Source organism: Apteryx mantelli, chromosome 3, assembly GCF_036417845.1.
Source record: "Apteryx mantelli isolate bAptMan1 chromosome 3, bAptMan1.hap1, whole genome shotgun sequence".
In the NCBI taxonomy this organism is placed as follows: Eukaryota; Metazoa; Chordata; class Aves; order Apterygiformes; family Apterygidae; genus Apteryx; species Apteryx mantelli.
The window spans coordinates 20,518,555-20,586,874 of NC_089980.1; the positions used below are offsets into that span (position 1 = coordinate 20,518,555).

General features: G+C 49.4%; 1 long non-coding RNA gene across 1 annotated transcript; it reads left to right on the plus strand.

The window, feature by feature from the left end:
* The first annotated feature begins 7,683 nt into the window (after positions 1-7,683).
* LOC106496657 (uncharacterized) lies at positions 7,684-35,758 on the plus strand. The gene is made up of 3 exons (XR_001294667.2): positions 7,684-7,847; positions 35,045-35,139; positions 35,570-35,758. It is a non-coding gene; the product is annotated as an uncharacterized lncRNA (long non-coding RNA).
* Positions 35,759-68,320: the final 32,562 nt, after the last annotated feature.

Here is a 68,320-nt window from a genome sequence, read left to right on the forward strand (position 1 = left end):
CAGCCCCAAGCTAGCAGAGAAAGAAGAAAAAGTGACTTTAAACGAGTCAGGCACTTCCTCCCCTGGCCCAAACACTCTGTGTCAATGGCGGCATAGGCTGCACGACACAGAAATCTGTCCTAGATCCAGCAGGCTGGATCTAACCTAGTCAACCTGCGCCTGCAACGTAGAGGAGTCAAACCGGAGCCAGCCTTGGCAGCGGCACGGGAGCTGCATTTCCCCTGGAGGATCCGTTCTTGAGCACTTTCTCCCCTGCGCTGGGGATCAACATGTTTCTGTCAACCAGAGGCACATCTGTCTTTTTTTCCAGTTTTGAAAACTGTATAAACTTAACGCCGGAGGCCAATGCAAACAAAACCCCATCCCTCATTTGCATCCCCGCGGGGCCCTCTTAGCGAACCTAGCGGAGCAGAGATGCGGCACGAGCGTGCGGGTGCCAAATAAATGCCTGTTTTGTTCCCGAGCCCTTTGCCGTGCTCCGGGGCAATGCAGAGCCTGGTGCGGTTTGCCGGCGCCTTTGGGCAAATACCAGGTGAATCCAGTGCACTTCTGCAGTCAGGCACATTTATTACTGTAAATAAATCTGCTGCAACTCTTATTTGCTGTTAGAAGCAGTCTTTTAGGTGACAAAGCTGCTTGGTGTCTTTGGGAAGTGCCATGCGCCTATAGCATCCCCATAACTGGCAGATCCAGGGTAACGCAGCCCAAATTGCCTCCTGCTCCCCAGATGTTTTAACCTTGAAATTACCTGGGCCAGAAATTGAAAGCATCATATGATACTTCCCTGAAGTGGGGATGGTTAATCTCAGAAAAACACTCAGTTTTTCAAAGCTACCGAATCTCCCAAACCAAGTCTTTTTATCCTAAAAGGTGTGTGTGGGAGGGAACAGAAAATGAAAAGCCAAATATGTGCAAGCTCTGAACGGCGCCTCCCTTCCAAGTGCCTCTTGAAAAGCAGAAATGAGAAGTCAGCGCATTTGGATGGCGCTGTTTCATTCACTTAAAATGTGTTTTTCAGGGAGAATTACGCTGCCTGGAATTTGTAACTTTTCTTGCAGGCACTTTGAAGCTTCTTGGCACCTGCTGTGCTAATTGCACTTTGGGCAGCGGAGGGAAATCCGAATGCGTTATAAAAGAAAATGTTGACCTTTTCTATGCTGATTGCCCGTGGATATGGGTCTTTTGTCCTAGCAAAACTCAATGTCACTGTTGCTGAAGGGAAGTGTTAATCAATGGGTTGTGTTAGATCTTCTTGCCTAAAAGTTTCTTAACTACTTTTTGGGCTGGAGGTAGCACTTGTTTGGGATATTTTTTAAAGAAATTTACTTATCCTCACAAAGCCTTATGTCAGCAACTTTTATTCCCCTTGTGCTTGACATTTAATAGGTTTTTGTTTTGAATGGCAAAAGATACAACCTAGTATTTAAATAAGGCAGTAGAGGAAGAGAGGGAATGATTTAGCCAAAAGCAATAAAATCAGCGAAACCACAATTAAATGTCAGCTGATCACCTCTTAGAAAAAAGGTTGCTATTTTCTTGCTCTCTTTTAAGAGTGTTGTGATTTAGCAGAGCTCCCAGGCAGCAAATGAGAAGCTGCGATAGGGCTGCTTAGCTTCCAGCAATGTGTTATTGGTTATTCAGGGACAAAATGGGATATGAAATGTGAGCTTGTCATTTTCCATGGCTTCATAAAATTATAGAGACACTCTCTGCATGTTGGGCCTCGTTGCCTAGACAATTATGGCAAGATATACTCATTATGCTCTATTACAGAAATGAACACTACTATAATGAAGCAGCCAATTAGCAAGGAGGAGCCCCTTTCTCTGAGTTTTTTTCAGTTTAAGGGTTTTAATTTCTGTTTCCTTTTCCCCCTTGTTTTGTGATGAAAAGCCTCATTTTGGAATATCAATGAGCTGTTTTGAAAGCCCTAATATTTTTCTGTAATTAGCTGTCTCCACCTCATGAAAGCATTGCATTTCAAAGTTGCTGTGACTGTTAGCTGTTAAACATATCTTATTTCCGTGAAAAAAAAAAAATAGTGGAGTACAGACACGGCAAAGTATTATTTTTCCGAGCTGGCATCTGCAGGATGACTTTGATATTTCGTATTTCTTTTCCGAGTTGTGCTTCTGAAGCCAAGAGCAATGAAAATAACTTCTCCTGGGCATGCTACCCTTTGGCAGCATGCTGCCTTTTTCCTCTCCTCCAGTCTGTCATTCCCAGTCCCTCCCTGTTTGCAGTGTTGATATCCCCTGCCCAGCCATGGTAATATTGGGCACGCAACCTTTCTGACTAACTACATCGGGAGGGAACCCACTGGGAAATAAAATAGAAAGGCAAGGGCTTTTGTTTCAAAGCAAGAGGGAAAAATCCGATTCAAAGGCAAGACTGTGCTTTAAGATTCCTGGGCAAAGGCTGGCATCAAGAAAGTCTTTCCATCATATTCAGTGGGCTCTGGCTAAGCCTTTAGTTATTTTGGTCGGTCACAACCCTGGCAATGGTTGGAAGGGAGTGTGAGAGAGGTTGTTTGCCACCAACACCCGCGGCTGTTTTTCTAGGAAGCGGTGGCCATCCTTCGGACTTGCCTGGAGCAAGGCTGAAGCCTCCAGGGCAAACACAACAAGCTTGCAGCTGGGAAGAAGCTGAGCACGGTACAACTGCGGTGTCCCAAACCCAGTTTGGATGTAGGAGTGGGACAGCACGGGCTGGAGGCGGGTGCCATGGGAAGTTTTGGGGGTTGGAACTGGGCTGCATGTGGCGGCAGGGATTTACCATGGAAGAGCTGAGAAAAAGGGCTACTTAGCGGAGTTTCCTATAATCCCCTTTCTCCGCCACCTCGCAGGGAGGTCAGGTTGTTTTCTGAGATGGTGAAATGTGGTGGCTGCACAAAGCAGACTGCATCTTATCTCCTTCCCAATTCACTGTTCCCACTGAAGTCCTCATGGGTTTTGCTGCAAGCCCACAGAAAGAGGACCTTTCCCGGGGCCAGTCTCAGCCCCACACGGCCTATGATTTCAATCCAAGCAGGAACTTTCTCGTTTGGTTAAAAAAAAAAAAAAAGCATTTACTCAGTTCCCATCCTTCATTTTCCTTTTGAGTCCCTGAAGGGTAGTCCAAGCCTGTGGTTTTTCAGTAGCAAAGGCACTTTCCGATGAGAAAAAAATTCATGCATTTCGATGGGTGTAGCTGTCTGCTTCTGGGGAAGCATGAGTGACTGTCAGCCGTGGGAAAATATCCTTTTCCCTTCTTTCTGGCAGGGGAGTGACATGGTTGTATAAACTGGTCGGTGTTCACAAGGCAAGGGGCAGTCACTGCAGCTGTGTCTTCCTCCCTGTGGAGGGTGGTGGGAGCTATGAGGAGGAAAATGAAGGTAAGAAAGAGATTGTCTTGTTGTTGTCTAGAGGGTGTAGGGATTGCCTTGGTGGTTGTACCTTGGGGTTTTGGTGGAGGAATTTCTTAAAAGGTAATATAACTTTGTGTCTGGAACGGGCATAAAGACACTGGCTCTGCGTGGGAATTGCCCTGTGACGGATGCCGGTGCCCTGAGCCTGGAGCACGGGGCTGCACGAGAGGACAGCATCTTGTGTCCGTTACGGCTATTACTCACCGGCGTATTGCGAAGCAGAAAGTCATGCGACAAAGGCCTTCTCTTTTTTGCCTCCTTCTCTCAAACTGAACTGTGTGGAGAGAGCGCAGAAACTCCACTGCGCTGGAGAGAAACTGTGACAATCTTTTCCCCCAAAGATGCATGTTGTCCTCATGCAGCAAGCTCAGAAGAGACCCCGCCAAAAACTTCTCCTCTCCAAATGGGTTATTCCCACTCCAGAATGACACTGAGTACATTTCCAAAACATCTGTTGCGGCCACAGGGTGAAACCACATGTGGACTAATGCAAATCAGTCTCATTTACTATAGATGAAGATATTTCAATCAACTGCTTGGATGTTTCTTGTAGAATACTGATAACCATTTCATATGATCTAGATATCCAGGCATCAGAGCAAATAAACAGTTTCATCTTTCAAAATACATAGGCATAGACACAGATATATAGACAACCCCCCCATTCCTAGTATTCCCAGGAATTTTACAAACGCCATATAAATCATATTTCCTCCTAACAGAAAATCAAAGCTCTCACAGTTAACAAATTGCGAAGGGGAAAAGCTAACCAAAACTACAGGATGTTTTAAACAGCTGTATTTCAAACAAATCCTTTAGCATTGTGCACAGCGCAGTTTGGAGGAAGCCCAGCTGAGGAACCGAGCACTGAGCTGGGTGGCTGAGCTGTGTCAGCTCACGCCGTGTGTACGGTTGTCTCTTGCACAACACAAGGGGATGAAGATACTTTTCTGTTGAAGCTGATTTCTCAGCAGCATCTGGCTCTTCGAGTCTGCTCTGGAGTTATGATATTAATAATCAGCTTTGTATTGGTTGTGAGAAGGATTCTGGAGTTTAAAGTTCAGTTCCAAGAAATGAGAAGACTGCATTAAATCAGAACACAAATAGGAAATAGAAAAACCCTTGTGGACGGCTTGCTACCAAACGCTGTTTTCTTTAGTTTTTTTTTTTCTGCGTGTTACAAATTGCTTTAGCGCGAAGGTGACTTGGATGAAGGAAAACAAGTTCAGCGTCGCTGCAGTGACAGCAGTTTCAGCGACTTCCTTTGCTGTTCTCGTTGCTCAGCAGCCCTGGCTCTTGCAGCGCGTTCGCCTGCATCTGAGCAAGCCTGGACACGTTGGCTTGCCACCCTTGCTACCCTTTTTACCCTGCCCCAGTCCTTTCTGAATAGCCCTAATATTTGGGGGCATTTAGGATGGGAACTTGGGAGTCAGCAGGGGGGTGACACTGAGATCACGTAGCAGTTTTCGGAGCAGCCCTTCTCCCGGGAATTCCTGGGGGCAGAAAGGGCCAGGTTCATAGCTGGAGGCTTGCTAAAACCTTGGCTCCTGCATCCTGCTCCAAAACCTGGGAAAAGCCAGCTAAATCATCTGCTCTGGTTTTAGTCCAAAATTGTAGCATTTTGGCTCCAAGTGGGCCCAGGGTTGCCTGAGCTAACAAGTGACACCACATACAAGAAGTCCTTATTTTTGTCCTCTAGAAAAGTATTTACGTTAAAAACCTTCCTCTTCAAAACTCTGTCCTCCTCTCTGCCCTCCAGGTTGCAACGTTTTTTTTTATTTTTATTTTCGGACTCCTCAATTAGCCTGCTGGTCTCCCATACCAACTTGTCCCTGCTCAGCAGCTGCTGAGATCTTCTGCTCTGAGCAGACCGGAGGCTCCTGGGGCTTTTCCTAGCGTGTAGCCACCGTCAGCTCTGAGTTCCCACTTTTCTTGGAGTCTTTGAGCAGGGATTCAAGGATGATGGTAGCAATGGGTAAAGTTTTTCTCTCTAAATTTTTTCACCAGAGATTTAGTGCTTTTGAAAAGCCATGTGAGATCCATTGGGCTGAAGAGCAGAGGAAGTTAGGACCCCAGCGGGTAACAGCTGAGACTCTGCGTTCTTGCATTTGGCAATAAAATGGTTGGCATTTTCATTTCACCCGCCGTCTGCGGATCCCAGTCCAGATGCAAATAGTGTTCTCTGCTCTGGGTTGGAAGGTAGGTTCGCAGTCACCCCTTAGCTGGGCTCTTTGGGACACCTAGGACTGCCTGCAGTCTGTTTGCTGGTATTTAAAAGTCAAAAGCCAAGAAAGCGTCCCTTTTCAAGAGGGGACGGCACAGAGCTTTTTTTGTGTCCCATTGCAAAGGTGTTTGCGACCGCTGTGGTGATAAGCCCACACTTCGAGTCTTCCGTATGAGCTCACCTGATGACTAAACAGAAAGCAGCGACTTAACACAAAATCCCCGAGAAAACCACTGCGTCCCAGGGAAGTGACAGCTATAGCTAGGTGCCCCAGTTTGGCTGAAATTCTTGCATTCACTTGACACATCCTGGCATTTTGTGGCCTGCCACATTTGACTCAGTAAAGTTGAGGGATGGGGCTCAAAGCTGTTAATCAATGAAAGCCATCACTGACTCACTGCCTGCGGTGGGGATTCAGGGGTGACTCGAGCCGTCTGCCCCTGCAGGAGCAGCCTCCGTGTCTGGACTGTTGCATCCCCTTGAGCTCCTGGTCCTGCCTGTCAAGGGGCCCATTGCATCCCCCTGAGCTCCCGGTCCTGCCCATCGAGGGGCCTGTCACATCCCCTTGAGCAACTCGTCCTGTCCATCGAGGGGCCATCACCAGTGGGGGATCAGGACCTGGGGCTGGTGCTTGGCTCAGGGGGGATCTTCTTGGGACTCTCACACCCATTTTCCAGTTTCTTTTCTATTTTCAGCCTGCATAAGTGCAATGAAAAGCTCGCTCTAGGATAGAAACTTTGAATTTGAAGGGGCTGCAATTTGCCCTTGTTCATGGGGTGTTTCTTTCTGATCTAAGGCAATATTCTGTTATTTTTTTGTTACTCAGCTATAGATAGAGAGTGGCTATTTTCAGGTTTGCCCTGCTGCTTTCGCTCTGAGGTGTAATTGCGAGTTTGTTAATGAGTGTTTCCACTTTAACAGTCCTTTGTTTTCTTTCCTCCACTAATTTCTTTGAGTACATACGGAGCATCTGTAGTCAAACCAGCCCTACTGAATTAAGATATTGGCTGGGACAGGCACTCCTTTAACCCTTACATGACTCACGATCATTTTCAAACCCCAGGGAAGCACAGCATAGTTTTGTTTTTTTTTTCCTCTCTGCCTCCCAATTATTTCTACATTAATATCTGTATCCTCTCCTTAATATTTAAGCTTTAATGTAGTTCAGGTAGAAACTGCAGAGGTTTCAACTGTGGGGTCTCCTGAAGGAAGCTGATCTGAAACCCACATAACTAAATGCATGTAAAATGGGAAGCACCAAAAATCGAGAGACCTGATTAATTAGTGCTTTCCTTGGGGATGCAGGGCTTGTCCACAGTGACTAAAATTCCATGTCTTTTAATATCTTGTCTCTGACAGTGACTCATGGTGTCTGCATCGAAGGAAATGCAAAAGACCAGTAGTAAGTAGTTGTGGACTACCTAAAGGGAAAGTTTCTTCCTAGTCGTGGTAGCCTAAGGCTGATTTACGTCTTGCTGCATGCAGCTGCATCAGCGTAAAACTTAAGTCAGACCTCCAAACCACTCATTTTAAGGCATTTTCATTGCCCTGTGAGCTGTATCAGTCTAAAATCACACAGCGTGCATCTGGAGAGCAGCTGGCTTGTGCGGTTTTAATTTTATTAAACTGAAGTTAGCGACCCCATTTCACTAAGGTAACAAACTTTCCAGAAGGAGACAGCACAAGGAGGAAATCAAGTTAAAAATTCACGCACAGAGTTACATTCTGTTATTGCATCTGACATTTTCGTTATCATTAAGAAGGACTTTTTCCTTTGTAGGTGATTCCCTGGCCTTTCACTGCCACAGAAGAAGCAGAAGAGGCTTTGCAAAGAGCATAAAAAACCTATTCCCACCCAGGGTATTATTAGAGGCTATTCTTCCTGGAAGAGCTGAAGTTGCGATACCAACACCCTGAGAGCTTGACCAGTCATACTCAGAAATATGAAGAGAATGTAACTAGAGGAAGTAGTGGCTGGTGAGTCAGCATGAGTAATTTTGTTCCAATGAGAATGAAGACTGAGGGTTTTTTTTTTCTTTTTTTTCCCTCTTAAACATTTTGGACATCATTGCTTAATGGAGGGAAATAAGTGATATTATGCCCGTGCAGCCAGCACTGCTTGAGTTTTTTCACCCTACTCCCATGAAAAAACAAATGCGTAGATCAGTTTTATCTCATCTTCCTAGGAAGCTGGGGGGAAGAAGCTGCGACTCGCTGGTGAGTACGTTTCTGCACTCTTCGCCGGCGAGCAGTTTGGCAGCATTTGTGGCAGGACCTGTGCTCAGCGTGGCTCTTCCCCGCTGGGACATCAGAGGCAGTGTTAGCTTTCTGGCAGCATGGGCTCCCTTGGCTTGGTGCTTGCTTCTCCATGACCTCCTGGCAGTGTCTCCTTGGGCTGCAAGGTCTGGGGAGCGTAGCTGACCTCCTAACGCCCTGGGTCTGAGCGCGGGTTGGACTTGCTGGCTGCAGGGAGAACGCCTGGCACTGCTAAAATGATAAAGAAAACTGAGCCAGATGTCCTTACCTTCAAAAGCAGAGCTGGGTTTGATGTGGGTTGTTGCACAAGCCAAGAGAGGGGCTGAAGTGTGCTGTTTCGTGCTGTCCTGCGAGCAGCTTCACTTGCTGCTGGGGCGCTTGCTTTAGGAAGAAGTTGATCTTAAAGCCATCAGAAAGCCAGGCAGGGCATTTTAGCTGTGACTATCCTGATTCAGCAGGGCTGGATTCCCCAGCCTGTTGGCATCAGTGCAAAGAGCCCCTGTGAGCTCTGGATCTCATCAGATGTGACCGCTATATTTTGTCATTTGCTCCAAGTCTAAAACCATAATCTTTATCTCTACTATACCATAACCTCCAACACTGTATGTCTGCAGGCAGAGGGGAGCAAGAGCAAGCAGACAGCGCTGTGTGCACAGAGACAGATTTATGAGGCTGAATTGTGTTTGCTGTGCTATTAACTCACATGCTTGGGGCCGTTTAAGTGCAATGGTGGTGTTTCTCTTCTGTTGGAAACTTTGTTTTTCAAGCCAATCTAGTTACAGTAAATGAAACTGGGTCTACAGTATTACAGGGTCACGTGACAAACATTTTTGGTAACTTGGCTCTTGCTAGAAAAAAGAAAGAAAGAAAGAAGAGCCCCACTGAGCTATGGCATCAGAGGGAGGTGTTGCAGTCTCTTTGGACATACTCAGTCAAGTGCGTGGGCCAGGCGGATAAAAATGAGTCAGCACCCTCGTCTGAAACGGCTCTATCTGAAGAAGAGGTTAAATGTGCCTTCAACAAGCAGAACTGCTGTCCCACATGCCTTTGGAAGAGATCAGCTATTTGAGCTGAGACTGGGGAAATGACTGGAGTGTCTGCTTTGGCACTGGCCTGGGGGCTCTGGGATTTTTCCCTTGATGCACTGTGGTTCAGAGAGGGTGTGCACGGATGCTGAGCCCTGCTGTGATTTTTTTCCCTTTGTGCTTCATGCAGGACTTTTTCCATTCCTTCCTCCCTGATGCACTGGGGGTTGCGCAATGGGTTTTGCCGATTGTGGGGCAGATGCAAGCACACAGCACGCTGCTTTCAGGGCTTGGGTTGCAATCCTGGAGTTTTGATGGGGAAATGTGTGGTCTGTCCCAAGCCAGGATCAGATGTCAGGCCTTGCTTGTCCCCCACAGATTTGCAGGGTTGCAGTTTGTTGAATTTTGTCTCAACCCATCACCTTCCTGGGCCTCCTTTAGGGACCCCACTATGCCTCTGTCGCCCTAACTTCTCATTGACATTTTGGTAGTCTTTTTGTTAAGTGCAAAGTATCTACAGAAAAGCGAGGGCCATCAGGTTTTTGTTGTGTATCTCCGACGATGCTCTTTCTGGCTCAGAGCACAAAGGCGTGTGGAGGTGCTAGAGGGAGTGAAAACTCCAGGGAGGACCATGTAGGCTGGCACTATGCTCCAGCACAGAGCTGCTTGGATGGAAACCCCATCCTCAAGCCGAGGGGTGAGTGAGCCTGGGAAAGGCTGGGATTTAGAGAGGGCTCCGTGGGCCCCTAATCCCAGCCCAGGAGCATGCTGGAGGAGGCTGCTCCCTTCTGCAATGCAAGCAGACGCCAGGGAGGTTTCTCTGGGCAGCGCTCCCAGTTATGGCAGAGCTGCCTCTGACACACAATTCTGCTTTTTAAGAACCTTTTTATCCTACTCATGCTTTCGACACCAGGCTTTGGAAACTCAGCAGCAAGAATCAGCTGTGCACTCGCTCAGCAGAGCAGGGACAGCGAGCCCATCAATGCATTGCATGGGGCGGTTTTCACTTTTGCTTTTCGCAGACAGAAGTATTGCGAATATTTCTCCACGGAGCATCACTTCGTAATAAATGAGGCACCTTGTCTGGGCTTCAGGACGCAGCTCTCCTACCTGCCTGTTGCACTGAAGGTAGGGAGCTAGGGAAACTGCATCCTTTTGCTGCAGCTCTTGGGACTGAAAAAAACAACTCCTTGTCTTGCAAATACCTCAGCTTTCTCCTCTTATGCAAACGCAGTCTGGGGCTGGAGTCTCCAACTTTGTGTTAAGCAGCCTTGTAGGAAGAGATCCATGCTCGGTAGGTACAGAATAGGGTTTGCTGGGAAGAGGGTGAACCTTAGGGCACCAGCGCATGTGTGCAAGGAGCAAGCAACATTCCCATGAGCTTTGGGAGTGTTAGGGAGAACCAGCGGAAAAGCACTGTGGGAATTGCATCCCAAGCAGGGTTGTGAATTGCTCCAGAGGTGGGAAGTGCCTTGTTTCCCAAGGAAGCCCCAGGCTTGGCGGGGACATCTCCCACCTGCTTCCGTGTGCCCTCCCCGCACATAGAGGATCCCGCCAGCCCCCGTCCAGGCTTAACAGGAGCAATACGTTTCACTCCTATTTCCAACTCAGAAGGGCTGGGGCCACCCAAGCTGACACTTTCTGTGCAAGACAAATGCCCCATGCATCAAATTTCTGTCTGGATAAAATTGTCAAAATTGCAAATAGGTGGAAAGAAACGAGGGGCCATTTGGCCGTAACCTCCTGGCGTGGCTCTGTCTGCAGCCTCCCAGCCCGCCTGGCTTTCCATGTCCCAGCTACGCTGTCCTGGCTTCCAGCGAGCAGTAAAACAGGGGTCCTGGCCGGTGCCGACCTGGGGCTTTGCACCCGCTACAGTGCATTTCCCAGCAGAGCTCTTCCGGTGGTAGGAAGCGCCGCAGGGGGATGGTGAAGTGGAAAAGACATCCCGCTCCCCTGCCCCTCCCCAAACCAGCTGGCCTGTTCAATCCCGCCCTGGTTGCTTCTTTCTTCAAAAGGTGTTTTCCTCCCCCTCCTGCCTTTGCAGCATTTTGCTGGGCTGCGAATCCGGCTTCCTTAGGCGTTCTTGTGACATTTCTGAAATTACTCAGGGGGAGCACTACAAGACAGGCAGTGTGCTCTCAAAGGCTATTAAAGTATCATGTGTCCTGATGTTTGTGTGGCAGAGGAAGAAAAAATGATTTTAACTGAGGTATTTGTTAATCACAGCATCCTTAAATGAACCACAAAACCCACTTTTAAGCCTGTGTGAGTGGCTGCGTAATGCTGACAAAACAGATTAATAATGTCTCTAGGACAAAAGCAGTTTTAACAGAATTCTACTTTCTATTTTTAAATCTGATTTGCTATGGGACAGAAAGGGATTACGGCTAATAGCAGTTAAGGTAAAATAACATTCCACAAATTCAGGTTAGGAGCCACAGCTGAACTTTTCTGCACGTGATTCATACCGCAGCTGCAGAACAACGTCAAGGTTGAGGGGATGAATTTCGGTCTGAAAATGCTGCATGTCAGGGTCTCCAGATAGAAAAATTCTCAGAATATTTAGCTTGCTGGAAATTAAAAAAATATGCTCTGAATTGGACCAAAGCTGAATATATTTTTTAAATATCACGATTTCCCAGGACCCAAAACATCCAATTTGCAGCTGCCTTAGTTTAAGCGAAATCACTTTGAAGGTGGCATGTGCATGGTGTGAACATAGTGTGGCCTCAATCACTATGCCAGCATGAGCACATATGTCTGCTGTTCCCCCCTTTGGGTGCAAAGACAGAGGGACTGTTTTAACTGTGGTGCATTAGATATGTTTGTCAGAGGAAAGCCTGGATGTGAGGACTCAGGCGCCCGAATGCGAGCTGCTGAGCGGACCATGGTGGGGCATGCTTAGCCACATGCACCTTGAGGCTGTTGCTGATGATCTGCCCAATGCCAAAGAGACAGGCCAGGATTTTGGTCAGGACACAAGGACCTGTAGGGAGACAGCCAGTTCTGGATGTGACACCTGGAGGGTGCCAACAAAATCACCAAAAGAGGTGCAGAGGGCTTAGAAAATAAGGGGACCAGGGCTAGTGGCCTCTAGGACCTCTACCAAAAACTCGAAAGGGCCTTTAGAGATTTCCCCTGATATGCTGGAGAGGATAACAGCAGAGCAGCGGGTGTGCAGGAGACCCCCAGCACATGGCCAGGAGCTGCATGGAGCCGCCTGCAAGGATGAAGAGTTGACCTCTTCTGAACCTGTCCCTCAGCGACTGGTCCAAGGCCAGTGATTGCAGACAAAAAAAAAACAGTGGTTATATCAGAGATTCAGAAAACAGGAACTGTTTCTTCATGAGAATTTAAAGTGAAATTAATTTAAAGAACTGAGACGAGTTAAAAGATTAAAACGAGAAAGCGGATTGAGTTTTGAAATGAAAAAAAATTGGTAGCTTCCAGCCAGGCAGTCATGGGGGCTGGCTGGTGACAGCAACTAGCCTGGTGTGCGGTGTGGATTTCTCATAACACAGTATCGCTTACAGTCAGGGGCTTTATTTCACTATCTTAAAATAAATCTTTCCTTTAGCAGTTTTTTTGATGAAACAGAAGCAGAGTCAAGTAAGAATTCAAGCCACGAATTCCCAATTCCGACAAATTTCCTTCCCAGTTACCTTCCCAAGCTGAGCAAATAGGACTGGGGGGAGAATACACACCCACAACCTGCAGTTATCCAGTGTGGTCCATAGTAAAATAAGTGCAATGCAATAACGAAGCATGATGGCTTGTCAATGCCCACGAAATTGTGAGTGCCTAGGGATATGAATAATAAGACAAAAAAATCAGGGGAAGGAAAAATCAAGGTAATATATCATTTAGGATTATAGAATTGATGTTGGAGGTAGGCAGGGACCACTGGAGTTCGCTGGTCCAAGCCTCTGCTCCTAGCAAGGCCCAATAGAGCAGGATGCTTAGGGCCTTGTCCAGCTGTGGTTTGAGTACCTCCAACGATGGAGAGTCCATATTTTGTCCTGCCGAACTCGTTTTCCAGCCCCAGTCTGTAGTGTCCAGTTCAGCTTGCTCCGAGACATTGCATCCATCCTAATCGGCTGTGTGGTTCACTCACATGATGCAATGAGATGCTGGAGGTGAAACTCACTGGGGAATTGGGCATCCAAGAGTGATGGCAATGGGAAGGTGTCTCCAGGATGGGTTGCATGGTCCTGCAGTGCCCCATGCTTGAGGTGCACCCGTGCCAGCCGGGTCTCAGCTCCAGACAGGCTGCCAGACATCCAGCAAAAGCAGACGGAGGGCACTGCCTCCTCCTTTCTCTTCCTCCTCTCATTAACTGTTTAAAGTTCAAACCAGAGCTGGTTTTGTGGCCCAGCAGCAGCACCTGTGTCCGTGTAGTTCAAACAGCCCCATCCCCTCAGCATGCAGATGGGCCTGGGTATCTAGCTGATAATGATGTGGCATGGGCTCGTTAGAGCCAAGGTGAACGATTACTAGCGCAAGAACGATGGCTTGCCCTTCTCTTCTGTCTGCAACTGTCAGGGATTTCCCTCCCCAAATTGTCTGCAGCCTGGCAAATCCCCAAGTGCAACCCAACCACCTGTAGGGCACGTGCGCTCAGCAGCACGGACACAAATGCTCACCCATCTGCGGCACGGGCCAGGTGGCCAGCTTCTCCATTCGGAGGAGGCCACAAAGCAGCAGCCGCTACGCAGTGTTATACACAGTCATATAGCCTCCAAGAGAGCAGATCTGGCTCGTTCAAAAGATGCTTATGCCGCACTTAATAAACCACTGCACTGCGAGTCGTGCCTTTTGCATCCACCTTGCTTTGGTAGATGGGCACACGTAGCCTCTGTCTGTTCTGCTGGCAAAAGCATCTTGTCTGAATGGCTTTTTGCCTCTTGCGCCAAGGCAATTTTTCAGCCGTATCCCTGGGTTTTTATTCCTGGCCTTGGCCTTAATTTTTTGGAAGTTATTTTTTAGGATTCCGCTGGGAGGACACTGCTTGGATCCAGCTTTGATATTTATGCTGAGCTCATGCAATACGAGTCTCTTTCTGAGCTGTTTCAGGCTGGAGCTGTCTCAGCACTGTCAGATTGCCCAGGAGATAGGAAAACTGGATGAATTGCAACTGTTTTGTAACTAAAAGTTAAAAAAACCACCTCTGTTTTGATTTGTTAGTGGCACAGCAGCTAATGGACTCCATCCAAAATGCTCAGGGTGACAGGTACTAACTCTCACCTTGGATCCAACAGGACTGCTCTAAGGAAGATGTGCAAAATCAGAGTCCAGCTTTACAGTTTGGGCTGGTTTGAATGAGCAGGGGTGGCCCCGTTGTCCTAGCTGGTGCTGAAGAGCACTGCTATGAGCGATGGCAAGCAGTGCTTTCATTGCATTACAGCCAGACCAACTTAGCACCTCGCCATCAGCACTGAAGAAGCTGAGTCTGTCGGTATTGAACTGCACCTGCTGAGGAGCGGTCACGAATACCAGAGAATGGGGGCAGAAGGAGTTGTCGGTGTAGAATTAGGAAGCTGGTTATAGCTTGCTGATTTTGGGCAAACCTCTGAGCCTAGCGTAATGGCCACTTGTGCAGGACTGGGCCTAGCATCGTCAAGGGACTTGGCAGTGGCACTGTGGAGCAACTTCATACTTGCATCGTTAGAGCACGCAGTGGTTCTCAGTCTCCTCCGCCACACCTGGGTAGGGCCAAATGCCCCTTCTCTCAAGATGAGAGAGGCGGGCACTTTTGCCTCCCTTTACATCCAGACCCTTTTGTGCCACTGGAGCAGGACTTACAAACAACATGAGGTAGGTTGCAGCCAAAAAATGTGTCTTGATTCATCCCAGCACCTGAGAAAATCAACCTTTCTGCTTCTCACCTGCACCTCCATGAGACCTAATCTGCTACTCGAATGTGGGTGAGAAGGTTTTGGGTAGCTGGGTGACTCAAATGACAGTGCAGGAACCTGTATGAGTGCTCTGCAATGCTCTGAGCAATGAAGAATATGAAAACACTTGCTTTTGGTCAAAAGAATAAGCAACTATGACTCAGTTACACATCGAAGCAAATCTGTTGAGTAAGATCTATTTTCACACTGTCACTGTCCTGAATATAGTGGAACTCGACCATGCACAAATGCTGCCAGACACCAAAATTGCAAACTCATGCTCTCTGGCCTGCATGGTTTGCAAGCAGGTTCTTTCTGTCTGTCGCATGAGATTAAAACATCTAGCTAATATCATACCTTTTTATCTGAAATGCTTGATTTAGACCACGCCGAAATGACAGTCTGATAGATTTCCTCCCTGGAGTGAAGGGTTTCTTGTGCTCTGGCATCGTGATGAGGGAGAGCTCCAGGGCTGAGGCTGCAGTGGGATTTCTTTTGAATTTCTGGAGCTCTTTAGCTAATCTTGGAAATTTCAGTGCGACATGAAAACCAGCAGGCTGATGCAGGGGCCATGGCAGAGACTTCATTAGGGATTTTGAGATGCTATGCCATAGGCCTTTACTCTCAGACGGTGTTTTGTGAAAGGGAAAAAGCTATTTCTGGGCTATCTCTGGCAAAACACCTCTCCCCAGGGACCTGTTGTGCCACCACCAGGGAGAGGAGCTAAGGGGGAGACTTCTCTGAAAGGGTGCTGCGGGGACCAGGGCAGATCTAGAGCCGAGGCCCCTGGGGTGGCATCCAGAGGCAGTGCAGACCTCTCCGGCAAGGGATATTTTGGAGTCCCTATGGCCAAAGGGAAGACTCACAGCTAGGTTGGTTGTTGTCCACAAAGATTTGCCATCTCTCTTAGGCCAACAAAGTGACCTCACCACAGAACATGAGAAAGCTTTCACGTAACAAAGAAGAGATTTTTAATTGGCTTTTCAATAATCTGGCTGGTTTCATTCCATAGCATCCCTCTTTGGTTTTCGGGCATTTGTATGAAGGTCTTGGGAAGGGGGATTAGTTGGGTGGGTTACGTGTTCCTGCCTCCATGCTGATGTCCTATCCCCAGTGCAGGTCATCTCCTCCCAGCTCAGGTGCAAGGGCAATACAGAAAACTCTAGAGTCAGGTTGGGAAATTCAGAGATTTCCTGAGTCTGACAGTTCTCCACCCACACAAACCTCTGTTCCATTCCACCCATGAAAGAGAGAAGCGTGTGGCCCCGAATATGAGAATTGTCTCGCTCAAGTGGAGACACACACAGACAGCATGTTTGATGTAGATGAAAGCAAGCCCAATTGCTCAGAACTAATAACAGAAAATACAGTCGAAACAACAGAGTCACCACAGCGATATCTTGCATCTGGGCTGGAGTCTTTTGCTTTGTAGTATTTAAAATAAAGCTGCAAATTTATTATCTCCCCCCCTCCCCCCGCCCCAAACCCTTCTTTTTCAATAAAAAGTGCATGTGGTGCAGTTTTTCTAGCTACACCCTACCTTCAACTCCTAGATAGGCTCCAATCCAGACTTCACCAAAGGCTAGGAAACGGTCCTACTTGTGCATGGCCCAAGCTGCCTGGAGGCGTAGGCAGGATTTGTGGGGGCGATGTGGGATTTCCCATCGTCAGGTGCCTCCTTCCACACTGATGGGAAAACCCTTGCATTGCCCTTGGGGGCACCGGAGCTCGCAGAAGGGAGGACGCTGTTGGTGATGAATGGAGGGTGACCAGGGTGTCGCTGGAGAAACTCACACCTCCTGCCGTATTTTCAGCGTGACTCTCACCCGGTGCCTGGCACTCACATGCCAGATGTGCGGGCAGAAGCAGTCACCAACCAGCTGCTGTGAAGCTTTGGGAGGGTGGATTGCAACCGGTTTAGGAAACCCCTTTCAGAAGAAAGCAGCAAATACTAGGAAAGGGCAGCCCCTGCTTTCCAGCTGGCGGCTCACCTTGGAAAGGGAGTGCGCTGGAGCAGCTGATGCTGATGTTGGTGGGATACCTTGCTTTTCTTACATATCTTGTTTTCCTCCTGAAACGCTGTGATCAGGCTGGCGGTGCGGACGGGCAGAGTCTCTGAGGCAAAGCAAGGACTGAGGTGGGGACTGCTACAGCTCCCCCAAATCCCACGGCAGTGCCATGCCAGCAGCCGGCACGGTGAGCAGATCTGCAAACCCTGACCTTGTCCTGTCCAACCCTTGGTCGTATACTGCTGTTTCTGGCACCTTCAGCTGCCTTTACCCCTGGACCAGGGACGCTCTGCAAACAGATCCCAGCTCATTGCAGGAATGAAGCTCTGCATTAAAGAAAAATACTGTGTGTTCTCAGCACTGAGAGAGCACTAAACCCTCACGTTTATGCCTTTCTCTTGAAAAGAAGAAATAAATTCCTGGGCAAGAGCTCCATAGGCATCACGGCCTTTGCTTCAGTCAGGCCAGATTTCTCCCTGGTCTTTTAATGAAGGTAGTTTACTGGAATGAGATATCTGGGAGTGGTGGTCCCAGGCAAGGCATCGCTGAACAAAAATTTGGCAGGGAGACAGAGTGCTGCTGTGGTGGACAAGGTGCTAAAACATAATTTGCTGGGAGCAAACATGTATGGCCCCAGACCAGGACTGCTTGCAGGACATCAGATACAGGATACAGCTCTCAAAACCATCTTGCTCGGCTTCCCTCATCCAGCTTTCTCCCATCCACAGAGCTGGAGCTCTCAGGGTTATCTTGGAATACCTTCCTTGTAAAAGAAATGTGGGTCTCTAGCAATGGCAACAGCATGGTGCTGGAGATAAGTCCTGGAAATGGAGCAGGACCTCTGCTTCCCCTCATGCCTGTATGTGACCTAAATTATTGTTATATGTCTCCGGACAGACCAGCCCCGGCACTAAACCTGGGGCAACTGCACCCAGATCAGCTCATCCCTTCCCTGCCCTTCTCAAGCTGAGGCCCAAATAAGACGGGGTGGCAAAGGAAAGAATTTGTACAACCATGTTTGTCGCGCGTCGAAACTGAAACCAGTGCTCCGTAGGTGGGGATTTATCTCCTAACGTCAAAACCGAGCTCCAGCCAGGCCCCCCACCAACGCACCAGCTTTGCCCGCTGCCCACAAACCAGCTGGGAGGCAGGAGCCCGCTGAGCATGAAACCAGGGCGCCTACGGCTCCGGTGGTCGAGCCCAAGCTGCTTTCTTGCTTCTCATCTTCTTTCTTTATGAATAGCCCAGCCTGTTTCGTATATGAACTTGCCCCCGGGGCATGGCATGGGTGCACAAATTCAAAAACGAGGAGAAATCATTTCTGAAGTGATTCATTGCTGATGAATTGTAACCACGGTCCAGCCCTCTTTTTTTTTTTTTTTTTTAACGGGCTAGATGGTTGTTTTTTGTTTTTTTTACCGTCCCCTCCGTGAGAATGAACATCCCCCTCGTTTTGAAGGTGTTTACGGCAGAGCCGTGGGGAGCATGGCCGTTTGACCACACTGGCCAAGTTCCCCGTTGTGCGGTGCAATGCCGTGGTGCACCGGCAGCGTTTTCATGCTGGGGTGGGGGGGGACACAGCCCATCTCCACTTAGTAATTTTCGTTCACTGATTTCACTGGAAAAAAAAATCCTAAATGCAATGGGATTTCTGCAAAACTTCAGGCTCTTTGTGCATGGAGGCTTAATCTGGATGATCTTCCCGTGGGCCCTCTCTCCACAGGGTATCAGGCTGGAAAAGTAACCTTGGCGTAGGAGAGCACATCATATGTTTGTCCTTACTTTATATTAACAGCTGGCTCTGTTTCCATTTATAAGGGGATGAAGTTTAAGGCAGTTTTTCAGTGGCTTGCAGCGTTTCAGATTTTAGGGATGCCACTAAACTATGTGGACAAATCCCTAGTTAATATTTCCCACTCAGGACAAAAGCCCCACAAGAAGACAGTCTCCTCTGTTACTCCCTAGACTCTTGAATTTAATTGCAAAAGCTGGTACAGAACATTGTTTAATGTTAAAATAAGACATATCTTCTCACTGATCTTGTTGCACTTCTCTGAGCAATTACGAAATATTTTTTTTCTAACCATGAGGACAGTCCTAATATCTATATTTTCAAAAATCAGCTCTATTAACCACATATGTGTCAGATTTCATGATCTGACATCTGGAAACTTCAGTAATTTCATCCCTACTCAGAGTTTTTATTTTTAAATGTAATAAAAATTCACATTTGTAATAATTACATTCATTGCTGCTGATGAAGGGAAAATGAAGTTTACTACAGTCTCCTGCTGGGCATCTCAGAAATTTGGTGACTGTTGCTAGAAAAATTAGCAGATCCATTAGAAAACAGACAACCCCTGAATGTTTCATTGTTTTAGCTGTCAGTTAGTGCAGGTAACAAGCTGTACCAACTTGCTTAAGAAAGAATATTCCTCCAAACAAAATTAAACTATTTAAATATACGTCACATTATCACAGCAGAGCAATAATTTCTTTTTCAGAGCTCAACTGGGGACTTTTCAGAGAGTCTTTGCGAAGGAAAGCACAAGTAAAAATACCCAGTTCTCTTTTTGCATCTTGCTCTGATCACAGCTTCAGGCAGCAAGAAAAAATGAACTTTCACATGCTGCCTGTAGCACATTCACTCACTCGTTTGCTCACCCCACATTAAAAGGAATTCCCAAAGCGTGATAGTAAGTTAATTGTACATCTCTGCAAAACCCAAATATCACTTTTGTTACTTTCATTATCACTCGCAAAATAAAATAGCGCTTGCCGTGCACATGATTCAGCAAAGCCCTTCCAGCCGCCGCCGCCGCCGCCGCCGCTCCTTATGCAGAGGCAGTGCGACGGCCAGAAGACCTGGTCCTTTGCCTTCCGCGGTGAATAATCCCGAGAGGGGGCCGGCAGCACCGTAAGATTTGGCTGGCTTCTGCCTCTCCCACGGAAGAGTCGTTGCTCTTTTATGCCTTTATGCGTGCTGTGAAATCGGTCTGAAAATGTTACACTGTACTAGATCATTCCCTTGATTCTCTGATACACACACACATATATATATTTTTAAATTATGAGGCAATGCTACAGAATCTGCTCTGGATGTATTTTTTTTTTCTGGAACACCTCATTTGTACCAAACTCTGGTGGGGTTTCCTTTGCTTTTTCCATTAGTTTCGATCATACATTTTAACTTCTCCTCTTAACTCTTCTCCTGATGAGAGTCTTGAAATAAGGGATTTCAGACAGAATTTTAATTTGCTTGGAAAAAAATGTGTAACAGCAGTTTAGACTCAAGAAAGTTTCCACCATTCCTTTTTTAGAGTTGTGCTTAGTTAGTTGTAGTGTTGTTTGTAATCTCCACTCTGATCAAATAATTTTATTAATTAAAACAATCAAGAATTTTTCAGCACCAAAGGTGGTATATGTCCTCAAGGAGAACAAATAGATGTCTAATGTATAAATTAAGCCAGTTTTTATGTTTAAAAAGAAGCATTTTGACAATGGAGTAGACTCTTAACTCTAGATATATGAAATACTTTATCCTTCTAATCTCTGAACACGCAAATTTTCAAAAAGAACAGTGAATTCAGGACTTTTCATGGCGGAAGTCTGACCTAAAATGCAAGTGTAGGTGTAGTCCTGCTTGGGGAACTGTCGCTGCTGCTTCCTGAACCTTAAAAATGATGTTGCACTGCAAATGCCCATGGCCAAAGCATGAGGAATAGGTTTCAGCTGCTGGGACAGAAGCAACCTGTGCAAGGGGTTTGCTTGGTCGTGTTTCCTGCAAGGGGATTTTTTTAGGGGGGGGTTGTGCTTTGGTTTGCTCGCTCTGCTTCCTTTCTGTTTGCTTCTTTCCTTGCAAAGGCGAGGGCTTTGGGCTTCACATCTTGGGCTGGTTTTATGGTGCATCTGCAAAACTCCTGCTCCTTGGCCATGTAACAGCAGCCATCCCCGCGGGTGCTGCCGTCCCTTTCATCAGCACTCATTTTCCCCACCGATGACGAAAAAGCACTCCATGAAAAAAATCAGTTTGGTTGCCTTGGGGTTGGTTTTTTTTCACTTTTCTTTCTTCCAGCACTTTCTGTGCAGGCTGGCGAGCGCGCTCTGAGTTATTAGCGACAGTTCCTGCCCGAGGTCTGTAGGGGGTGTTATTAATAAGGAAATAGCTGCCGAGCCGCGTTTCGGGTCCGGCCGGCTTTCGGGGCGGGAGGGATGGCTGTCGGCGGTGCCGACGCTGCCCCAGCGCTCCGTCCAGCGGGAACGCCGGGCGCTCTGGGCGCCGGGCCCCGTGGGGATCGGCCTGCTTTTCCGCGCAGAAACGGGGAGCTCGCTGAGCCAGCGATAAGCAACCCCGCTGCCGCCCATCTCCGAGCGTGTTTGCAAAGAGCCTCTCGCTGCCGAAATCCCGCGGATTTCGAGGGAGGGCCTCGTCCCCCGCTCTCCCTGCCCGCGGCGTCCTGCGCAGCTCCCGCGGGCACGGCGCCGCGCTCGGGGCTGGGCGCTCCCGGGCTGCCGGGAAGGGGGCTGCTGAAAACGGGCCCGGGCTGCAAAGCCTCCGCGGTGCCGGGCGCGTGCCTGCGCGGCGGCGCGAGGGATGCCTGGAAATGCGTTGCTGGGCTGCATCAAAGTTTAACCGTCGCGGGCTGCTGCTGTTCGGGCAACGAAACTGGGAATTTGGAAGCAGCGAGCAGGCTGCAACACCCCACGTAGTGCCTGACCCCACGTGCTACAATCTGTGCCCGTAAGTGGAGCGTTATTAACCGCGAGAGCAAGCTGTCGGAGCGGGGCTCTGCGGGCTCCGCTCGGCCGCACCATCAGCTTGGCCGCCTCCTTGCCCCTGCTGCCTGAACGGCTGAAAACACGTTCCCCGGGCCAGGCTCGCCAGCCCGCCGTGGGGACGCAAGAAGTGGCGGCTCCTCTCTCAGCAGGCTCGCCGAGGGCGCCTCAGCAAAGACGCTTTGAAAACGTTGCGCTGAAATATTCCGTGGGAAGCAGCCGGCTGCGTCGGCTCGCCCTGCCTTCATGAATCACGAAGGCAGAGCAGCTCGCGCCGTGGTTAGAAAGCACACCGACTTATCTCTCTTTTCATTGGGAGCATTTTCACTGATTTTCGCTCTTACTCATTAGAAAATACACTGCTCACCCACAGATGCCAAGGCTTTGAGTTCAAAATTTCTTCAGAGATGCTTTTTTTTTAATGGGCTTTCTTCTCGCCGCGGCTGCCGCAGCCAAATCCCACCTGACTCGAGAAAGGTTGTTCTTTTCGTCCGGGGGATCGGTGGCGCAGGAAATATGAGTGTACTACCAAGCAGCTGCTAGGACCACGGGAATTGTCATTTTTCTCTGAGATCTTATTGTAAAATGGTTGTAGCTTCCAGCATTAGTGGTGGCATTAAGCGTTATAGCTGGGAGTTGCAGCCTCTCCACCAGAAATCCCGTCTGTAACTCAGTTATTCTGCGTAACTTCGACCCTAGGATCTCAGCTGAGGGTAATTTTTATTTTGTGATTAGTCAAATCTCTCGTTAGGTGAGCTAGAAGAGAAAGACTGTGGTGATGCTGGTACAGAAATGAAAGCTGTTTAGAGGTCTGCCCTTTTCAGGCACCCTTTCCACTTTGATGCATTCACCCAAATCTACTCTGAGTTAAAAGAAATAGAGCCGCTGTCAATTCTCAGGATGATTAATGACTCGCAAATTTTAATCCATCTGTTTTTAAAATGCGGTGGGGCAGGAGGTGAGTAATGTCCGCAGTGTTTTCTTGCTGCTGTTGTCACATCCGTAATAATTTTCTTTTTATGCGTCTGAGTATTAACCTACTCTACAGAGAATTTTTTAATTCTCTGTACGTGTACTCTGTATGCGAGTATTTCGAGATATTGAGTCAACAGAATGAATCACCCATTTGTTTGGATAATGTCAGATACACCCATGCGTTGGCATTGTGCGTCTATTGTGTGGAGATATATGTGCATATTTAGTTATTTAAATCCCGGGATGTTGAGCTGGTGCTTTTGAAAATCTGCTGGGAGTTGAGAGATAACAAGACTTACCACGGTCTTCCAGGTACAGATATTAGCAAGTTCGAAGCAAGAGTTTCCAAACAAATATTTCTATAGCTACATGGTTCTCCTGGATTCTGGTCACTTGGGAGTTTTTCATGTTTTTAAAGAATACCTAAATACTTTGCTTTTTCATTTAAGAGACTGGAGCAAATCCAAATCAAACATTACTAATCCTGAGATAAATAATCTGCATTGTATAACAGATGATAGCTTTTTTTCCTAATTAAGAAGCCCTCCTTTTTCAACTGCAAAGCGATAGTGCATGTGCGATAAAAGCAAGAGCACAGCGCAACTAAGATTCGTGCGCCGATTTTGCCGTTCCTACGGCTTCGCTTGGCTTGCATCTCATGTCACGTAAACACAGGGCTCGGGGATCTCGAACAGCAGGTGAAGATAAAATATCTTGCGAGAGGATAAGGCGGCGTTCGCCGGGCTCTGTCAGGCCCGGCCGTTTCGGGAGAAACTCTGAAGCGCAGAGACGAAGCCCCTTGTCGCCAGACGCCAGGACAGAGCCCTTGAAGGGGGGCAGCTGCGTTTCGCACCGGCGAGGGGACGCCAAAACTGCTGTCCCGCGGTTTGCGCCCTCGTGCGCTCCGCTGGCCCTGCCTCCCGCCGCGCTTCCCCCCGCGCGCGGGGCTGGCACCGAGCAGCGTTCGGCTTCCCGCCTGCCGCGCTGTCATCTGCGCTTCTTCACTGCGAGAGAGCAGTTTTTGCACTGACTTCTCTGCCCCAGCGTTAGCTTTTTTGCCAGCGAAGCCAAGACTCCTCTGCTCCAAACTCCTTGGCTGGTATCCCAAAATATCTGGGTCCTGCTCGCCCACTGTCCTTACCGAAAAGCCCCTGCATCCTTTTGTGGGCCATCTGGAAAGTGGTTTTCTTTCTTGGCGCCCCGAATAAAAGCATCACCAGCTACATCAGGGTGTGCAGAGGGCTCCCCGGCAGCCTTTGGCCTGGTGGCCACATCCAGTCCTGCAGAAATGCAAGCGATGAAAGTGCAAGCGTGGGAAGTTTGCTGGCGACAAATGGCTTGCACCGTGGTTACGCTTGCATACAAAAGGGATCCTCCGTTCGGAGAGGCTATAGTGTCCCAGCTTGCTGGTGAAGATAGGGAGCCGAAGGCATCACACCTTGTTGAGTCAGAAAGTTTGGACTGTTTGCTACAACGGTTTTCTGCAAGTGATGATGTTTTCCTGCAACGATAACAAATAACAGTAGAAACAGGCCAACAAGCACTGTTCGGTACTTGACAAAAGTGATTTATAGCTCCCAATATATAAACCAGCATGAGCAGAAGTGCTTAGGAAGTGATTTTTTTCTGCAGGAGCTAAAGTAAGAGAGAAACGACTTGCTAAAAGAGGTGTCGTTTGGGACTTTGGGGAAGGGTGATGTTCCCGGTCAGCATCCTGGCCTGGTTTCCAGCATGGGTTACCGGGAAGGCGATAAATGCCGGACCAAACACTGCCGTTGCTTCGACTCCTGGTCGCGGCAAGGGCAGGTGCTCGCTGCTGTTCCTCGTCGCCGGCGGTCGGCGTGGCTTCGGCTGCTGCCGGCTCTTATTCGAGGCCTTTTCTGGCTGATTTTGCAGTAACAGGGGAGAGCCGTCGAGGCGAGCGGAGCTAGCGAGAGCCCTCGGCGCGGCCTGGCTCCTGAGGCTGGCGCGCACCTCCCGTCCCGCTGCTCGAGATGCTCTATAATGGGATGTGGTTTGACCCCAAGTGGGAGGGTTTAGCCTTAGATACCGTTTATTTGCATACCCTCGTCTGAAATGAGTGTTTCAGGACAGTGCGCGGAGGCCCCGTATCCCAAACGCCCACTATAAAAACGCACCCCGGGGGCCGTTCCAGACAGAGCAGCTGCAAGGAGCCGTCTGGCCGCGCTTTTTATCGCCGCGCGCATCTCGGCCGGCTCAGACAGACTCCGCCGTGCCCTCAAACGCAGAGGCGGCGGCAGGGCTCGGAGCGAGCGGCCTCCCCCTCCCCTTCCCCCAAGCCTCTCGTTGCGTCCGTGATTGCAGCGCAGCGGGCAGGCACCGGGGGACACCCAGCTCTTGGCCCACCACGTGGTCTTCTCCCAGCAGCAGGCAGCACCCTCGGGACCGCTGTGACCTCCTTGCCTTGGGAAAGACGGCATTTCTTCCCAAACGGGTGCTCGCCCCGTGCCGGAGGAGAGTCGCCCCGGTGCCTCGGGATTGTGGTATGCCAAAAAACTCATCCTGGTTTCTCTCATGACGCCCTGGAAGATCAGTCTTGGCCCGTGGTGGGGATGTCTCTTTGTATGAATGCGGATAGAAATGAGCACTTAGGTAGAAAAAAGCATATAACACTAGACAGCAAGGCACGTCTAGCATGTGTGCTGGTGCACAGGCTCATTCTGCTGGCGTAAATTTGTGCTATAAAAGCATGTTTTTCATTGTCTGTGTACTAGAGCCCTTGAACTATTTCAGAATGACTCAGAAATGAGGGAATAGGCTTACTAAAAGAAACCGCCGGGCTGAAAATACTATTACTCTTGAAGACTATAAAGTCAGAAACAAGGAAAGGAGAAATGCGATTGTGAAAACAATGTTTTACCAGCCGCGGCACAATGATTCAAAGGCGAACTAGGAGAAAGTGCAGCCCCGCGTGTCGTCATGCAACTACTGACAATCATCGTTTTAATCTGTATCAACCCCAGTCCAAATCCCTTGCAGGAAACTCAGCCCAGGGGCGAACGAGGGAAACGTGTGGTTGCTCCAGTTAGGACCGCAGCCTGCGGCCCCGAGAGCTTCTTCCCGGCTGGCCACACTGTCCTGGTGGCTGATGTAGGTTTGCAGAGCTCGGGCGTGGGAAAGCTGGGAAGCAGAGCAGGAGTGAGCAGGGCCGGGAGGGCCGAGCCCGCTGCTGCAGAGCATTTTTCTTGGCATCTGTGGAAGGGCTCTGGGCCACGGATGCTGCCAGGGTGGTGAGTGAGGCTGCGAAGAGCAATGCCCTGCCAGAGGCTTGGGTTTCAACGTAGAAAAATCTCTCCCTGGAGTTTCGGGTTGATTTCTGGGGTTTGGTTTAACCCGAATCAGTAGAAACTTGGCTTAAGCCTGTCCTGGCAGCAACGGCTCTTCTGAGCAATGGCTTCGGCACCAGCCCTGCGAGGCAGGGCCAGCCAGTGAGTGGCCACCACCATGGGTCCCACCACCATGAGGACATGAGACATGGCCCTCTCCTGCTTGCCATGTCCCCAGCCTCGGCCCTGCCGGGGACCCACTCTAGCCAAAAAAGCAGGGCCAGCTCCCCCGCGGCCCTCGCGCAGGGAGGCCAGCCTCAGAAGAGCCCAGGCAGCCCCGGGAAGGCTCGTTGGACTCTGACATTTGCCAGGTGGCTTCTGCTTCCTTCCCTCTGCAACGGCAGGCATTTGCAGCCCAGGGCCTTTCCCTCGCTAAAGGGCCCTCTAAGTCAGGTGTCTGCTGTACGCCCGAGCGTGGGCTCTCTGGGGACCGAGAAGACACCTCCAGAAAGTGGTTTAACCCACTTATCGCAGCTGCCGACTGCAGGATGGGTTGCATCAGCCCCCAGAGGTGTGAACTTTTCCATTGACTCTAGCGGTAACTTTGACGACTCGTTTTTGCCCAGCTTCTAGAGGAGCTAAAATTAGGCGGGGGAAGTTTCTGCTAAGTCATTTACTTTTTCAGACTTTGCCCACCATCGAGCAGGCATTTCTCTCCTTGCAGAGCAACTCGAGGACTCCCAGGGGCCCACCATGGAGGTAGAAGTGGGGTGCAAGCACTCAGTGTACGGCTCGCGCGGGACAGGCTGTGCGTTACGCCAGGGCAGACCCAGCCCTGCAGCGAGAGGCCATCTCTTGCTGACTCACCCTCCAGAAACCGCTGCTCCTCTCGTATGTTCTTTTCCAGGAATTGGCTACACCTCTAGTCTCATGCTCTTTTTGCAAAGCAAAGAACTAGACCCTTGCAAACGAATAAAAACATCCTGGCCCTTTATTTACATAACAGCATGATTAGCCCAGCAGTTATTAGCAACCGTCCTGTAACAAACCATCGTGCGGGGGCCGCAAACAGAAATCAGGAAGAAAAACAATCTCATTTCATGCTTTCAAGTCAATTCTGAGAAAAATGCAGACTGAGAAATGTCCTGATTTTGCGTACAGGAGAGGACGGGTGTGCTGCAGCATGCTCAGATCCTTTGGGGTTGTTTAGTTGATGGATATGTTTCCAGGAGCAGGGCTTTTCCCTTGACAGTGAATGTTGTTTATTCCATAGCAATAGCATATAAAAGTGACCCCAAGGGTAAGCATAGCTGTCCAAAAGGGGGAAAACCCCTACCTGATATGCATCGATCCTAACACTTTTACAGAGTAGAATTAGCAAAGTGTCATGTCTGGCTGCAGAGCAGCAGTCAAAAATACAACTTGAGTGGCTTTGTTTTGTTTTGTTTTGTTTTGTTTGTTTTTTTGCATTAAAAAACCCAGCAACTGCAAAATGTCTTTTCCTGACAGTGACATTTACGGTGGTGACCTCAACCATTTTGAACCTAGCTGCAGGACATGCTGAAGGCCAGAGAGGCTTCAGGCTGCAGATGGGCAACCAAAGCAAACTTCAGATATCTGCTGAAGGGACTAAGGCCTGTGGATCCACATAAGTACTTTGGCTCCTTGCTCCTGTGCGGGGATCAAAGCTCCCACTTGGGTGCTCAGATAGGATCCCTGAGGATCTTGGCCCCAACAAATATTTATTGCTCGTTCAGCTGATGCTCTGGACTTCTTGCTCAGGCTCAGGGCTTGCATGAGCAGGGGCTCACAGGGAAAAATCATCTCCGTGACCTTTGGGAGTAAACTGTGTGTGAATGCTCTTACTCAGAAACGAAGCAGCCAATTAAATGTTGCTTATTTGCAAAGCCAAGAAAATTAAGCGAAGGTTTCCTCTGTTCTGATTGCACCCGGTGCTGATGCAGCTCAGTCAGTTCACTTTTAGTCCCCTTTTAGGCTAACTGGGGGGGGTGTGTGGGGGGGTGATCTCCCTAAGGGCTACATACTCTCCCAGCAGCTCGCCTTGCGCTGAGATGTTCCCGCTGCGCCGCACCGCGCAGTAACGGCCCCGGCGGGGGGAGCCCGGCGTGCAAACCAGGCGGGAAGGGGAGAAGGGGGTGGCTGCGGAGGCACAGCATCCCCTGAGGCTTTTTAGGGAAAAGCCCCCGGCCCCAGAGGCTTTGCCCTCCTGCGGAGAAAGTGCATTAATGTGACGTCTCTCCCTGCTCTTAGAGGGGCGATTAATCAGCGCGCGGCTCGAGCGGGAGCTGCGGGAGGCGGCCGGCGTGACAGAATGGGGTTTCTTGGCGCGAGGCTGGCGTCCCTCGGGCCCTGGGAGAGGAGAGGCAAACTGGGATATTTCTGCAGCTCGTCTAGGCTTCGCACCAGGGGGAAGTCCAAAACCTGCTCGCGTTTTCATACCGGAGCTGGCACACCGGGAGCAAAAGTACCGGGAGATAAAGTAGAGCACAGATGAACTGGGATGGAGGTCCCGTTAGGATGGCCCTTGCTGTTTCCTTTCGTTTTGGGGTTGATTTCTTTCTTTCTTCTTTTACCCTTGTCCTGCTATTGCTTTTGCCATCTCGTTTGCCTCTTCTGCACATGTCTTGCCGCTGGCAGATCTCTTCGTTTTGCTCTTGAGGGATTAACCCTGGGCCGAATCCATCCCACAGCACAAAACCAGCCTGCTGGCTTGCGGCGCATTTATACGGCCCTTGTTACCACCGTGCCGATCCGTCTGTGAGCCATAAAATTCGAGATATGCAATTTGATTGTCCTCCCGAATTGTCTTCATGTGCGGCTTAACCTCAGGGCACAGCCACAGTCTGCAGTGACGATTTTTTTCCGGCCCTGGTTTTGTGCTGGGATGGATGGAGCAAGGAGCAGCGCCTCCGAAAAACGCGCGGAGCCTCTGGGCCAGGGAAGGATGGTGCCTTCAGGCATTTCTTGGCAGGTTTGAGCCCTCGGTAGAGACTGACAAATCTCAAGGCTAGCAGGGATTATTTTCACAGCATAACCAAAAATAAGGAAAACTATCCCCGTGTGCTGTGTTTAATACCGTCACCGGTGTCATCCTCTGCAGCTCGCCTCCAAGTAGAAAATAAATAGGCATGTAGGGAGTATGAGTCACCTTATTCTCTGCAGCAACTGGATCCTGGTGCAAGCCTCTGCCTAGCTTTTTGGGGATGGTATTTAAGGAAATAAATGCAGCTTCCTTATCTCCGGGTCATGCATGCCCTATAGTTAATTCTTTGTTCCTCATTGTATGCAGAATTCTCCCGATTGTCCCTATTTGCTCAAAACTTGTGCATGCAGAGAGATGCAGAGCGATAGCAAGAAGCCTTTCTAAATTTAAGCCTGGCCTGATAAAAAGCTTTTTCAGTGGCGTCCCATGTGGAGATAAGTGTAGGTAACACGTGAAGCCGACACGCTTGGTAAACCTTTTTAAATGTCAGCTACCTCACAAACACCATAAATGCCTCCTCTCATAATAACCAAACGTTTTTAAAATATATTTTTTATGTAAATACATTTCACAAAACCACAAGATGTTTCTCAGTTTTGTTTTCAGCTAGCTTTGATGAAAAGATTGGCATCTTATATCTAAGTCAACAGTCACAAACTGAGCTCAGCGATGTGCTTTGGGGTGCGGGGAGCGCAGAGGTGTGACACATACCAAAGGGGAATATTTCACAAAATGCTCTTTGTCATCCTGCGGGAAGTGGAGATATTATTTCACACGGGCTGCTTAATTGAGCTCTCCGAGTAGCACTCACAGCCCATTTGCTTGCCGAGGGCACAGAAAGCTGCACCTTTCTGTTCCCCAGGCTTAAGTGCTATCAAACACACTTCAGCAGTAGCTAGCCCCAAATCTTTGTCCTAACATGCATTTGTTAATTTTTTCGAATTAATTTTCACAGAAGCCATTACTAAACCTGCATGAAACTCGTAGTATGATTTTCCAGGTGGGTTTCATTTTCAAGACAGCTGTTACATTTTACTGCGGTACAGTAAAATTAATCTAATGGCAAAATTGCTGATACAAGGCAATCAGCATAATTATCTCTCTAATTCTTCTCCAAGCTGTTGAACAAACTGATCGGCTTAAAAAAGTATGAAAGAGCAAAAATAGATCAATCACGGTGCAGGCTCTCTCTTCCCTTCGTAGTTCTTCTTTAATCTGAATGCCCGAGTGCAGTCTAAACAGCAGCAAAATTATGCACATTTGCAAATGTTAAGTCTCCAGCTTCCTGTTGCCTAGAAATAGCTATAAATTAGTGTCTAAAAGTGTCCAATATTCTGGCTTCTTCAAATGTGGTGAAATGTGTAGTAAAAGCGTCATGTATAGCCCACTTTCAGGGGAGTCTTTTGTGTTTCACTCTTTCCACATGAGTCAAACAAAAATGATTTTTCTAAATCTTGCGAGTGGGGTTAATCTTCGTCGGCGGCGAGTGGCAAATATTAGTACAACTGATAGTGTGTTTAATCATGCATCAGAGAAATGGATGAGTCAAAATTTGAATTTATCGAACCCTACCTGTTTCGGCTGCGTTTTGCCTCCGTTGTTAAAATAAGCACGTGTGGAGCATTTTTACTTGAATAGCAGTCGGCTGTTTAGGGCTGGCAGAACTAAAATAGTTAAAGTGGAAATTAACCTTGAGCTTAACATTCAGCCCTTTGCATTCGATGTTTAAATAGTCCTGCTTGATGAGTTATTCTTTGCTTGACTTTTTACTGGAGATTTTTTTAAATCAGCAGACTGGCATGCTGGCTCCCTGCTGTTCTGGGAGCAATGCTTTAAAAACAGCATAGAAAACACACAGGGTGGATTTTATCACATAGTAAAAAATTGAGGCGATTTTTTCATGTGTTTTTGGTCATTATTTATTGGTGATAAATAGAGGAAGAATAAGTTTCAAATTAAGTATGTTTTGTTTTGTCACAGGAAGTGGAGAGAGCATTGGAAGAACTGTGATATATTTTCTTTTTCAAATTTTCAGAACAACTCCCCCCCCCCAAAAAAAACCTCCCAAACCCTAGGTATATATTCTCTTCTCCTGCAGCAAATACAGATTTCAGGGAAGACAAAAAGTGCAAGGCAGGAAGGAGCCTTTTGTCCTCGAGTTTTCAAGGGAAAAACAGGACAGAGAAAGTGTGTTAATTTTTAACTGCAGTGCTCTGGGACGCAAACCGGTCCTTTCCCAACGGAGCGGCGCGGAACCGAGCCCCGTTTTGAGATTATCGCCCGTATTATAAGGCAAATTATCCCGACTGCCCTGCAAGGCGCCGTGGCAGGTTTGGCGTGTCCAGTTTTTGGAAACCGTTTGAGCGTTTCAGAAAGGCTTTAAATTTGCTTCTGCCGGCGACCTTATTGTCAGGAAAAGGAGCTCGGTTTCAGAATGTGTCATTCCTCCTCGATTCAATCTGCGACGCGGCGTTTGTGTGGGAGACGGCTAGCGCTTTGAAAAGCCGAGGTGATCTGTTGCTATTTCAGATACAGAGGCTAGGCTGGAATTAAACTTTTTATACATCCCTCTCTGGCAGCAGCAGGCTTTTTCTTCCTCTCCTGGGCGCCAAGTGTTGTGAATTCTGGGGGGGGGGGAAAAAGAGAGAAAAGGCTGTTTTGTTTCAGTTTGGCTGCATGTGAAAAGCCAGCAAAAGGCAGGATTAATCCCCCACTTTGTGGGGGCTCACGATAATTTAAGCTGGTTTCTGCATTTCGGTCCGGCTGCAGGCTTACTGCAAGAGCCCGTGTCTCGTTTGAATTGCTTTCATTTTATTTTTAAATGCCTCGAATCTGTGGTATTAATTTGCTCTTTGGTTTCGATATTAATATCGAACACGGGCTAGATTGGTGGCGTTTGTTTTCGGTGGTAAAGAACCGCTCAACTGATTGAATCCACGTGGCATTTCACAAAACGAGGGCTCGATATTCTTGCTATTACGGTTTGGTAGCACAGGTGAGCAAAAGGCAGCGAGAGCGTGGTTAAGCGCCTGCAAAAATCCGATTAGTGACATAACGACAGGTTTGTCACAGTGGGGAAATGCAAATAATTTGAAATAAAATGAATATGCCAAGGAAAGGCACTGTGGTGTGCTCAGGCTTGAAGAGTTACCTGGAATTAGCCTGGCACTGAGTAGTAGCTGCCTTGGGAGTATTTTGTTTTTAAAAAAAAAAAGTTCAGCAAAATGACTATTCTTGGACAAAATTTGCTCTTTTTTTTTTTTCTCATTGTTCTGTGGCTTTTATTTCGCTGTATTTGCCACTGTACTGTAGCTGAAAGGTTGCAAACAGTTTTGGGAACAAGATGTCTGCCTAAAGCATGACAGAATTGGCCACAAATTGCAGATGCTGCTGATAACAAAAGCCAACAACATAAAAATATGTAGAAAAACAACACGTTAAAGGCTGCAAGACCACTGAGGCTCTTTTTTGTGTGTTTTGAACCGGTTCTGTAATGATGGAAGTCATAACACATGAAAGGAAAATGCCTTTTTGTTTAATCGGGTGCTCTGTCACCAAAACATTACTAAACGAAATGACTCGACTGCCTCGGTGGAAGCCCCCGGCACCGGCACCTTCGGACGGGGGCGACAAGCCGTCCTGCCGCCCCGCCGCGGCGGGGAGGGAGGGAGGGAGGGAGGGCGGGCGGGCAGGGCGCCCGGGCTTTGCCCACGGTGGGCTGCAGCCTCCCGCCCGCGGCAGCTTCGCCCTTCGCGGAGGCTGCTGCGAGGCAGCTTCGTCCCTGCGGCACCCTTGCGCACCCGCACCGTTTCGAGGGCAGCGGGGCAGCTTGCCTGCGCCGCCCGCTCTCCCGGCGGCAGGCTCCTCGGCTGGGTGCAGCAGGAAAAGGTTTCACGGGGGATGTGACTGTTTTCGCCCCAGCGCACCGGGTGTAGGGGGAAAAAGCTGGCAAGACTCAGCGTTGCCGCGCAGGGCGTTTTTCTCTAAGGCACGTTCAGCCAGCCGAGCGCAGCACCCTGGCGACTCATTTTTCTCCAAGCCGAGGGGGAAAACATCACCTAGCTGCCTGCTAGATTATAGCTTTCTTTGTTTTAATAAATCAGGCTCGGCTCAGAAATTAGGATGAGGTTTTTGTTTTTGTTCTACTTATTTAATCTTTGTTTTTATAAATAAATACAAATAACTCAAACTGAAACTTGATGGCTTTGGTGATAATAAAAGAGCAGCCCTGGGGAAATTTTCTTCATTAACATGTTCTTTCACAGCCCACACTCGAGTTTCGGTAGGAAAACTGCTTAACCTTTTCAGCAGCAGCAGCAAATACCTTTTGAAGTCCCAACATGCTCAAATTTTGGGTTCACAATTTAAACACAGTTATGAATCGCCAGCGCTGGGTTCTATTTTAAGGCGTGTGAGCAGAGAGCAGCTACTGTCATTTCTTCTGACTGAATCAGTTCATTTACAACTCCCAGTGCCCCTCGCCTTTGCCGGAGATGCCTCTCATTTGCCTGAAACACCTGCACAGACGTAGGGAGGAGAGTTGCCCCGACGATACTTTCCATCAGAAATCGGGGCTGCGGTTTAGCGTGCGGAGCAAATCGAATTTGCTCCATGCGTACAGTCCTACGGTGGTTTCTTGCTTTTTTGTTGTTGTTGTTGTTTTTTAATCTCCCCTTTCCTTCCTGGTGGCTGGCTAGCGTGGCTCCTGCTCGTGGGATGCGGGCAAGGCGTTGCAGCCAGACCAGCAGCCTGGGAAGAGGCGGAGGAGCAGCCCTCGCTGGGAAGGGCTCTGCCTCGCTCCCGGCTCCGGCGTTTGGGTCTCAGGGGTGCCGTGCCGGAGCAATGCCCCGAGCCTTGCGCTAGCCAGCCCGTGGAGACCGTGGCAGCGTGGGGCCGGTGCCAAAGCGTGGCTCCTGGGGCAGCAGGGGGGCTAATGCCGTGGTGCCGCCGGTCCGGGCAGTTTCGGGTTTTTGGGGTGCGCCTGTGAGCCCTGCACACCTGACCACTCTGAAAACAACAAAAAAAAGCAAACCCACTGCTTCACAGAGCAGCCCAAGACACGTGCTCATCTGAGAAGCACACAAAGCCCTTCTTCCCGAGTGATTTCTCACCCTTTTCTGTGCCAGTTACTAACTATAGCTTCTGAGCAGAAGGAAGAACATAAAAAAGATGAGAAAATAAAAAAAAAGCAGCTTTTTTTTGTTGTTGCAGGGCAGATCTACTAGCTCTTCTTACAGCATACTAGTTTTTAGTATTTGCAGCTCACTTCCTGTATGAGGTTAGTTTGTTTATCATAAAAACCTATTTTTAAACCCATTTCTGCCAATAAGTAATTTGAATGTTAATGTCAGTCACTAATAACGTCTCCCTCTGATTCATGGGAGGGTACTGCCGTTGCCTCTACGCTACGGTCTGAATCACTGTCTCAGGAGGAAAAGGGCAACACGATCAGGAGCAGCAAGGGAAGAGCTCTGCCTAAGAAGGGGGGAGGAAGGGGGGTGGGGAAGGGATTCGTCAAAGCCGACTCTGACCATGAACTCTCCTGACCACAGCTCAACCCACCCCGCAGCACAGAGAGATGCAGAGCAGCGAAGAGACCAGGCAGGCGCCGAGGAGGAATATTCGGTGGCCTCCTGCCATGGGGCTGCAGAGACAGTGTTCTCATGGTGCAGTATTAGTCCCATCCATCAGCGGTGTCCCAGGAGGGGCTGGTACTGCGGTGCTCAAGGCACCCTAAAGCACAGCGTAGACCAGGTCTGAGGTTTTCTCCCAAGCGTCATCTTGTGTCCTTCATGCCTTTTAAAGAGGTCCCCGCCTGTGCCTCTTTTGGGACAGTCGCGCTAGGAAATCACTCATGTCATTGCCTTCAAGCTGCTCAGGTGAAAGGGCAAGCAGGACACACAAAAACCAGCATTTGGTTTGATGCCCCATGCGTAGGCTTTTTCCCCTGGCTATATCCCTCTTCTCTCTTTCAGGACCTATGTAACTGGTATTGAGTTGAGCTATGTTCATTAGAAATTAAGCTCAGCTCTCATGCTCACCATGTGCCTCAGATCTGCCTTAACCTCCTGCTTAGCCTTAACCTTCCAGACCTGTTTTTCGTGGTGGTACGGGCAGACCGGTGTGTTGCCGTGCTGGTAATACGGAGGTGGTGGTCAGTGGTTTTTTTATCTGTGCTTTTGTTTCAGAAATGCTGTAAAGTGAAATGGGAGGCAACCTGAGGCAGTCGCTCAGACTAGCAGCCGGACTGTAAGCCCATCTTGGACGCCTGGGTTGGCTGATGGTACGTTCAGATGGGACCACGGGCACCCCGCACCCACGCGCTGGCTGCACTGGACGTCTGCAGCACTGGATATGGTTGCAGTGCTCCGGACATGGGTTATGTGTCCTGGCTTGAGCGCTCTGGTCACAACCGTGCTTACAGCTTGTACTACAGCACGTGAATTAATACTAGATTGTACAAAAACACTGACCGCCATTGAGACAGAGGTGACCTAAGTTATTTAAATGCTTCCTGGAAAATGCTAAAGATTATTGAACAAAAATAGCCACTGCATTGTAATATGAAAGGAGGGATGCAGTTCATTATTAGTAATAATGAATGTTTGTCCTATAATCTGTGAAAATAGTTTGGGTCACCACTGTCTAGCAAGTAAAACATCTTGAAGGGAGCCTTTATTTGAAGGCTAACCTCCATGTTTAATTTTTTCCAGACTCTACTATAAATAGTTTCCGTGTGACATGATACTGGGCTGTCATATCCATCCATACTGTGTGTCTTCTAAAGGCACCCGGGCAAAGGGAGCCCTTCTTTGTGGGCACTTGCAAAGTGTGCCAGATATGGGACAGAAGAGAAACACTTGCCTGTGTAAAAGAACTAAAAGCAACAAAATAAACCCATCCCAAACTGAAACGCACATTGTTGTCTTTGGTAACGAAACCTCTCTTTCGGGTACAGCAAGTAACAAGAAGCAGAGGCAGGATGCTACCTAAGAGAACTGCAGCAAAGCTATGATGTCAAAGAAAATGCCCCAAGCAAGGCCACAAGAGCTGATAGCCCCTGTTTGCAGGGGTCGTGGACTCTTCTTCTCAGATTAGGGGCTAGGAGAAGGTCTTCTCCAAAAATTGCAGCTTAAAGCTAATTTTGGAGAAATCAGGTATAACAGAGAGGTGAGAAGTGGATTTTTACCTGGGACACCAGCTTTTGCTGTTCATACTAATTCTATCATTTTATAATCCCGTTCTCTTGCCACCCAAGTCTGTGGTACAACATACACCAAGCTCATGGCACGATTTCCCAGGGTTTAAGGCTCTTTTGCAGTGCACAGCTGATAGGAAAGCTTGGGCAAGCATGCAAGCACACACAGCCACTCGCCTCCTTGCAACTGGTGTGCAAAGGACCTGTGGGGGATTCAGCGCACTGCCTGGGAAGCCTGACTTGCTGGGACCTCAGCACACTGGTGGCAAGAGGCACCTTCCTCTGCACATCTGCAGGGCTCCTGCTGGTATTTGCAGATCACTGTAGAAATAGCTCCCAGTTTGCTGGGGTTTATACTGGGCTGGTGGATGCTTCCAGGCGCTGCTTTCTAAAGACCCAAATTACTGCACGAGCCTAATCCTCAATTAGCGGGAAGGAGCAAGGTGTCATCACCCCAATCCTAAGGACTCAGCTAGGCCTGGTCTTACTTAACAGTCTTATTAACGCTGAAGAACAGTTTGTGCTGACCTTAAAAGGCCTCCTCCTGCCCAGAACTCTGCACTCCATGTCACCTATTAATAAGGGTATTGCCATTTCCAGTTTGAGGGAAGTGCATCCTCTGTGTAATCTAGGGATGTTCACACAGTGTATATCCTAGGGAGGTGTACAGTATGTGTATATGGTAGCGACAAAGTCTAAGTGTATGGAGTGAAGGCTTCCATGGTGGGCCTCTGCTGCCGGCTGGATATTGCTTTTTTAACTGAAAAAAACAAGAGAAGGCTCAAACCATCTTCCATTTTGAGGAACAAGATTACATAAAAATACATTGCTTGGTTTGCATTTTTGCAGCAATCTTCTCACTGAGACACTCTAGCATCCCCGTGCTTTGCAGCAGAGGCACGTAGCTCCAGTGGGAGCTGGAGAAAGGGACAAAGCCCAGGTGTGCTGAGGTCGGGGTGCTCGGCACCACATCCCTTCAGCTTGCCCAGACTGGCTTTGCAATTCCATAATGTTGTTTTTAACATAGGCATCAGCAAGTGGAGTTTAACAGTAAATCAGCTGCGGCAGGGAAAAGTTTTGCTGGGAGCCAGAAATGGTTTGTTACACCAGAAGCAAAGAAAGTTTATGGGAGAGATAAAAACCCCTTCCAAGCGGCTGCTCATCATTGCATGCAATAACCATTTGATTGCAGAGATCATGTAGGAATATAATAAAGAAGAGGTTAGAAATGTGTCTTTGATTGCATTTTTCCTTCATTTTTGCTCCCAAGCGTATGAAGACACTTCATGTCATTCCTTGTGCAAATCTTTCTCCAGGTTAAGCGCACCACCACTTTAGACATGCAAATTAGAGCCAATTAGAGCAGAATTTGTTTGCCCTGGTACTGAAACGGGCAGCAGAGTTCACATTCTGTGAAACTGCATTTTGCTGCTCTGCGTGTCCCCAGTTTAGGGAATTAATATCACGCCTTTTAAAAAAAAAAAAACAAAAAACTTTTTTCCCTAATTAAAATCCCGGATGATTATGTCTTTGTTGAAAATTGTTCATTCAGTGCATGAAGTGCATAATCACACCAAGAAGCAGCATATGTTTTAATTAACTCCAACCCACAAAGCAGGGAAATGAAGGTTCCCAGCATGCACTCTGAATGAAATTAAAATATGAATCTGTCAAAAGACCGGTGAGGAAAAATTCTTCAAATTGTAGTAGAAAAGTCCCTTCTTCCTCCTGCTGCTGAACATCAAACATCTCAGCAGCTCCACTTATTCTTCTTCATTGTCAAAGTCATAATATATTTCCTGTTTATCTGAAGATATGTCAATGGTGATTTATGGGATAAAACCCAGATGCATGTTCATTCTCCATAAGGATCTTCGTTCAGCATGTTGTGAGCTTATGGTGATGCCTGCAATGTCCGTCCGTGATGTCCCCAACATTGCAAGCCAGGAACTGGCTGGTGACGCCTCGACCATCCCCAGTACACCTAGCAGCATTTCGGACACGAGTCTCAGAGGAGCCTTACGAGAGGGTTAATATATTAGGCAGGGCCCACGTACGAGTCAGGCAGGATTGGAGGCAGGGCTAGCAGAAATGCCCATTACAAAGGTTGCCTGATGATGGCCATTCAAAGATCCTATTTTCAGGTGTGTAAGAAGCTTTAAGCATTTAGGGCAAATTCTTTCCAAGATGAATTTGCCCTGGAATTACAGAATCACAGAATGGTTGAGGTTGGAAGGGACCTCTGGAGATCATCTAGTCCATCCCCCCTGCTCAAACTGCACCCCAAGGGGGAGAAGCGAGGGCAGGGTTTGCTGACTCGGAGAGGAAGGACAGCTGCACCCCTAGGAAAGAGACAACTGTGCACACTTCCTCCAACCCTAAATGTCACCATGCATCCCCTCCAGTACACACACCTAAATGTCACAACCTAGAGTGCAACCGGTGAAGCATTGCAACCAGGGCAGTGTCTGTGCAAGCAGGAGGAACTGGTGGAGCAACCTGTTTCAAGAGCCCGATGTCTTCTGCTGCAAAATCCTTTTTTCCTTCCCATAGGCCTTTGCCCATCTTTGGTGTTATTCAGCTTGCAAATTTGTGTGCCACGGTCCTTTTAGGTAGCCTTTTGTATGGGGTGATTCCCGCCCAGGCTGAGCTGATCAGTGCCGCTTCTATGCCTGGTCCTTGGTTATAAATAATCCCATCCAGTTGCTTCTCAGTCCCCGGCCACGTGCCCCCACCCTGTGTGTCCGTCCATCCGCAGGCGCTCCTTGCAGCAGCATGGGTATGGCTCTCGCCCTACCTACCAGGATGGGTTTGTGCCTCCTGAAATGTATCAAATGTAATCAAAAGTTGCTTTGTTGATGGGACTTTTTTTGCTCTCTGTTTCCTCAAAATTAACTTCTCAGAAAAGAGTTTCATGTAACCATGAACTGTTTACCAGGAAGGCAAAAACCCCAGAAAAACTAATAGCAAATAGTTTTATTGAAGTTCAAGCCCTTGGCTTGAAACACTGGCTCTGAGAGCACGGTATTTGGAGAGGATCGATGCTCTTTTGAACCATTTTGCTGTATTTTGGTAGTTCCAAACTCTTAGCTATTGGAAATATTGTATCCTTTTGATTTGCTTTTCCCCATGTTAGCTCTCAACCACCTCACTCTCCTAGTAAGACGCATGCAGAGCTGGAGTCGTTTCTAGCACTGCTTGGCTGGCCACGGTGTTTAAAAGGGGTTTTAAACACAATTCCCACATGGCTTGTCTGTATTCAGGAATACCGTAGGCTGAACTGGGTTATAAATGTGATTTCCCCCGTATTTAGGAAGAGGCTTGCTTCCCCCTTGGAGCTGTAACACAGATGAGGCCTCCATTTCCTTCTTAAAGACCATACTGAGATGCCCGTTTCAAACTCCTTGGTGTCCCACTCTCAGAGGTTCAGTTTTGGAGCTTGTGTCTTTGCACAGGGAGCCTGTCTTGGCCAAGGACTTGGCGTTCGCTTCGAAGGACAGTCCACGGATGCTCCCGGCTCTGCCTTGCTCAGCATTAGAGCAAGTGGGGCGGAAGAGCAGCTCCAAAGCTTTCAGGAGCCCCAGGTCCTGGGCTGTTTTGTGACATCGTCCCTGCCTCTTGGCCAGGGAAAGTCTTTCTGAGCTTGTGAAACCACTTTTTTTTGACCCAAAACATGCTGAAGGGAAGCCGTGCATTACACGGGCTGTCTGGAAAGGAGGACCGCAGAGTCAGGCAGGCTTGGCACGGGGCCACCCCTTGCTATGTCTCCCTTGGCCGGTTTAGCTGCAATCTGCAAACAGGAGAACGAGCCTTCGCTTTGCCCCGGAGCAGATGTGTTAATGAGCCAGTGCCATTTGTTAATAATAGCTTCTCAAAACAGTATTGTGCTCCAGATCACCCTGGCCTCAAGTTTTACAATGCTGGGTGTGTGGCAGGGGAGCTCGCCTTCTTCTAAATCCTATTATGTGTGACCTGGAGGTGTTTGCTGATAAATGTGGACTTCCCAGCCAAGAGAGAGGCTTTTCTGCTTGGTCTGCCGTTGCTGTCTGGAACGGTGTTGTGTTGAAATGCAGGAGAGTGCTTTCCCCTCCGTGGCTTGGCGACTGCCAGGCATCCTGCCTTTCCGACGCCACCATGGAGCCGCAGCAGATAAGGCCTTGCTGTCCCAAGGACAGGTAGGACTTGCCCACCAAGGACTAAAAATCAGTGGGTTGCTAAGAGATGCAATCTGTTGATTCAGGCTGTGCTTGTCAACGAGCATGACTGTATCCAGGAGAATTTAAGCAGAAGCTTAAGATTAAGCTCATACTTCAATAGAATGGAGTGCTGGAAACTGAGTCTTAAGGAGAAAAAACAGGAACCCTGTCCCTTTGGGTTAGGATAGTCTTTGCAATGGAAAGCCCCCCACTCCCCCTACTCCCCCATGGGAAACCTATTCCTTTCTTGGCAAATAAGCAGTTGTAGAGCTGTGGCAGACAGCTGGGCTGCACCTCCATGTGTCGCCTGCAACTGTAATTTCAGCGTCAAACTTCACCGCCATCAACACGAACAACATTATAATCAGGACACAGCACTGATTAATGATGTAGACTTGCTAACTTCAGTGCTCAACACTTTTTCCCCTGGCTTTCTAACTGCCTAAGCAAATTTCCCCAGTAAATCTACAAGGCAACAGAGGGTAATAAAATAAAAAGGATGTTGCAGATAAGCAGTGTTGCCTCAGCAGACCAGGCTATTCAGCTGCAAGCAAAACAAACCTTTGCTCAACACTGAACTTTCTGTTTTGTCTCACACCATGGCTTTCTGCAGCTAATTCGGGTCTTGGAGGGGAGTGTGGTTAGCTGGGTAACCAGCGGCAGCCCTGTGCCTCTCACATATGGAACAAGTTCTGCCTCTGTTATTGGAAATTGTGGGCTTCCTCCTCATCCCATCCCATCAGGCTCACTCCAGTCCCTACCCCCACCCTTCGAACCCTGGGTGCTTCTCTAATTTAGGGCTTCAGGGAAACCGGGGGCTTCCTAAGCCAGGTATGAGTGGAAAAGGGAGAGCTGAGGCTGATACTGGAGATACTGTCTGGCTTTGACATGCAGGATCTCTGCAACAGGAGGGGAGCTGCACAGACACCACCAAGGACCTCTGGGAAAGCCGCGAGTCCTTCCCCCAGCTTAAGGTCTGATCTGAATCCTCTCCTGCTGCAAAAAGAGCAGTCGGGCTTTCAGCTGGCTGCCTGGCACCTTTGCTGGTCTCTGCAGATGAGAGAAGCTCCCTTCCACCAGCACCTGCTGTGCCAGGGCCGGTGTCCTTCTTCTCCACTGGCTGCAGCAAACTGTCCAAAAATCTCTGCCAAACCCAGATCCCAAGGTGTCTCCTTCCTTCCCAGCCTCTTTGGATGCTGCTGCTTTCCGCAGTCACGGTTTCCTTTCTGACAGTTCATCTTGCTCCAGCACCCTGGCTGTCTCTTCCTCCACTCGTTCCTGTCTCTGATGCTTCTTGCAGTGTCTCTTTTGGATGTCTCCTGTTCTCCTCTCCCACTCTCTGTAGGAGCCCGGTGAGGATCTGTCTTGGCTTCCGCCTCTCCTTACTCTGCCTGAGGCTGTTTCATCTGCATTACTGCGACCAGAAGCTCTGGGAAGATGAAGTGACAAACCCCGTCCGTGACTGAACCGGGACATGAGCATGAGTTCCCTTGCAGCTTTGTTGACTGTTGCAGCCACGTAGACACTCCTCATCATACTTCTGCTGAGTCTGAAGAAAAACTGATCCAGTAAGATTGGATCCAGGGTGAGAAAAGGACTTTTTTACACCTTCTTGGAAGAGGCTTCTCCATGCCTTCCCAGGGCTCCTTGTATTAGAAAACCATGTGTGTTTCCTGTGCGATAGCACAGCAATTTGGAAGATCACAGATTGGTAATTGTTGCAAGACAGGGTAACATAGCAGGATTCAGCTTATTTGTTTTTCTTACTTTGACAACAATGATAAGCCACCAATAAAAATTAAACAGTCAAAACTGGATGCGTTGTGTCTGAGTTCTCAGGGAATTAACATGTGTCAGGGCAAGCGCCCCATGCACTCTCTGTATTTTTATCTCCCTGCCATCTAAGCCGGTTCTGCTAATCTCCAACATATGTTGTAGCTGTGAGAAGCTCATCTACTGTGCACGAAGCCGAAATGGAAGGTATTAAAACGGCCCTAAATTTTGATCAGCTATCACTGATGAAGCCAGCTCTTAAACATGATTTACAAAAGGTGGTTGCTGTGTGGATCTGGTGATGTATGGCGCCTCCTTTGCCTTGTGCCCCCGTGCACAGGGATCTCTGGTTGATTTTCATCTGGGACATTACTGTTCCCCAGGAGCTCCAGCACAAGTGTCATGGGGAGTGCAGAAAAATGCATGGGTCAGCAGTGAAGAAGCAAGGTCTCAAGGCCACTGTAGCCCAGTTTTTAAACTGATTCCTGGGATTTCCATCAATTCAGGCACAGGGAGCGTTCAGCTTGGGTATGGGCAGTGATGGGGCAGATATCTCCCAGGCTTGGAGATGCGGGAATGCTGAACTCTGGCCCTTTGCACCAAGTGCCAGCTCCGAACCTAACTCTGCTCCCCCCCTACTCAGAACTTGCTCCAGAATATCTGGGGGCTTGAGATATTTCCATAGCTGGGCCAAGTCCAAAAGGCAAAACATTTTTCCCCGAAGTTTGCCCAGATCACTGTACGTGTTCTTTGAATGATTCAAGCATGAAAAACCGCTTTTCCCTGTAGGGTCATATCAAGCAGTTTATGCTCAGATAACTCAAAAGCTGATGAAGTAAAAAAGCCAGACTCTCAGCTGCAGCACAACCCTACTGGGGTTGCAACTCTGCTGAATCGTTGCCCAGCTCTTCCCTGGCCTGTGCATCCTGTAGAGCAGTCATGGGGCTGCTCTAAGCTATCCCAGATGGCGAGCCCTCAACTTCTGCCACCCCTTTCCCTGTCACCTCCCTGAGGTCTCTGTGCTGTGGATCTGGGTTTCCCTGGCAGCATCCTTGGCCTGTTGATCCCCCCGACCCCGAGGCTGGTTCTGCACAGGGTCCCTGTAGAAGGAGCATCTCTGAGCCGTGCTGTAGGCAACGTGATGAGCAGCTGGCAGCTGTGGTTTGCTTTGTCTCTTTTCTCTGCTAAGGGGGAATGGCGTGGCGTGCTCACTGGAGTGTTTTGTTTTGCTAGAGCTCTGTTTTGTTTGTGTTTTTAATATGGTCAGGCTCCTCTGAGCTATTCTTACTGATGGCAGAGGCCAGAAAGGTGGGTCCTGTGCCGGGAAGGGCAGGGGAGTGGGAACGGGATTTTCTTCCCATTCCTCCACCTGTGCCAGCCAGGCATGATCTGCCCAGGAGAAGAAGGAGTGGAGACCCTTTAGACAGTGCTTGCTGAAGCTTTTGGAGGCTGGCTGCTGGGCAGATCAGATCATCTCACTTTGTCAAATGTAGATATTTGCTGCGTCCCTCGGTGGAAGCTGGGAATGGTCCCAAATCTGCAGCAAGGTGGGAGAGCCAGCATCCTCCTTTACCCAGGGGTATAGGCAGATGTAGAAACCAGAGCTTTCTTTGAGTGTATTATAGCATAGCAAGACGGGGGCCGCTCCAACCTGTTTATGCAATGGTTCAGGTCAAACTTGCCCACCACTCTCCGTCTCCTACCTCCCCTGGATGGCCTCACATTTGCCAAAGTCTCTACCTGCTGCACGCACGAGGAGCCTTTTGCAGGGGACAGGTGCTGGCAGGGCAGTACTTGCATGCAAAGATGCTTTGGGGGATGAAGCGCGTCCTCTCTGAAAAAAACGAGTCAAAGACAAGAAAACAGAACCCCTCCAGCCTCACAGCATTGAGCCTGGAGGAGCGGCTTACACTTTCACCTGCCACTCTGCCTTTGCTCTTTGCCGGGCTTTCGCCTGCGAGCTGCAATACCTGCATGCAGCAGCGTCTCTGAGCTGCACCACCGTGCAGAGGACTCCCCGCAGCCAGAGCACCACAAGCTCCGATTGCACACAGTATCCCTGAGCCAGCAGAGGCAGTCATTGAGTTTGGGAAGGAAGAACACTTGACTAGTTCAGCAATAATGTACCCATCGTGGTTTAAATCATATGCAAATGCACTGCAGCACCACAAAACAACAAATCTTTGTCCGCAAAGAAGTCAGAGAATGTTACCAAAAGTAAAAAGGCAGCCGGCTCGCAAGGCAAACTGTTTACGGCTCAGCATCTCAGACGCATTTGTAGCATCTGGGACTGTGGCATTTACTGAGCAAGCCACAATGATAGTTTCATATCACAGTTTGGGCAAGTCGAAGCCTTCTCTGCTCAGCAGAAAAGTCCCTCCACAAAACCTTCCACAAACCTCCCGCAACGAGCAAGTGAATGCGAAAGGCGGAAGGGCCAGAAGAACCGGTACCTTGCGGCACGGTCACCAGGGTATCGGCTAGCCCAGCCTGGCTGCGGTGGCCAGTTTGGCTGCAGCTGAGCCATGGGAAGAGGCTAGTTGCCCGGTCCATGGCCCCGGTGGGGTCAGCTCTGGCAGCCCACGGGCTGAAGGTGACTCTTCCACTGCGTTTGGGCTGAGCCATGTCAGGCTGGCAGTTCTCGGGTAGGAAGCTGCCACCAGAGCAGCATGGCCAGCAGTTCTGGCCAGGAGGCAATGTCTCGAGGGTGGCACAAGGACAAGGACTGCGAGCCCTGGAGGCTAGCTGGTGATGCTAAAGCCTGTGCCACACAAACGTGAGTCCTGCCTCAAAACCACCTGTGGAGACACCGGCTCCACCGTACAACCAGCGTGCCAATTTTCTTGCAGTCTCTAAACCAAGCTTCTCTGCCTCAAATTAACTTTTGAAAAGATAATCTTTTTTTTTTTTGGACTACATGTTGTGTTGCGCCTTGGCAGGAGATCCTAGTGCTACGCACAAAAGGAGCACTACATGGATTTAAAGCCCTGGCATTTCTCCATAGTGGCCTAGGCTAGCATCCAGTTCAGGTCAAAGTGCCAAAAAAATTTCTCCCTATCTCCCGGAGGGTTGCGGCCCTCTGCCCTGACCCTGTAAAATGGAGCTGTGCAGGGAAGGCTGCAGCTTGGAGGAGGGCTCCCTGCCCTGTTTGGCAGCCCCCAGGGCTCTGGGAGAGGGATACACTAACTCACTCACTCCCCTGCGACGCACCCTGTCGGTACTGTGCTGGAGCAGATTAACAGGGCTTGCATAAAGCACCTTCTTCCGTTCTGTCAGAGAGCAGCAAAAACGATGAAAACCCTGAAATGAATCATTTTTATTAAAGAGCAAGTGGGAGGGAGGGGTTGTGCTTAAAATTGCTGCATGCAGAACACAGCCAGGCCTGGGAGTGCCCCGACGGAGGCCACAGGGACAGCGGTCAGCATCTCCCAGTCCCGGTGTCCCGCGAGGCACGTGCACGGCTCTGGCTTGGCAGTGGGCAGTGGTTGCCCCTGCATTGCACCAGGCTTTCCTGCCGTGAGTTTGGGCCGGGAATGGGACCCGCTCCACGTGCTGTCCTTGCATGGGCAGCTGCTCAGCATCCGCCCCACACGTGTGCTTCTGGACCTGGAGGCTCACTCCAGTGTGTCGTTCCTCAGTCTCCTTGGACGGTCATAAATCTGCTGGAGCAGTCACATTTTGGGAGGCCTGGGGAGGAGACAGTGGAGGAAGCGGGAATCCCAAAAGTGCTGTGGGAGGGATGCTCGGCGATAGGTTTGCTCCTTGGAGCAGCAGTTGATGCTGTTGGAGAGCAGGACTGGGAGGTCTTCTCTCCTCCTGTGACCATGGGCCTTGCTTATGACTCAAATGGAGGTGCTTATGCAACCTCCTTCAGTTGATTGGGATTGTCACTGTGAGCTCTGACCTTTAACAAATGTGACCCTCGTCCCACATGGGGGCAGGCGGTGCAGAAACGAACCTCAGCTGCCAGCCCCATGAATCACAAGGGGCCGGAGATGACTAGCACAAACCCGTATCCATTAAAAAAAAACAAAAAAAACACTAAGGCATAGGAGGGAGTGAGAAATACAGGGGCCACTGCTGGGCTGTCTGGGGGCCAAAAGGTTTTCCTTCATCCCTGCAGGCATCTCAGGGTCCTTCAGCAGCGGGCATTTTGCAAAGATAACCCTACTGCATGGAGCAACACCGTCCCAGCACCCAGCCATGGCTCCGACAATTACGCCAGGGCTATGTGGTTATGGGTGCTGGTAGCTCTCGGTGCCACCACGGGCCACTGCGCGGTGTTGCTGGCCACCAAAGCCCAGCTGAACCATTGCAGGAGGGACTGCTGAGCTCTTTGCCTGGATGAGCTGGGTGAAGGAGAGAGGAGCTGCCAAAAGTTAATTGGGTGTGTGTGTAATTAGTGCATTAGGCCTCCTGCAGAAGGGGCTGCTGATAAGGGGAAGATGTGAGCGCCACGAGAGGACTGGAAGAGAGGCGGCTGGGGTGGGGGAGAGAGACCTGCATCTGGTAAGTTTTAACCACACAGCTTTTATATCTTGGGGTTGGAGTTTGGAGTGGCAGGAGGCCAGGAGCAGATGAAAATTGGCTTTTTGCTTTCTACTTTTTCTTGGACAGGTTTTCTGAGCCAATTTAAACTCCACTAACCCTCACTTTTAACTAGCTTTAGTCTTTACCTTGATCCATGTTGTGGTTCTTAAATGCTTGCTGCTATTTACTCCCAATAAGCAGTGCTTTTCCTCTGTGAGTCATTGCAGTGAAGTGAGCAGGTCTACTCCGTGAGTAAGCCATTACTGAAAAAAGCCAGGGTCTTACCATGTCTTAGCTTAATATGACTAACCTTTGTAGGTAGTATGATATTACCAACAATAACAACACAGTAATCTCATTTTTATGGAGTAGCTTAAACTTTGCAATTCTTAGTAAACTTAATTTAATGTGTGCTCTGGACTGAGGGATTTGTGATTGTTGCCTGAATGCTTTTGCTCTCCCTGGCATCATGTGCCTTTTCCCTCTCTGTGCCTCTCGGGGCTGGTACGTGCGAAGACAGCCACAAGCAAGTGCTCCAGAGAGGGCAGTGTGTTGTGGGTTTGGGACGGGTGCAGAAGCTGGTTGAGAAAAATGGGGGTCCTTGAAGCAAGGATGCTCATGGCTGGAGCGGGTGGAAGCAGTTTGAAATTAGCATAGAAAAGACTTTAGTTGATGCCACCTCTGAAAACTCGTCAAAAGAGACCTAGATAATACTTTGCATACTTAGAAATGGCAATTTAAGGTTAACTAGCTATCAAGTGGGATGGCCTGTGTCTTACAGAGCCCTTGTTTGTAGGCTCTAGTAGGCAGTAGAAAGATCTCCTTAGTACTACCATGTCCAAGCTTCTCTTACACTATAGAAAAACATGTCTAGCCCCACTATAGCACTCTCTCTTTATATATATATATATATATATATCTTTTCTGCTTTTAGAGATTTTATTGGACATGTGAACCTGGCCCAGCTGCAAGGGGTAGACTGAGAAATGATTCCTACTACCACAGGTCTGGGAGGTTTCCAAGTTGCAACCCTGGAGAGAGACGTGCCAATGTGTGGCTATGCCCCAGAGGCAGCTAGACGGAGGAGACCCCAGCCCACTGCTGGTTTGGTTGGGTGGAAGTCCTGCAGATTAGTGCCTGAAAGGAGACTCATATGAGCTGTCAGGGCTAGCCCTGAGCAGTGCTGGATCCAGTTCCTTATGTGGTCCGGGAAATCGGATCATTACGGCCCCTTCCCTGTTAAACTTTTAATACTTCCTCCAACGCTGGCAGTAGCCTGGTTAGTGAAGGAGAGTGGGAAATGCCTCCTGAGCCGTGCTGGGATCCCTGCTCCTTTTCAAAGCTGTCTCCGCCTGCCAAGTCCGGAGGGGCTGCCCACAGTGCTGCAGGGATTGCACACGGCGAGTTTGGGTTGTGCTCCTGCTTCTTGTTCGGAAAAAGGAATGACCCAATTCCTCCATGCGTGCCTCAAGCAGAAGGAGGGGAAAATGCAGCCCTCGTGGTTTGAACTGGCTGGTTAACCCCAAGAAAAGACTTCTGGCAGTGCTCTAGGAAGGCTTTGTTGTCCAGATGGGCTGGAGTTTGTTGCAATGATCGTGGGGGCTGGATCCTGCTAGAGTAACAGAGGGTTAGGGCAGATCTGAGCTACTCAGCCTTTGCTTCTTTGGGAAGCAACGAGCTTTGCATTGCAGAGAAGCCAAAGCACTGGGGCAGGCTACCTCACACACCATTCCCTCCCTGCTGCAATGGGTTCCTCCTCCCAGACACAGCACACAACGGAGCAAAGCCCTTGCTCCGGGTCGGGGTTTCAGTGCACAAAGACTGTGACTGTTGGACCAGTCTGTGGTATGGAGCAGGGGAGGGTTTTCTGCCTCTGCTCACCTCCTTGCTGGCCAGGCTTTGAAGATCTGGGCAAGAAAGTGAGTGTTCGAAAACCCTCGTGGGAGGAAGGCTTGTTGAAATGCTTGCCTGGAAAGCTGAAGTAACAAAAAAATGAGCTGAATCTCTTGGAATCTCAACCAAACATCACATGCACACACACAGAAGAGAAGCCTTGGGTTATGTCTGGGCCCCATCTAATACTCTCCTCCTTTCCTTAGCCCTTCCTAGTGTCCATTTCAGTCTTTGCACTCGCCCACTGGTTTCAGTGCCCACCTATGATGATTTTAAATAGACAAGAGGTAGAACATCCTAGAACCTACCAGCAAATATAAGAAAACCCACTGAAAACAGTGAGCTTTGTTTCAATATGAAAATTAAATGCAAAAATTGGTGGGTATTTTTAGATGTTTAAAGCTGAACAGGTGTTTGAAAGGTCAGATACGAGTCATTGAAAAAAAAAAATGGCAGCATGGCTTTATATCTCCTGTAGCTTTGGACAGCCACGAAAGAGCAGCCTGTTTGCATGGCCAGGATGGTTTCTGCGGAGCGCGAGAGAATTGTTAATACGTTCCACGAGCTGGAAGTGGATACCGGGATCTGCTGAAGCTGTGCAACCTTTGAGCGCTCCGCCTCCGAGCTGCGAGTCATGCTCCTGATAGGAACCATGTGTGCAGCCACTGGGAACAACAGGAGTCACAGCTGGACTGGCGCCAGCGACGGTGCCTCGTTCTGCTTCGCTCGCAGCCGTGCGGAGCCAGAGAGCAGCGGCGGCGTGCCAGCCCAGGGATACAGCAACAAGCTAGGTGTCACGGGGCGCCCTGCCAAAGGCGGCCCGCTTGGCTTTGGTGTGGCGGCTTTCACCTGACTTGACCTGCTCCACGGCGTTTTGTAATGAGAGCTTCGGCAGGCTGGCCGCGTGGCACCCGGCCTGGCAGAGCCCTGCAGGGACCCCTCCAGCTCCTGCGGCTGAGGACAGCTGGAAAGAGGTGTTTGGTGGCACATGGGGCTCAACAGCTTGGAGCGTGCCTGCAAGGATTGGTAGGGACTTAACTGGTCAGACCCCATCTTGCTGTGATGTTGCCTCCATTTCCAGCTGGTGGTGGCTTTTGGAGGCATCCAGCAGCTTGGGGGAAGAGCAGCTCCTTGCAATGCCTCCCGTCCTAGACTCCGCTGCTAGAGGAAAGCCAAAGCCTGAGCAAGCCCCACGTGACTCCAGAGTGTGGGCTCTCGTGACCTGTGCCAAAGCCAAGCTGCTTTGATCTACCAGCTGCTTATGTAGTTCTGCTTGTTTATTTTTCTTTCTTAGCTGTAGGTTAAATATATCCCGCCAGACCTGGTCCGTATTCTTCTCTTAACGGTCCTCTCGGGATGCTGTTCTGCAAGTTCAGCTGTCACTCTGCTGCCTGGGATCAGGACTAGGGGATAGAAGGACAGGCAGAAAAGCAGGGGGGGATCGTGGGGTGAGCAATCCCAAAGTGCTACAAAATCATGATATTGGGTGCAGATCTGATTGCTCGGAGTCTTCGAAGTCAAAGGATCAAAACCTCCAGAGGACAACGAGAGGAAATTATTTCCCAATCACCTACTGTACTGAGGGACTCAGAAAAGAGGAATTGTGAAGGTCCCATAGCGTGGAGCAACCCCATAAGCTGGCCAGGAGGAACGTGGGCTCCCACAGGTCAAGGATCATAAGTACACAGCTACGTGCAGCGGAGGGAGGCGCGGAGATGGGGGAATGGATGAAACCAGGCCCAGGCCAAAGGGGTGCGAGGTGTTCCTTTGTTATGGAGAACAAGCCCTGGTAACCCTCCAGGCCACTGGAGCACACAGGGCAAGAGCAGCACCCTGGGAGCTCAGGGCTGCCCCTCTCCTGTGAGCCCTGCCCAGGAGTTCAGCAGAGATAAGCCACGTATCCCCTGGGGAACTGCATCCATCCATCTCCGTCTCTCGCTCCCTGAGCTGAGCCTGCAGATCGTTCTTGTTCTGCGATGAGACAAAGAGGGAACGAGGCAGTTGTTGTCCTTTTTATCACTTGGGAAAAGTCCACTGGGTGTCTCAGTTCTCCTTTTCACACTAAATAACCCTCACGTCTGTCCTCTCTCCAGCAATGCGTGGCTGCATGTCTCTGCTGCCTCTTCTACGCCGCCTCCATGCTGACCCGGGCTCTCTGGATGAGGGCATCAAGCAGTGGGGAGAGGTGGCTGTGAGTGCCGAGCCAACATGCAAGGCACAGCTGTAGATTTTGGCTTAGGGCAGGGAAAACCCAAAGGGTTCTCTCAGTTCATCCACCTAACTGCGCCCAAGCCCTACTCTCTTTCCAGAGAGGACACTGCAAGGTCAGAGCTGTCTGTGAGCACAAAGCTGAACTGTAGTGTCTTGGGCTGTGCTCATCCCCATGTAAAGTAAATCTGACTTGCTATCAGGTTCCTCCTGTGCTGTCTGTCAACCCATTCCTGATGGCTCTTGCTTACTCCCCCCACACAGCTGGAAGCCACTGCAGAAAGTCTTTCTTGGTGCTTACATCCCAACAAAAGACCGGGGTTGCTCTTGTGAATGAATTCCACATGAACCAGAGGCATTTAGGTGCAATCCTGTAACCTCTCATAGCAGTGTTAAACCCTATCTAACAGGTGCTTTAGCTTGTGTGTCTCCACAAAATCCTTGATAATCATTTTTTTGCGGGGGGTGGAATTCCATAAGGAAAGAGTTGAGCCAGGAGTTTTGGCCATGATTTCTCCTTCCTGTGGTCTTGTGGCACTCCAGAGGCTGCAAAGACAGCAGATTTACTCTCTGCAGGATTCTTCCAGTGGGATGCAGAGCCAACATGCCTGGTTTAATACTACCCTGGCATTGGGGGAATGCTTTGGGAGCTGTGGGCTGGAAAGGCAGTTGTGCACTGGCTGGTCTTTGATGGCACTGGAGGGCTGTAGCAGATGGTGCTTTTGGCTTCCACTTCTAGCATGAGCTTTTCTTCAGCATTCCCACTTTTAATGGGGTCCTGTATCTCTTTTGTCATGGAGCTTTTCCTACTGAGATGCTCAGGCCTGGCACAAGGTAGGCCAGGGTAGCACCTTGCCATTCTCTAACAAAGAGTTCCTTTGAAAACAGATGATCAACTTAACAGGTTAATGTGAAAAATGAAATAAAAAGTAATCCTGAATAAAATCCAATCCCACCCCTATAAATCCAGATCTAATGAAACTGTCATTCACTATTGTTTTCCACTGTGCCATTTATTAAAAAGGGACATTTTGATTTAATAAAACAGGTGACTAGCCCCAGCAGGGTGCAGTTGGAAATGAGAAACCCACTGACAGTGTCAGGCCTCCTCGAAGGGCTTGTCAGGTGCCAATTTCAGCTTATTGTTTTTGATGGCACATTTTTAATATCACCACTTCCCGTCATGCTCCTTTATTGTCCGGTGCCAAGTTCAGTCTGTGAATCTGCAACATAGTGTTAGCACACAACCGGGGACCTCATCCCACTCCTAGAGGGAGGCAAAGACTGGATACCCCCAGGATCACAACCACAAGATACTGCCCAAAGCTAGTTTGGGTTTCTTCCCTCCTTCCCCCACCACCCACGGGATTAAACAAGGAGGACAGGAGGGCTTGGTTACCGCTTCATAGAAAATCATAGCAAATGATGCAGGAGTTGAGTGCTGGAGGGAAGGACATGAGAACATCTTGAGCTGGTTTGGAGCTAAGTTTGCAATGCTGAGAACTTCCATATTCTCAACAACATCTGCAGTAAACAGCGATGAGCCCGTGTGGACGGGGCGCATTTAGAAACGCTTACTTTTTCATAGTGAAACTTATTGTTATCCTAAAAATTGTAATCTTATCGTATTTAAATCACTCCACATAAATAGACCTATGTATATTTTCGGTAGTTTCAGCTGAAACTTGTTAAGAACAGATGTACGCGTGGCTCTGTGGCAACAATCCTTTCAGATGTATTTTTCCATGATTGAATGTTTTTTTTCTCTTTAAGGAATAGAAGAAGTTTGTCATCATCAAAACAAAGATAAAATGGGCAGTGCTTTTAATTAATTGCTCAAGAAATACTTTGAGACCACAGAAAGAAAGATTCTGTCTCTTGGGTGGACCAGGGTTACGTGCCTCCGGTGGGCCTTGCCAACCCGGCCGCTGGGAACGGCCAGGCAGGTGTAGGAACAAACCCGCCAGGCGAACTGCCCCGCCGTGTTTGGCTGCTGGCGCAGGATTTGTCTTTCCTGTTGTCTCGCCGAGGTCGCTGGGTTCAGGCAGGGCAATGAGCTCATTCCAAAATGAGTCACAGCAAAGATAAACTGAGAGAAAGAGGTGTGACAACACGTCCGTGCAAGCTGCTCTAGCCCCTTGCTTAGTGCTGGGTTTCCTACCGCTTTGTCCCACAGGGTTGGCATTAACTGCACCTAGCCCCATCCCTGCTTGGTGTCGGGGGTTTGCATCTCCTGCGATTGCTTCCATGGGAGCATCCCTCTGCAGGAGGCAGGGTGCCCTTGCACCAGGGCTGGTGCCCCGTCCTTCCTTGTGGTGGCATGTTCAAGGGCAGCAGCCTCGGGTGTTCAGCTTGTGCTGCTGGAGCCCAGGGTGGGGTTTGCCTTACTTCCAAGTAGGAAGAGTTAGTCCACCGCAGCTGGGCAGAGCTTTGAGCCCTGCTGGGAGCCAGAGCAGCCTGAGGCTCGGTGGCAGAGACACAAGCCTTACCCTTGTCTGATCCCCATCCAGGCTTGCAGCGTGACTCCTCGTTCTCGCAGATGCTGCAAGAGCAGTGGCATTGCTCTGTGCCCAGCCATCCCTCCTCTTTGTCACCTGTTGGGAGAGTTCAGCGCCCCATGTGTCACTGGTACCCAGGGCCCTTGGGAAAATGTGGTCCCAGACCCCAACCCCCCTGAAGACACTGCTGAGCCAACGTCCTGCCTCTGAGGTCAAGGACATGGAGTAATATGCTTCCAAAGGCCTTGAGTTGCTTACGTCATAAGGACTTTTTTTCCCAAGGATTAAAACACAGTTTGCATCCCATACACCAGATTTATCAGGATATTATCTAGATCTTTAGTTGCCCAAGTGCTTATGTGTGTGACACAAAGAGCTTTTTTGCAAGCCTGGTCCCAAAGTTGCTTATGAACAGGGCACCCTGCCTCTCTCCATCAGGCTTTCCCTGTCACCTCTGGATAGGAATTGAGGTGGTGGTTAGGAGGAAAAAGAGCAAAAAAGGCTTTTAAAATTGGTGAATGCAAACTTTTGCTGACATCTCTCCCCAGCTTAAAGACATTTTTGAATGGCCTCTACACTTCTTTCTGTCTTCTTTAACAAAACAACCGGGCTGCCTTTTTAAGACCAGCACAAGCCTAAAGGTTTGAATGCCTGGGAAATCTTGGATGAACTTCGAAGTCTCAAAATTGGTAGGGACATTTCATGTCCTGCTGCTCAGCTGTTATCCAGGAAGGTGCTGTCTCAGCCCCAGTCTTCTCATCTGTGCTTATTCATGGTGGGAACAAAAAAAAAGTGAAATGAAAGCAGTGGAGCCGAGTGCAAAGTGATGGAGCGAAGAGATAGGGCAGGAGAAGCCCTGCCATTTAATTAGAAGGGGGGCTGGATATTTGCTCACAGATCCCAGGAACGCAATAGCAGCGAGAACAGAAAGCAGGCGAGAAATCACCCCAGAGCTCCTCAATCGGCAGCTCTGAACTTGTAAAGGAATAGAAAAGTTTAGCCCCAGAGCAGTAATGTAAAGAAGAACTGCCCCTGCCCCAGGCAGAGTTGGCGGGGAGATCTGGGGGAAGGCTCCTGGGCAGTTTCTGAAATTTGGACTCGCTGTATTTCTGGGACGGACGTGTGACTGCCCAAAGGATCTTGTTGCCATGAGTCATCCCAACGAAGGAGGGCCGGGGCCGACAGCGGGAATGCACCGTGTTAGCTGAGCTGTACCAGGAGCTGCCCCATTTGGAGGCTGTGGTTGGCTTTAAGGGAAATGCATATGGGCCTTCCCTAAAGCTGCTGCTGTTTTAAGTGGTGACGGGACTTAGCTCTGCTGTGGGAAATGTTGATTTCCTCTAGCCTCTTCCTCTGTAAGGCTGCGCGCCCTTTCCAACAGGCTCTTCCTACTGCCGATTTGCTCGGCGGTGTAAAATGGACAAACAAAGCCTGGCTTATAGCGTGGCCTGGCAGCTGGCAAAACCTCGGCTATGCAATAAAAGCTTTTTTTGCGTTAAAGAAGCCCCCAAAATAGCACCTGAAACCAATAAACTTCCCTTTCAGGAACTTCTGTAATTTGAAACACAACAAAAAAAAAAATCCAGAATTTTTTTAAGTTGTTTGTCAAGCGGGACTTTTCTTTTTTTCTTTTTTTTTAATTTCAGCTGGGCGGAGGTGACCTCCAGGCTGGTACACGGAGGGTGCTCAGAGCACTTGGCACGTGCTCTTCTGCCCAGGCCGATTCTTTTCAAATCGACTTAATATACAGCTCTTTTGTTGTCCTGCCTTTCTCTGGGAACAAAACGGTGCTTGGAGTAGCCCCTAAAACGTGTGCCTTTTGCCCGCGCCGGGCTTTCTCCGCTGCACACCGGTCTTCGTCCTCACTCCAAGTTTCCCTCGGACAGCTTTACCGTAAACCAGCTAAACCAAAACACGGTGTAAAAGCAGATTTTTTTTTTCACTCCAACCTCTTTCCCCCTACTCCCCCCCCCTTCTTTCTTCCTTCCTTTCAGGTTTTCCAGATGACACACAGTCACGTTGCGGCTGCGTTGCATCATACGATGTCAGCCCTCGCCGGGGCCGGCGCGGCGGGCGGCCCTCCCGGCCCTGCAGCTGATCTTTCAGAAGTTAAGTGGCTAAAAATATCTCCCTGCGCTGAACGCACGGGATGGGCCCGAGGCTCAGCGAGCGTAAACCAGCGCCGCCGGTGCGGGTCGACGGATCGCGCTGAGCTCGGCCGCCTGGGCGGCGGGGGGGAAAAGTCCACGCGGCCCGTCGCCCTGCAGGGTGCAAGCAGGGCTTTGCACCGGGAGGCAGCTCAAACCGTTGCCTGTATTTTCTTGCTTCAAGCGTTTGGCTGCTTTATGCGCCCGGCGCATCACCGCTGCCTGCCCCCCCCCCCGTGCTGCACAGGCGGGGAGCAGGTCTGCGGAGGGCTGCGCCCACCCCCGCGCAGGGCTAAGCCTGAGCAAGGGCTGCAGGACGGGCTTTGGGGTGAAAAGGCGGAAGCCAGGAGCCTTCACACCGCCTCCTACCAGAGGGGGAAACTGCACATGTGGGCACTGCCTGCAAGGGAAGGGTCTCTGCGCGGTGTCCCCTGGGCAAAGGCCTGTTACGGAGCCAAGGGCCAGCGAATCTCCCTCGAAGGCGCCAAGTTGCTTCATAGCAAGCTTGGATAAGGGCTGGCTCCCTGCATTTAAAAAAGAAACATCCCTGTGCTAACGAAGCAGTGAGCACACATAAGGTTTCGCATGCGGCCAGCATTCCCGGACTGAGAGAGGGGACTGTGGTTTGGGACACACCAGTACATCCCAACGCCGTTTCCCCCTTCGAACCCTTTTTGCTGCCACTCGACTCCGCGATAACAAAGTCCCGCTCGAAGCAAAGTGTCCTGCTCTAGCAGCAAGCCCTTGGCACACCTGTGCGTCTCCCTGCAGTCATGTATTTCTGGGATATTTGGTCTGGGGCCCTGGGGTAGGCTTTGGGCTGCATCGAAGTGCTTTAAACAAGTGCAGGTCAGGAAGGGGGTGCTCTGATATTCCTCTCTGCAGCATCTTCCCCTCCGTTTTCCCAGGCATCCCTCCACCCCTTCACCCCAGCTTTGGAACAGGCTGTTAGTGAAGTGGGGAGCATCTTTTGGATACCCCCGAGGGTTTCACCCTCCCTCACACGCTTTGCCACATTGGCGCCTTGTGCCTTATGCGATGTGCGTGCATGCGTGTTTTGGTTCTCACAACACAGAGGATGCACTGTGGCTTGATGCAAATGAGTGCTGAAGCTCTCCGGGAGGATGGCAGCAGTGCGAGGAGGCTGGCTGCACAGCGAGGGGTGGAGAGGTGCAGGGAAAGGCAGAGGCGCACAGGGCAAGAGGCCGGGCTGCGAGCTACTGCTTAGGTTTAAAGGGATGATTTTATTTTTTTTTTTCCTCCAGGGTTTCCTCTGCAAATGAGTTTGAGTGCCTGTTAGGAATCAGAGAAGTTTAACTGTATGAGCATTTAAAAAAAAAAAACCCAACAATTCTCATCTGATGCCCTTAGGTTAGTTTTACGAAATATTTCTAAACAAACCTGCCTGCCAGCTCTCTTTGAGGTGAACGGTTCCCCGGGCGCTGGTGTGCTTGCGTGCCTGCCTGCTGCAGCTGACGCTTGGCTGTGCAAACCGTTCCACGGCTTGGAAAGCCTCGCTGCAATGCAGAAAAAAAAGGAGGAAATTCACGTCGGAAAGCCATGCAAAGGCAGAGCTCTCTCTGCTTCGGGCTAGCAAGGCAGCTGCTTGCTGCTGGCGGGTGGCTGAATCCCCTCTCTGTGCCAGGAAGAGGAAAATAAGCGTTAAGGGGAGGCTGCTCCCGGCTGCTTTGTGCCCCCTGAGGGCTCCGCATGGGCCCCTTTCGCTCCGGGGTGAAACGCTGAGCTCCGTCCCCGCAGGGCTGGGGCTGCCCTCGAGGGCGTAAATCCCACCAAGGAAATCTTGCCAGAGGTCTCTGGGCCGATCTAGGGGAATAACAGCCCCAAAGAGAGCACCGGGGGCAAGCAGGGTGCTGCGGGGGTGCGGAAACGGGGCTGCTCAGAAATCAGAGCTGCTTCCAGGTCAGTGCCTGGAGGAATAAAGCGAGGGCTGCTGAGGTTTGGCCCTTGCAAAGGGAATTAAAGCGAACGCTAGGCACTCTATGACCGTAATAAAAAAAAGGAGAACAAGGAAAGAAGAAGTGGCGCTGCGACGCAGGCAGTGAGGGGCAGAGATGCAAGATAGCGGAGGCAGGGCCCCGAGGCGAAGCAACGGCTCCCTCCTCGGTCAGGGACGCTGGTGCCAAATGCCAGAGCCAAAGGGACATGGAGACGAGGCATGGAGCTGGGAAGGGATCCCTGCCTGGGAGGGTGCCAGGGGGCAGCAGGGATCGCTGGCTGAATAAGCTAATCATAGGGCAGCTCTGACCTGCCAGCACAAGGCATCTGTGAAACTCCAAGGCAGGGAGTTTCCAGCAGAGGTAGGGAAATATGAAAAGTCTCGTTGTTTTGCAAGGCACTGCTGAAGTATTAGCTGGAGAAGGGCAGGAGGTTGTGCTGACCGTGTGCAGGAAGAACCTGCTCGGACGGGAAGGGTTGCAAGGATTGCCTGCACATGGGGCGCTTCTCTTGGGAGAGGAAGCCCAGAGAAGCTGGCTTGCTTAGCCTTGCCAAATGGAGGCCATGAAAAGGCATGACAGCTGTCCAAAAATATACATGGGATGCAAATCACTTCTTGAGCACAAGGACACCTATGGCTATAAGGATAAGCTGCCCTGGACATGTCCAGGCTGGGAATTAGAAGAAGGCATCTCACCACCAGGCCTGGGAGGCTATACAAAGCCTTGCCAGAGAGCACCAGAGGCGGGTCCCCGAGCTGTTTTCAAGGCTGCTGGGTCCATGGGGACATTTTTGGCAGGCATGTGGCACAAATTGCCTTGGGACAGATACCCATAGTGCCAGGAAGGCTGCTCCAGCAAGGGGGTAGAAAACTGCTTTGCCCCATGCTCCTGGCCGCCTGCATGCTGCATTGCAGGAGAAAGGCTTGGCCAAAGCACCTCTGCTGCTGGGGATCCTGGTTTTTTTTCAGTAGCCTTGAGTCTAGCTCAGGGATGGGCAAGGCTGTTGATATTTATGTCTTCTTCCTTGCTGTTTCAGAGCTCAGGCACAGCTTGAACCTCTTCTGGTTTCACTGTAGATCTATACGTACCATTCCCTTAGTGAGTGATGAAGCCATACACGCACACGCACGCATGTGCACACGCAGAGTAATTACTCTGCACGCTTCACTCGGCAGTTCATTATTTATCCAATAAAAAAAAAAAAAAAAAGCTCCCAGTGTCATATTGCTGCGGTCCTGGGTAGTTCAAGTATAGTCTGTAGTGCTGCCAAATTGTAGATCAGCCAGTATTTTCTTGACAGTTCATTAAGAGTAATTTTTGTTTGTTGGAGCCACAGCTCAGGTTTATGTGTCTCCTTTTAGCAAAAGAAAAATAAAATAAAACCCTGCTGCCTGTAATCATGCTTAACAGTTTGTTTTGTGTCAATAATGTAACCTGAAAAATGTGAGTTGAATCAGATGCCAAACAAAAAAAGGGGAAAAAAATAGTTTCAGCACTTTCTGCCCCGGTCCTGGCTGGTGAGGCTGGAGCACGATCTGCAGAAGGCCTGGCGGGTTGTTTCCTCCCAGCTGGGCGATCCCTGCTGCCAGCAAAGTCCAAATGAAACATGAAGTGTTGGTGTTGCGGATACCCGGCTGCTAAGGGAGTTGAAGGTGGAAAGTTGACACTACAAGTTGTGGGTCAGGACTTTGGCAGCTGCAAGGGATGGTGCCCAGAGCACCGGTGCCTGTGCAAAGGCACGTGGATGATGGGAATAGGAGACGTGTTTTTAAGGGGATTTGGGCACTTAAAGATTAGACTAGCCACAGCAGAGCTCTAGAATGGTGCCTAATGCCTGTAAACTTCCTCTGGCCTTTATATGACTGTGTTTAAATGTAATAGTCTTTTTAAAGATTCTGCTTTGTTGTTAGGATTTATTCCTTAAAATGTCCCAGTTGGAAACTATTTTGTTTTATTATTGGGACAGTAAACAACCTTTAGCTGCTGACTGGTCTTGGTGGAAAACTGGGCTCCAGTTGCTTTCTAGTGCCTGTCTGAAAGCACGTGTTACTGCCGTCGCGCCCATGAGACCTAACGCTCTCCTCTCCCGTCCTGGTGCGGTGCATGTCTGCATGCTCCAACTCAGATGCAGGAGTTTTCCCAATGATCATCGCGTTCCTCCCATGTACACGGCAGGATAGAGGAGCTTGCAAAGCACGCACTCAAGATAACCACGGCAGACAGCTTAGTGGGATGGAGAGTGACTTAGCGCTCAGGAGGGCATGGCGCCACAGGGACACGGGGCTGGCTTTGCAGAGGGATGACAAACTTTGGATCCACCAGGGTGGGCCCGCCTTTGGTGCTCTCGCTTCGATGCTGCTCATGCGGCTGCGCTCTGCAGCGAGGACGTGCTTCCAGAAACGGCTTGGTAAATGTCAAACCATAGGAGGCAGCAGGCGGGGTTGCAAAATGTGCTAGCGGAGCCAAATCGATGGTATTTCCATGCGTTTCCGCTGTTGGAAAGTGTCTTGACTGCAAATGAGAACAAGATGTGAGGCTGCTCATGTCCCAGTCACTCCCAGTTGAAAGTGGTGTTAGGGGCCAAACTGCCCGCTGAGTGACCAAGACTGTATGTGAGGGCTAACAGATGTTCAACAAAGCTCCTTTGGCTTTTTGCGTAGTAAAGTCCCCTTGTCACTCAGGGGGAGAGTCTGAGAGAGGGCAAATAGACAGACACTGTGAAAGTCATCTCCTGGCCTCCAGCGCATGGAGATTTGTGTGGACCTTGCCCGTGGCCATGGGCACAAAGGATCCCACAAACACTGGATGTTCTTGATGATCTTCATAAAATGCATTTCCTCCCCCTGCTTTTACCACTTGCCCTGTCAGTGCACCTTTGTGAAGACTTGAGAAAAAAGTGACACACAGGGAAGGCATGGGAAATCCCATAATTATGTCTCATGTCTCAGCCTCAGGGAGTGACTTGAAACCTTTCCCTGCCCTCCCAGAACATCTTGTCCATCTACCAAGGATGCAAACTCAGGTTTCCAAAACAGGAGGCTGTAAGAGTGTTAATTCTCTCTTATAGCAGGGGATTTAACATGTCTGCTCTGAAGTTCACCTCAACCACAAGGAGAAAACTGCCCTATCGGGTAGCCCACTGCAATGTAGCAATGGGGCATCACTTGATGTTCTGCCAAGGAAAGATCCTGCTGGCCAAAAATCCAGCCCTTTGTCAGTAAATCCACCTGTGTTGGCTCTCAAGGTCACTTCCCGAGGACAAGAAAAGCCAATCCGTGCATAGGGAAGCTTTTCTGGTAACCTTGCCATCATTAAAGCCTCCTGCTCACCAAGCTCCCAGTGGCCAGGTCCAAAGGGTACTGGGAGATGGTCTGAGCTGACTGGAGGATAAAACCTCTCTTCATGTGGAGCTTCCTCAGCCCTGATTTTCAGGTCACACCTTCCCTCTCTGTTCTCCTGCTTTTGAGTTGCATTTCTGGACAGATGCTCCCACCAGAAGTATCCCAAACCAGAGCAAAAGTCCTGCTGGCTTGGGGGAGAAAAGAGTGGAAACATGAGCTGGAGGGAGCCTCTGGCTGTGAGCTGCTATGTGTGCTGCTCTGCACATGCAAACTTTTGCGTGGATCTGCCCTAATCATGTATAAAGCAGCCCAGATAGGCAGGCCAGTCCCCATTGCTGCCTGTGCCACATCCGAGCATGAAATCCCGAGGGGTACTTTTCGGTGCAAGAATTTATAATCCTGTTTTCTACAGAACAGCAAGATCTCTCCCCTGCTTCTCATCCATTGTCACTGCAACAGATACTAAGAGCAGTAGATTTCTTCTAAACAAAGAGGGATTCCAGTTTGCTGACACAAGATGAAGCATCAAGCTCGGATAACTCTTGTGCTATGTTTCTGTGCCTTTTGAAGGGACGACGCTGGGTCACAAGACTGTCCTTGTGTGTCCTTGCAAGAGGGCATTGCTGCCTCCCCTTGTATTCTAACATGAGGAAGACAAAAACCTTTCATTTCATGCCAGAAAGCCGCATTAGGAGAAAACTGCTGGCATGGGCAAAGGAAGGAGCACTGCAGTCCATGGAGTGGACTTACTTTTAACACTTTTTTTCCAAAGAGGCAGTGCTAGTGGTAAAACTCAAGAACAGGGATTTTTCCCCAGCATGGTAGCAGGGAGGCTGATAAGGGACAAGTCACGTTCTTTGGACATTTATTTATGCTTTTACAGCTCTTTATTCTTCAGCTCAATCAGACAAAAACACCACTCCCCTGAGAGTCGTGGCGAGCCAGAGCGGCAGTGTAATAAATCCTATCAACTACCGGAGGCCAGCCCAGAAATGGCAGAAAGTTCTACCTAGCTTTTACACCATTGTTATAATTCTATTATTTTATTTATTATCCTTTTAAAAATTTATTGGATTCTTCTCAAAAAGTATGTGATTACCAGTCCAAAGAGAGAAATACAAACCAGCTGTACGTTCGGTACAGTCCATACCGTGTCTCCCCTATGTCTTAGAGCAACTGAAGACTCAAACATCTCTGCTAGCTCATCTCATATATTTCCTCCTTCATTTTTCCCTGTCTGGGAGTTATTTCCAGCTAGCAGCAGGGAGAACATGCAGTGACTCAGGATTTGGCTCGTCTCAGAGCTGCAGCCAAAATGCCGCTGTTTAACGAGATTATCGCCCCTTGCCTTCATGTAGCGGCTAATTGCCTGCTCAGAAGTCATGCAGGGGTCCCCCAACCTCGTGCGCCTGGCAGCAGCCTGTCGGCGGGCTGGCTCCAGCCCTGCCTGCTGAGCGCAGTGTGCCGGTGCTCAGGCACGGGACTATCAACGTGTCTCACTTACAAATAGTCAAACAGTTGTCGAGTGCCAGCTTAGATGAGAACCAAGGTCCTGAGCTCTAGCCTAGCCTGGGAGCAGAGCTCGGCGTATCCTTTCTCCTTTTCTCAGCAAGAGTCTGGGATGACCATATGTTAATGGGGCTTCTTCAGGCCAAATTTCATGAGGTCGTTTTAGCTCTCCGAGAGCTTTTTATTGCCCAAGCTTAAAGGGTTTTTGAGCTAGATCACGTGGGAAGCTACAGACTGCTTAACAGCTGCTTGCATTTTAGCCATTGCATAGGGTGAATGTACAGGCTGAAAGGGGCATGGGCTGTTCCTCAGGGTTGTCCCCAGGGAAAGGAGGGGAAACGGACTGAGGGAGAGAGAGAAAGGCACTTTGAAGCTTGCTGGAGAAAATGAACAGGAAGGGCAGTGCAGGAAAGGCTGAGAGATCACGGGGAGAAGGATGAGGCGTGCTGCACAACACAAGCCAAAGCAAAGCCTCCCAAATTGCTGCATGCGCCGGGTCCCTTGACGCCAGCGTGGAGCGGTCCCTTCCGCTGTGGGTCCGGGGGGGGAGAAGGAGCTCGCTGCTACCATTAGCAGCAGAGGGACGAAGCTGCAGGTCAAAACAGGAACAACATGTTTAATGCCATACTACGGGGATTTTTTCTCCATTCCAGAGCTTTGGGGAGAGGGGACCAGCTAGGGCTGATGCAGGGATCTTAAGGCCAGGGACATGGGTAGTGCCATCAAGCCTGTATTTCCTCAGTGCCGCTGGAATCACATTACTTTACTGCATCGTAAATAAGGCAAAGAGAAAAATCAGCCTTGAGCTCTTGCAGCCACAAGAAAAGGCTGGAAAATATAGTTTCCAGAGGCACAGAAAGGCGAGCAGACCAAACCCAGTGTTTCTTTTATTTTGCAATGAAAAGGGGTCCAGGACGGGGTAGATCTGTCCCCTCGGGGCATGCATCCTCTTTCCCCAGCCCAGGTCAGGCAAAGGAGTGAGGTTTGTCCAAGGCTCTCGGCTGCTCCCGGTCGGCTGCAGTTGCGCGGAGCCGGGCCAGCCCCAACAGCTCCACATGCTGCCGCACGGTAGATGAATAGGGAGAATCTTTTGGCTCGCAACGTGGTGCTGTTATTTATGCTCGTCAGCAGATTTAGCATTCAATTTGCCTTCTGGAGCCTTTCCGGCTGCTCCGCTGGGAGTAAGGTTATCTCACTCAATGGCCTGGATTTCTTATCCTCCACTATTAATTAGTTTTGCTCCTCGGATAATGCATCACAATCTGGTAATCTGAGGCTTCCCAGCAAGGCTTGCTGACAAGCTGACATGTAGTTAATGCAAGCGCCGTGCGGAAGGCTCGGCATTGCTATTAAAAAAAAAAGATAATTAAAGAAGACCCCCTTCTTTTTTCCTCTCGTTTTCCTCTGATTAGTTCCTCCAGAGGGACTAGGACAGACAGGGGGGTTGAAGAGGAAATTAGTCTCTTGTAAAAATTGCCTGTTGTGTCTCATCCGAGGGCTGCCTGTCCCTCCAAATCAAGTGCAGACCCATTCATTCTCTTAATTAAATTGGCTTTCCCAGAGGCAATTCCTTCTCTGTGGCCATGTTCGGCAAGCCAAGGGCTCCCTGTAATGGCCATTCCCAGCCCCAGAGGCCCAGTGCCAGCTCCCAACTTTGTGGTAGCATGGTGAAACCTCGGATACCAGGGAACAGGATGTTGCCTTGCAGTGGCAAAGGCATCCTGCTCAAAAAATCAAGTTTAGACCTCTTTTCCCCCTCTCTCCTTCCAAAACTGACAAATCTGACTTGTCAGATGCAAGTTCAACTCATGGACAATCTGCTAAAGACAGATAATCGCTATAGTAACTGCTGCATTGCATTACTTACATGCAAACATTTTCTTCCTGGGAGCAGGAGTTTTGCTAAAAATCTTTTCCTTGCTTTATTTCTCTACTGATTGCTTAATTGAACAGAAAAATTCCACTTCGAGCAGATCGTTAACTGCAAATCTGCCACCGTTTGCGTCTGCCCAAAGGTATTTGACAACACTAAATCGAAAGTTGCTTGTTTTTTTTCTTCTTTCTTACGCATGGAGAGAGACAAGAGTAGGGTGCAAAGAGCATAGAGTGACTCAGATTTATCTGCTTTCTCGCCCCCTGACTTCTCCTGTTTTTTTTCCTTTTCTTTCTTTTCCAAGAACCCAACAGAATTGTGGCAGGAAGTTTTAGATCTTTTATTTATAGGAGAAAAGCAGAGTGCACTTTACAGCTGGTTCAGAGCATCTGCCCCATATCTCACTGCGGAGCCACAGTGGGTGAGAAGGAAAGCCCTTGCTTCTTTTTCTTTGCTTTATATATGTATATTTATTTATTTATTTATTTATTTCTCACTTCTGTGAGTAGCCTGGCTGTAGTTTAGGGCTGCCGTGAGGCTTATGCATGGCAGCAGCGATGAGTGCTAGACAGCCGTAGCTCACTTGGTCTTGGAGCCGCAGCATCTGGCTGATGGTTTATGACTCTCTGACTGCATCATGTGCTGGTATGTTCAGCAGACTCCAAAATTTACTGCTGCCTTTCCCAAAAAGATACACACACGCTTTCAGTGAGCTGAGCCAGCTGCCAGCGGTGCCCATTTGGCCGTCCCATTTTGGCCAGGCATTGGCTTACTGCACCACATCCAACAGTGCATGGTCCTTGGCCATGGCCAAATACCACTGGAGAGGTGTCAAGGGGTGAAAGTGCCCCTAATCAATTCTTCCTGGTAAAGAGGGTTCAAGAAAGCTGGAAGGCAAATAATAATAAAAAAAATCCATCGTTTTCCTAAAAATATCATAATTAGGAGGAACTTCCCTCATTATATTTTTACTCTTGGGTTTGGCCATACTGAAATCGCTTGAGCTTTTGCAGGCCAGGAGGAAAAGTTTCCACCGACATCTGGACCTTTCATTGAAACCAAGTGGGTTGTCCAGAGAAAACAGCATGAAATTTCTGTGGGGACATACAGTTTTGTTTAGGCAGAGAGCACTGCTACAATTTCCGCAGCGTTTGACAGCCTTTCAGTATTTGAAGGTGATTTTTTGAATGATGAAGATGGTGATTCAATGCTATATGTTGGAAGTATGCATTTTCTCATTAGAAATGGGTAAACGATATTTTTCCAAGCTCTTTCTGCATTTCAGGACAACTCCCCCCCCGCCCCCAACGAAGCCCCTCCATGCACAGCCCTTCTCTTGGGCCATGTCTGCCCTCCACACTGCAGTGTCCCCTCACAGCAAGGCTGGAGAGGAGGACTGCGTTTTGGGCGTTTTCATCTTGCATCATCTTTATTTGGGAACACTGAGACGATCTTGCGGTTGAAGAATAATTAAACTTGGCAACACACTCTCCTTCCACTTTTGGGGAGTCCTGCTATAGAAATGCCCCCTCTACAGGATTTTACATCTCTAAATCCGTCTACTGCCCACCTGCTTCGCTGATCATGTTTTGCTGCCCCTCGGACACTTCAAGCATGACGCCTCCCTAGATGCCCTAAGAAATTTGAAGAACCACCTTTTTCCAGTTTCCTGTGTTACGCCCCTGCTAATTCGCAGGGTACCCTTAAAAACACACTCCACAAATTTAGGATTTATGGCTTGCTCCAAAATCCATTTACAGACTGTCCCAGCAGGAAAGCTGGAAGTCCCCGGTAGTTTGGAGAGTCATAATATAAGATGGGCAAACGAGTGCAAGTTCAGCGACATAAATCATGTGGGTTCAGGGCAGTGCTGCAGCTCGGCAAGCCGCAGAACCTCACGACTAGGAAATGTCTCCTATAACGCTGTTTTTCCCAGGGTGGCCATAAAATGGAAATGCCTCTGTCCATATTTCAGTGTTAGTGTCAATACAGAGAGCTTTGAGCTGGTGTCAGGGCAAAGCACTGAATTAGTGATTGCCCTTCTGCCGTGTTAATCGCAGCTATTTAAAACGAGCAGGAAGTCTAACCTTCTGACAGGTGTGAAAGACAGGGAGAAAAATTGTCCGAGTCTCAATTTATTTATTGAGAATTGGACCAGAGCATAAAAGGCTTTGTGTTTTAACTCTTGCTTTTCAGACTTACGTTAAAGCTTTGTGCTTGGGTCGTGCTCTGATTTTGACATGGTGAGATGAAAATCTCTCTCGCAGCTGGATGCGAAGCCTTCAAAGCAGGTTGGGTTTGCTTGGCCTTCTGTCGCTTTTGCAGAAGGTGCTTGTGAAAATGCCTTTCACGAGTTTTAACTCCTTGTCTGATACTGAGTTGTTGTCTTTTGCCCCTAAAACACTTGGTGACATTTCAGATTTCCCCCGGTAACTCGTGTTGAAAACACCAACGAGGCAAATGTGAAGCAAAGTTGCTGTAACCGTTATCAATGCCCAGAAAAGTAAGGGGAGCCGCTCAGCTGCCTCTAAAGCAACCAAACATGTTTCTCGCCTTTGGAGCCATGACTCACCCGAAGCAAAGCCGTGACTTGAGGGTGACTAAGAGCTGAATTCCCTGCCTTAATGGAGACGCAGATGAATCCCAAATTAGTGAGAGGTTTCAGCTGAGCGGGGGCAGCAGGACTGCATCCGTCTGGCCACTTTGGCCTCCGTTATTACGGCTAGTTCTCTATCTATGCTCTTATCGGAGGTGAGGGAGGGATCTGGGTCCCATCAGAGCAGGGAAGGTCAGGCCAAGGAGTGGTCTTGGTGCAGGGGAAAAGTTATCCAGCATTTCCGACTAAACTCAGTGGGCAGCCCCTGGCTTTATTTCCTAGCCAGAGACTTGCGGGGGGGTTTCATAGTGCCTCCGAGTGCTTCAGAAACCGGAGCAGCTCTTTCTTCCCGCGCCCTTAAGGATGACACTCTCTGCGCTCCCTCTTGGAGGCACAGGACCAAAACCCCAAGGCTCACCAGCGTCAGGAATGCGGTTTCTTCTCCTCCTGGGAAAAGCTGCATTTGCATCACCACCCACCCCAAAAAAACTGAGTCATAGGACCAACAGAATAGGAAACACTGCCCGAATGGAGGGTTGTGTCCAAATCACTGCTTCATCTCTCGCGTGCAGCTCTTGCAGAACTGAGCGCAGGGAGATAAGATGGGAATGGAAACATGGGCGCGTGAGTCTGTTTTGGAAAACACAGGTGCCGAAAGTAAACAGAGACACTCTTGTCTGCTGTCTAGACACGGCGTAGTAACTCCAAGGGCTTGCGGCGAACTTCCTTGAATGATTCCTATTCATGAACTTAATATTCATGGCCGGCATTTATTGAGTGTCTGGGCCTGAAAGAGGAGAAACTGGCTAGACGGGTACAGCAAGCAGCCGGCTCAGCACGCTTTGCTACAGGGTGTGTATTCGGCCGCATGAACCGATTGATATTTCTATGCAAACACGATCTTGGATTAACTCTGATCCTTGTAGCCCGGCACCAAAAAAGGAATTCCTGTAAAAGCTGCTGAAATCGGGAAAACGTTGCATTTTCTGCGGGGATTAAATGTTTGCCCTTAAGGATTTAAAAGCAGTATCTTAGTCTATATTTCAGGGGCATATTCCAAAATGAAATGAAAGACTAATTGCCGAGATTGAGCGTCGAGATAGGGCACCTGGGGGCAAAGCTGTGTTGAAAAGGGCCCAGCAGGGACGGCAAAGGTCACCCTCCGATTGGGATCTTGCCTTCATGCACTGGTTGCTCAAATGGCAAAGGGGACCTTTGGCATCGCCCAGGGGATTTCAGGCAGGCACACGGGGCTCGGGGTGGCTCGAGTGGGATCCCAAAGGGCTCTGGGCGATGTGTGCTGGGACTCCCCTATGCTCCGGCCCAGCACGGTGGAGAGATTTCAGCGCTGGAGGTGCCGGGAACCTCTAGGTCTTGTTGGGAGAGGCATCCTGAGACCTTCAGGGACCTGAATGATGCTGAGAGAGGCTGCCGGGAGCTGATGCCCAGCCCCTGGGACAGCATCACTCGACAATGAAAACCCATCCCCAAAAACAGTGGCCGCAGGGGAACAGCTTTTTCCCGTCCGACCAGAGGCTTGCTGAGCTGGGGGAGAAAACCCAGAGCCTCTTGTCCACTGTCTAGCATGTTACATGAAATCTCAAACTGCTTTTCTTTCGTTTTTTTTAAAAAAAGAGAACTTTCTTTTGTGCCATCCATTGTTCCCCTTCAACAATTCTGCCTAATTTATGGATCTTTATCATCACCTCTTATCTACTCTTTTTATGTTAAAAGTCGTATTTGA